Source organism: Thalassophryne amazonica, chromosome 17 (genome assembly GCF_902500255.1).
Source record: "Thalassophryne amazonica chromosome 17, fThaAma1.1, whole genome shotgun sequence".
Classification (NCBI taxonomy): Eukaryota; Metazoa; Chordata; class Actinopteri; order Batrachoidiformes; family Batrachoididae; genus Thalassophryne; species Thalassophryne amazonica.
Window position 1 is genome coordinate 70251230 of NC_047119.1, and position 72089 is coordinate 70323318.

The 72089-nt window shown below is 43.1% G+C and overlaps 2 protein-coding genes across 4 annotated transcripts in view; one reads left to right on the plus strand and one right to left on the minus strand.

Moving 5' to 3' along the window:
- ndor1 (NADPH dependent diflavin oxidoreductase 1) overlaps nucleotides 1–3463 on the plus strand; it is a 57478-nt gene extending 54015 nt beyond the window's left edge. For both annotated transcript variants that reach the window (XM_034192012.1, XM_034192013.1), the window contains one exon: nucleotides 3028–3463. In XM_034192012.1, coding sequence (XP_034047903.1) covers nucleotides 3028–3172 — 145 coding nt within the window. In that variant the 3' untranslated portion in view covers nucleotides 3173–3463. The remainder of the gene's footprint in view (nucleotides 1–3027) is intronic.
- Nucleotides 3464–5742: 2279 nt separating this feature from the next.
- On the minus strand, nucleotides 5743–32719 carry ntmt1 (N-terminal Xaa-Pro-Lys N-methyltransferase 1). Of its 2 annotated transcripts, XM_034192015.1 has the most exons (4): nucleotides 32672–32719; nucleotides 13358–13517; nucleotides 12990–13242; nucleotides 5743–6538 (listed from the first exon to the last, which is right to left on the minus strand). In XM_034192015.1, the coding sequence occupies exons 2-4, from the start codon at nucleotides 13514–13516 to the stop codon at nucleotides 6282–6284; spliced, it is 669 nt and encodes a 222-aa protein (XP_034047906.1). In that variant the 5' UTR covers nucleotide 13517; nucleotides 32672–32719; the 3' UTR covers nucleotides 5743–6281. The 2 variants fall into 2 exon arrangements, with proteins under 2 accessions (XP_034047906.1, XP_034047905.1); XM_034192014.1 differs by lacking the exon at nucleotides 32672–32719 and having other exon boundaries at nucleotides 13358–14459.
- Between the last annotated feature and the right edge of the window lie 39370 nt (nucleotides 32720–72089).

Here is a 72089-nt window from a genome sequence, read left to right on the forward strand (position 1 = left end):
TGATTTGGCGCTATATAAATAAAATTGATTGATTGATTGAAACCAAGCTAGCGGGAAGTGAGGAGACTGTTGATAGCGTCCTCAGGGAATGTTTTCACAAAATTGATGTGCCTGGAAAAGCGTTGGGCATTTTCTGCCAGGATTCCGTTCGTTACGCTTCATGTGGTATGAAAGCATTGAAAAATCATGTCACTAACAGTAAACAATGTAAAATTATAAAGACTAGACAAACAAACTACACGCTGACCCTCGTATGGTGTCCATCAGCTTTTCAAAGATGTAAAGACAAAACCAGAGGTGGCCAAACCCATCGTATCTGTAGACTATGGGTTGACAAATTTAGAAGTAAGTAGACTGAAGTATATTTACAGTGAGGAAAATAAGTATTTGAACACCCTGTGATTTTGCAAGTTCTCCCACTTAGAAATCATGGAGGGGTCTGAAATTTATCATCTTAGGTGCATGTCTACTGTGAGAGACATAATCAAAAAAAAAAAAAAAAAAAAATCCGGAAATCACAATGTATGATTTTTTTTTTTTTAAATAATTTATTTGTATGTTACTGCTGCAAATAAGTATTTGAACACCTACCAACCAGCAAGAATTCTGGCTCTCACAGACCTGTTAATTTTTCTTTAAGAAGCCCTCTTATTCTGCACTCTTTACCTGTATTAATTGCACCTGTTTGAACTTGTTACCTGTATAAAAGACACTGTGCACACAATCAATCACACTCCAACCTGTCCACCATAGCCAAGACCAAAGAGCTGTCTAAGAACACCAGGGACAAAACTGTAGACCTGCACAAGGCTGGGATGGACTACAGGACAACAGGCAAGCAGCTTGGTAGAAAACAACTGTTATGATTTATTAGAAAGTGGAAGAAACACAAGATGACTGTCAATCTCCCTTGGTCTGGGATTCCATACAAGATCTCACTTTGTGGGGTAAGGATGATTCTGAGAAAGCTCAGAACTACACAGGAGTACCTGGTCAATGACCTGAAGAGAGCTGGGACCACAGTCACAAAGATTACATTAATAACACATGATGCTGTCATGGTTTAAAATCCTGCAGGGCAGCAAGGTCCCCCTGCTCAAGCCAGCACATGTCCAGGCCTGTTTGAAGTTCACCAGTGATCATTTGGATGATCCAGAGGAGGCATGGGAGAAGGTCATGTGGTCAGATGAGACCAGAATAGAGCTTTTTGTAATCAACTCCACTTAACATGTTTAGAGGATGAGAACAACCCCAAGAAAACCATCCCAACAGTGAAGCATGGGGGTGGAAACATCATACTTCTGCAAAAGGGACAGGACGACTGCACTGTATTGAAGGGAGGATGGATGGGGTCATGTATTGCGAGATTTTGGTAAACAACCTCTTTCCTTCAGTAAGTCCCTTTGGCTGCTCCCTTGTTTGCACTCGGGGTCGCCACAGCAAATCCAAGGTGGATCTGCATGTTGAATTGGCACAGGTTTTACGCCGGATGCCCTTCCTGACGCAACTCCACATTACATGGAGAAATGTGGCAGGGGTGGGATTTGAACCTGGAACCTTCTGCACTGAAACCAAGCGCATCAACCACTTGGGCACCACCCCTGTGAAGATGGGTCATGGCTGGGTCTTCTAGCATGACAATGACCCCAAACACACAGCCAGGGCAACTAAGGAGGGGCTCCATAAGAGGCCTTTCAAGGTCCTGGAGTGACCTGGCCAGTCTCCAGACCTGAACTCAAGAGAAAATCTTTGGAGGGAGCTAAATCCCTAAACCTGAAAGATCTAGAGAAGATCTGTATGGAGGAGTGGGCCAAAATCCCTGCTGCAGTGTGTGAAAACCTGGTGAAAAACTACAGGAAACGTTTGACCTCTGTAATTGCAAACAAAGGCTACTGTACCAAATATTAACATTGATTTTCACAGGTGTTCAAATACTTATTTGCAGCAGTAACATACAAATAAATTATTAAAAAATATCATACATTATGATTCCCGGATTTTTTTTTTTTTTTTAGATTATGTCTCTCACAGTGGACATGCACCTAAGATGAAAATTTCAGACCCCTCCATGATTTCTAAGTGGGATAACTTGCAAAATTGCAGGGTGTTCAAATACTTATTTTCCTCACTGTATGTAGTACAGGTGAAGTAAAGTGATTGTGCATTACTTTACAGGTATGATTAGTTTCTGTTACTTTATGTTGAAATGATAAATTTGTAAGTTCTTGTGAGAATGCTACTAGGAGTGATTTTTGAAGAAGGAAAATTGTTGTTTTTTTCCCCTCACCAAAATGGGAGGTGCACTCTATAATTTATTGCCTGGAAAAGCCCAACATTCCATCTCAGAGCTTCTAGAATTCAAACATTTTCTTGGGGATGCATGCCCCCAGACCCCCCTCGTAATTCTGAGTTTCAGCTTTTTTCATTTTTCACCACTTTCGTCCCTGGTTAATTGGTCAGTTGACAATTACCTTTTGGTTACATCAGACTGGAGCGCCCTCTACAGTTGAGGCAGAGCTGGAAGCTGATGGGGATCATCAATTTCTCTGCTGGAAGCCACTGAAGTTGTCAAACAACTCCAGAGTGACAAAGCCCTGGGGGTTGATGAGATCCTTCCAGAAATACTGTACCCCAGGAGATACTGTGGGAGGTGCTGTGGGGGTATGGAGTGAGGGGGTCCCTTCTCAGGGTCATCCAGTCTCTGTACTCAAAGCGAGAGATGCGTTCGGGTGCTCGGCCATACGTCGGACTCATTTCGGGTGGGGGTTGGCCTCCACCAGGGCTGCACATTGTCGCCAATCCTGTTTGTAATGTTCATGGACAAGATATCGAGGCATAGGACTTTCAGTTTGGTGGGCTCAGGGTCTCATCACTGCTTTTTGCAGATGATGTGGTTCTGTTGGCTTCATCAGCCTGTGACCTCCAGCACTCACTGGATCAGTTCACAGCTGAGTGTGAAGCAGCTGGGATGACAATGAGATATTTATCTGAGAACCAGGCTGCTTCAGCTCGTTTGCTTCTGTGCAGGAATGCCAAACAGATGCCAGCCAGCGTGTGTGAAGCTCTGCGGGAGGCGTTCCAGCAGGAAGGAGGCGTGTCCGCTGACCAAGCTGAGCAGATGGTGGACACCATGGAGAGGACAGGTCAACTCCAGATTGAGACCTGGTCCTGATTACATGACCGAGCCCAACGCAGTTACTCAGAAACAATGAAAAGACAAATCGCATCCAGATGTCTATTTAAAATCATTTAACATCTTGCTTAAACTAATTATTTTTGATTTTCTGTGGTCTGATCACCGTTCTGAGATAACTGAGAAATCCATCACAAATATATATATATATAAATATAATCCATACAAATATATTTGACTGCATTTACTTTAAATCTGTTCATTAAAATGGTCCAATCATATTGTAGTATGTTAATTAAAATACAAAATAAATTGAAGTGTGAAAACTCAGCGGGTTGTTTTATTTCACTTCTGCTTCACTGATAAGTGAGTTGGTCCGATTTTAAACCAACATTTTCAGTTTCTGAATTTTTTTTTTTTTACTGGACTGTCTGTATGGTGCTGCAGTTCCACAAACCACTGAGCTCTGACTTTTCTGCCTCCTGGTGTTCAGGGTGAAAGGTCACTCGTGTCTGGAATACCTTTTTTTTCTTTTTTTAATAGGCTGCTGGACGGATGACGATACCTCTGCAGGAGAAAGACGGTCTGTGTCTTGAGGATCCTGGTGCTTTCGGTCTTAGTTTATGGTTGTGAGACTTGGATGTTAACCAGTGACTGAGGCCAGTTTTACGTTGCATCGTGTATCCAGCGCATCTTTGTCATAGTTTTGGTCCGTCTTACATAATTCTGTTGTAATGCATTTGGAAAAAAATCAAAGACAAGTGAGAAGAGCTGGATTTACAACAGTCATTGATGCATCAGGAACTGTGAACAGCATTACAGAACTAAACAAAATGCAAACTGTCTCATATACAGTTTGATCAGCGCTCTGCGCCTAATTATTCTAGTTTTTTTTCTAAACTTCTAAAACGGGTAAGTGTGCTGTTAATATTCCTGACAACAGGATGTAGCGATGTGATCAGTGAGGATCTGATTGGCCACTCAGTTGTTTCTACTCAGACATCCATCAAAAAATGAATGACAAACCTGTGTCCTGTGTAGCGATACGCAGCACTGCATCTGAAACGTGTAGAAGAGGAATCATTGAAACAAGAGAGGTCATCAGCGCCGTCCACCTATCACAGACGGAACAGGAGTGTCGTGTGTGGAAAAACTGGCCCAAGGTGAAGACAGGATGTCTTTGGTACCCAGACTCATCGGAGGGTCCACTGGGATCAGCTGAGCTGAGCGTCACTTGCACTGTGACACAACATCAACTACGACAGTTCGGCCACATGGCAACTTTTTTGCTTTTTTTTTTTTTTAAAAACTGATGCATCAGTGTCAAGGACCTCAGTAACTGTAGAAGGCTGAGGACACACCCACATTTCACCTGGCTGCTACTAGGCCTGCGTGCCCCCCCATATACATTTGGTATCATTAGAAAGCTTAAGGTGTCTAGATTACATGAATAACTGTAAGAGTAGAAATACTGGGCCTCACTGTGATATGATAACACTGGATTACTACAGTGTCATGAACCATCCTATTACAGAACAAAAAAAAAAAAACAAACACCTGTGAGTAGCAGAAGACGCCACGCGTGAAGAGTAGGTCATTTCAATTTTCGACATGGGGGGGGCACGTTGGTTTCCGTGGCAGCTACTGGTCTTTCTAAGAAGGGAACCTCATTGTCGCCTTACATCGTAACGTTTGTCAATTTATTTAGACATAAATTCTGCCCTCTGTTCCTTTGAGAAAATGGTCTGTGACTCTGTTGTACTAAGTAGGCGTCTATTTGAGGGATTTGACCAGTGTCCTGTCGGTGGACAGGAGAGCTGGGCTGCTGAGACGCTGTTGGCCCGCTGTGTTGCTGGTGAACAGAAGCTCCTTTCTACAGCAGCAGATGTAACTTAATTTGTTTTTGCTAAAGCTTATAGTTAGGGCTGGATCAGGTGACCCTGAACCATCCCTTAGTTATGCTGCTATAGACTTAGACTGCTGGGGGGTTTCCCATGATGCACTGAGTGTTTCTTTCTCTTTTTGCTCTGTATGCACCACTCTGCATTTAATCATTAGTGATTGATCTCTGCTCCCCTCCACAGCATGTCTTTTTCCTGGTTCTCTCCCTCAGCCCCAACCAGTCCCAGCAGAAGACTGCCCCTCCCTGAGCCTGGTTCTGCTGGAGGTTTCTTCCTGTTAAAAGGGAGTTTTTCCTTCCCTCTGTCGCCAAGTGCTTGCTCACAGGGGGTCATTTTGACCGTTGGGGTTTTTACGTAATTATTGTATGGCTTTGCCTTACAATATAAAGCGCCTTGGGGCAACTGTTTGTTGTGATTTGGCGCTATATAAATAAAATTGATTAATTGTTGCCACTAACGCTAACTGTTTGTACAGCTGAGGCGTCGCACTGTCCAACTCCATGTCTTTTAGAAAAAACAAGAAATCACCCAGCTCTCCCCGGTTACCCTGTAAGTCCTGATTTGAATACATGACTTGAAGTTCAGACCTTAATCTCCCTGAATCAAAGGATTGGCTGTAACATTTCAGGACACTCTGGAATGCCATGCTGGCCCATGGCCTGCACAGAGATGGTTACTCCTGAAACGTTGGGATGGACCAGCTGTCTGTCTGGGTGGTTACCATCCAGGACCCACGGTGGTTGTGTACTGTGGTCTAAAGCACCCGGCACATCTTCCCAGACCCAATCAAATGAACCTGAAGAACATCCATCCTCATGCGACAAGGACGTATAACGAGTCCCCACCTGACCACCTCGCTTTTATTTTTGACATAATGACATGTGTCACATTAAAATGGTTTTATTGTGAAGAACTTTCACAGCAGAACTCAGCTTTGGTTTCCTGGAGCACGACAGGAAACCGTGGAGCTCCTGTTGTCATGACAATGTGCTCAGTGTAGGTCTGACTTGACCGTTTCTCCTCCAGGGTCTGTTGTGGGACAGAAGCAGCTCCTGGCACACTTCCAGGAGGACGCTGCTGCTCGTTTAGTTTTCTGGAATAAACTGGTCCAACGAGCCGCACTGGCTCCTCCCATCACTCTATAAACACACCCTACAGCAGGCGAGGGTCAGAAAACCTCAGTGCAGTGATGATGACCGTTTTGTTGTTGTTGTTGTTGAGGAAGCACATCCTGCTCCTGCAGGTCTCTACCTGAGGGCCAGCGTGTGCACCTGGTAGATCTCCTTTGGGAAGTTCATCTGCTGCTCCTCGTGGATGATGCGCAGTCCTGCCCTGCTCACCAGGCTGCGAACGATCTCCAGGTCACGGCACACGCTGCTGTCCACCTCGTCGGGGACCACACCCTCGTAGGACACGTTGTCCTTGATGACGATGAGGCCGTTGGGCTTCAGGGCCTTTTGGCAGCGTTGCAGAAACTCGACCAGGTGAGTGTCTGTCAGGTGGCCTAATGGGAAGAAAAGCACACGGAAGATGAAACCCAGTACACCATATGGATGTTTGCACAAGACCGAAACCTCTTTAACATTAGCGACGTTTAAATTAAGAATTTCCCCCCAAAATCACACTGAAATCCTTCATGTGGACCTGCAGCAGACTGATGTCCACATGGGGGGGGGGGGGGGGGGTGCCTCTCACCCAATGACTGCTGCTGGGACAGGCTTCAGGCCCCCCGTGACCCTTGAATGGAGCGAGCGGGTATAGAATAGGAATGAAATCAGAGAATTTGAGTATTAAAGACTCAAGACAATTCATTATTAAAATAGCTGATAAAGTCAACTGATGCTGCAGCTCCGTAGCGCAAAACAGAGATGAGCGCTAAAATCACCAGGAAGTCTGAAAATCATCAACGCAAACATTCATGTCGCCAACAGGTTTGAATATTTAACCATCAAATGATCTACACGTCTGATCGATGTCAAACCTCAGTGACTCATATCCATAACCCTTCTGTGGATCTCTACTGGGCTGGAAGTTTTACTACCGGGGGGAACTCCAACAGAGGGCCGTCAGTACCGAGTTCAGGGTCTTCACCTCCAAAGATCCTCTCATGTCCTGATGTCATTCCTGTCGAGAGGCCAGCCACCGCGCAACTGCACATACGCAGTTCTCTCTACCCAGACTTTCATCCCTCCGTGGAGTTTACATGCCTCTGTTTACCGCGGTATTGCGCATGCGCAACTAATATTTTTATTTTACAGTTTTTCACATTAATGATAATATCACAATTTAGAAACACTGTACAAGTTTTAAAGGGCTTTAAAATGCTGGAATCACAACAGTACATTTTAGTGGTTGAGAATACTTATCTTTTATGAGTGAGTACATTTTACACATTACTGTGTTCGGATGAACAATTTATACATTTATTTGCCCAGCAATACAAGCTAACTTGGTCAAGAATCATTCAGTGAATGAAAGTGACAGTGAAGCGCGACAGGCCGCACAACTCAATGACCCACGGAACTGTCGCCTTATGCGACGAGGCTCACAATCCAACAAGACCGCATATCTCAACAGAACATCTCGCATTTCTTTCCCTTCTGGTTTCTAATAATGATTAATCCCTGGTACCTCCTTCCTATATTTGCTGGATAAATGACGTTCAGTATTTTCTTAAACTCCAAAAATAAGATTCTCTCTCAAGGGCTGTGCTGATATGTGTTGGGAGGTTTGGTGAGTCGTCTTTCAGTTTGTTAGAATGAGTTTTCCATTCGTTCAGTTTGGGCAGGTGGGTTGGTGACCTTTTTTTTTTTTCCCTGAGTTACACTCCAGATGAGGCAGCAGCTGCTCTCTAAGTATCTTTTACTGACTGTACAACTGTATTTTTTTGTTTATCTAAGAATAAACACGCATATCAACACATACAGTAGTGTTCAGAATAATAGTAGTGCTATGTGACTAAAACGATTAATCCAGGTTTTGAGTATATTTCTTATTGTTACATGGGAAACAAGGTACCAGTAGATTCTCACAAATCCAACAAGACCAAGCATTCATGATATGGACACTCTTAAGGCTATGAAATTGGGCTATTAGTAAAAAAAAAAAAGTAGAAAAGGGGGTGTTCACAATAATAGTAGTGTAGCATTCAGTCAGTGAGTTCGTCAGCTTTGTGGAACAAACAGGTGTGAATCAGGTGTCTCCTATTTAAGGATGAAGCCAGCACCTGTTGAACATGCTTTTCTCTTTGAAAGCCTGAGGAAAATGGGACGTTCAAGACACTGTTCAGAAGAACAGCATAGTTTGATTAAAAAGTTGATTGGAGAGGGGAAAACTTATACGCAGGTGCAAAAAATTATAGGCTGTTCATCTACAATGATCTCCAATGCTTTAAAATGGACAAAAAAAAAAAAAAACATGGAAGAAAACGGAAAACAACCATCAAAATGGATAGAAGAATAACCAGAATGGCAAAGGCTCACCCATTGATCAGCTCCAGGATGATCAAAGACAGTCTGGAGTTACCTGTAAGTGCTGTGACAGTTAGAAGACGCCTGTGTGAAGCTAATTTATTTGCAAGAATCCCCCACAAAGTCCCTCTGTTAAATAAAAGACGTGCAGAAGAGGTTACAATTTGCCAAAGAACACATCAACTGGCCTAAAGAGAAATGGAGGAATATTTTGTGGACTGATGAGAGTAAAACTGTTCTTTTTGGGTCCAAGGGCCGCAGTCAGTTTGTGAGACGACCCCCAAACTCTGAATTCAAGCCACAGTTCACAGTGAAGACAGTGAAGCATGGTGGTGCAAGCATCATGATATGGGCATGTTTCTCCTACTATGGTGTTGGGCCTATATATCGCATACCAGGTATCATGGATCAGTTTGGATATGTCAAGTTGCCTTATGCGGAAGACGACATGCCCTTGAAATGGGTGTTTCAACAAGACAATGACCCCAAGCACACTAGTAAACCAGCAAAATCTTGGTTCCAAACCAACAAAATTAATGCCTCACAGATGTGAAGAAATCATGAAAAACTGTGGTTATACAACTAAATACTAGTTTAGTGATTCACAGGATTGCTAAAAAAGCAGTTTGAACATAATAGTTTTGAGTTTGTAGCATCAACAGCAGATGCTACTATTATTGTGAACACCCCCTTTTCTACTTTTTTTTTTTTTTTTACTAATAGCCCAATTTCATAGCCTTAAGAGTGTGCATATCATGAATGCTTGGTCTTGTTGGATTTGTAAGAATCTACTGGTACCTTCTTTCCCATGTAACAATAACAAATATACTCAAAACCTGGATTAATCTTTTTAGTCACATAGCACTACTATTATTCTGAACACTACTGTAATTTGAAATTTTTTATTAATAGCTATATTCAATTTTTCATATGGTTTGTGGATACTATGTTTTTTTTATGTGTATAAGCCAATAAACCAAAGTTTAAAAACAGACATATACACCACCGTTTCATTCTGTCACTTTATTTTCGCTGACATGGAAACGAGTCATTTCTGTTTGGTTCGCGATAATTGTGATTACTAACGCTGTGTGTACTGATGCTAACAGTGCGACACATCTGTGTGACTTCTGTCTGTTTTCCAATCAGATCCAAGCATCCAAGTCTGATCTGTAGAGCAGAACATCAATCAAAAGACATACATAAACAAAAGACAACCGAGATGACATCAACTGGCCCCACCAGCGAAACTCAAATGAGACGATGTGGCTCCTCAAAATAAAATCCAAAATAAGAAAAAAATGAGCTCAGTTTCTACCAGTATATTATTAGAGCTTTATAAAAAAAATGTTAGTCATAATAACACAAATACCTTTGACAATAAGAACTGCAACATTTAAAAAAAAAAAAAAAAAAAAAAAAAAAAAAAATCAGGGGTTTATGCACTTATTGGCCATCAATCCAACAGCACACCATTTTGTAAAGTGCCAAAATCTTATTTGTTTATTTTCCAGAGAACCGTACAACATTTTTTAAATTTTCATTTTGAAGTTGCAGAAATAAATTAAGGGAACAAAGCTGACAAGTCAAGATGAAAGTATCTGCATAAATGGGGATGAATCAGGTAAACAGAAAGTGCATTAAATGCAAGAATGTAAATTTTATTTTTATTATATACAGGAGCCACTGAACAGAGACAGCAGAGGGAGTTTGGACATTTGGTGAGGACGCCCCCTGGTCACCTCCATAGGGAGGTCACACAGGCAGGTCCAGCTGGGAGATGGCCACAGATAAATCCCAGGACATGCTGGAGGGATTAATGCCTCAGGATACTGGAGGTTGTGAGGGCCTGGTCAAGGACAGGGAAGTGTGGACTGAGCTGCTTATTAGAAATAAGGACTGTGAAGAGATTGTGTCTGTTCAGAAGAAGAAACAGCACCAATTTGAAAGAAGTCACTGACAGACCTCTGAACATCACATTGCCTATATATGGCTCAAGCAGTTCACGTATAGTCCTGCTGTTTATGAGTTCTTCAGTAAAAGTGCTGTACTGTTAGTACTAGTTTAAGACGACTCTCCAAACAATCTGCTGTGGACCAGTTTAAGTTTACACCATAAGTTACCACATCGATCTCACCAGGTTTAAAGAGCCACACTGGTGTTCCTGATAATCATGGTTTTAGGATTAACGTACCCCCACCCCCAACTCACTAATCTCACTTTGTTGTACACCCCTCAGATCAGTCACCTTCTCTCCACGTGTAACCTGTTTTGCATTTAAAAAATAAAATAAATAAAATTGGGGGGTGGGCGATATGACCTCAAATTAATATCACTGTATTTTTCACTTTTGGTCAGTGATGGTACCCCTCATGACACCTGGGTAATGGACAAAGTAGGGGATTGCCTGTTGGGGTGAAATAGGCTGGGGACCTTGTGTGGCTGCTAACCACAAATGCCCAATGAGAACCCTGAACACAAGACCGCTAAGAGGGCTCTGATGAAACAAGAGTCCTCCATGGCGGATCAGGCGGAGGTGGTGACGGTTTGTCACCCAACGGTTGCAGCAGGTCCTCAAACCCTGATCATCTGAGATTTGCCAGCCAACGGACCAGGCTAAGGATCTTTCAAAGACCGTGTGTTTGTTGGTGCGAAACAACATTCCCACGTTAAACAAACCCACGCACAGGCGTCTCTGGATCGACCCTGGATGTAGATTTTCTGCGTGTAAAAATGGGGCCCGTTCAGTCATCTCCGCGTCCACCATCCTGTCCGAGAATCAATCAAGAGACAATCTTGGTTCACCACTGAGAAATTGTCACAAAAACATCATATTACGGCACAATTATAGTTTAACCGTTTCCTCATGTAAATGAAGTAAGTCCCTTCAGCTGCTTCCTTGTTTTTACTTGTTATGGAGTTCCACAAGGTTCTGTGCTAGGACCAATTTTATTCACTTTATACATGCTTCCCTTAGGCAGTATTATTAGACGGCATTGCTTAAATTTTCATTGTTACGCAGATGATACCCAGCTTTATCTATCCATGAAGCCAGAGGACACACACCAATTAGCTAAACTGCAGGATTGTCTTACAGACATAAAGACATGGATGACCTCTAATTTCCTGCTTTTAAACTCAGATAAAACTGAAGTTATTGTACTTGGCCCCACAAATTTTAGAAACATGGTGTCTAACCAGATCCTTACTCTGGATGGCATTACCCTGACCTCTAGTAATACTGTGAGAAATCTTGGAGTCATTTTTGATCAGGATATGTCATTCAATGCGCATATTAAACAAATATGTAGGACTGCTTTTTTGCATTTACGCAATATCTCTAAAATTAGAAAGGTCTTGTCTCAGAGTGATGCTGAAAAACTAATTCATGCATTTATTTCCTCTAGGCTGGACTATTGTAATTCATTATTATCAGGTTGTCCTAAAAGTTCCCTGAAAAGCCTTCAGTTAATTCAAAATGCTGCAGCTAGAGTACTGACAGGGACTAGAAGGAGAGAGCATATCTCACCCATATTGGCCTCTCTTCATTGGCTTCCTGTTAATTCTAGAATAGAATTTAAAATTATTCTTCTTACTTATAAGGTTTTGAATAATCAGGTCCCATCTTATCTTAGGGACCTCATAGTACCATATCACCCCAATAGAGCGCTTCGCTCTCAGACTGCAGGCTTACTTGTAGTTCCTAGGGTTTGTAAGAGTAGAATGGGAGGCAGAGCCTTCAGCTTTCAGGCTCCTCTCCTGTGGAACCAGCTCCCAATTCAGATCAGGGAGACAGACACCCTCTCTACTTTTAAGATTAGGCTTAAAACTTTCCTTTTTGCTAAAGCTTATAGTTAGGGCTGGATCAGGTGACCCTGAACCATCCCTTAGTTATGCTGCTATAGACTTAGACTGCTGGGGGGTTCCCATGATGCACTGAGTGTTTCTTTCTCTTTTTGCTCTGTATGCACCACTCTGCATTTAATCATTAGTGATTGATCTCTGCTCCCCTCCACAGCATGTCTTTTTCCTGGTTCTCTCCCTCAGTCCCAACCAGTCCCAGCAGAAGACTGCCCCTCCCTGAGCCTGGTTCTGCTTGAGGTTTCTTCCTGTTAAAAGGGAGTTTTTCCTTCCCACTGTTACCAAGTGCTTGCTCACAGGGGGTCGTTTTGACCGTTGGGGTTTTTACGTAATTATTGTATGGCCTTGCCTTACAATATAAAGCGCCTTGGGGCAACTGTTTGTTGTGATTTGGCGCTATATAAATAAAATTGATTGATTGATTGATACTTGGGCTCGGTGTTGAACTGGCACAAGTTTCACGCTGGATGCTCTTCCTGACGCAACTCCATATTACATGGAGAAATGTGGCAGGGGTGGGATTTGAACCAGGAACTTCTACATCAAAACCAAGTGCACTAACCACCCACTTCCTAAATGTTAACACCCCAAAAAGTCTGAACGGGACCACTGAGGCAGACTCACCAATGACCCACTGGATCCAGATGACATTGTAGCGCCCACAGTCAGGTACAAACTCCTGCAGACCACTACAGAAGAAATTCCCCACTCGCTTGCTGTCTTCACCCAGATACACCGCGGCTTTGTCCAGGAACTCCTGTGTGACGTCCACCAGGTCCACAATCCTGAACAGAGGGAGCAGCAGGCGCTTGGTGATCCTCCCAATGCCAGCCCCACAGTCCAGGGCGCAGCCTGTTCCCGTCTTCCCCTCGCCATCCTGCAATGGCAAAAAACACGCACAAAACTGATACCAAAGAACAACAACCATCAGGTGAAAAGCAGAAAACAGCTGCAGAAAAACCCTTTTGAACATTACTGAGACAACTTCTTACACCCAGGAACTTCTTGAGGAAAGCCTTGGATCCATTGATATCGATGTTGGAAATGCTGCCGTAGCCTCCCAGCATGCCATCCACCGTGGGCGGAACCTCTCTCCAATAGTCCTCTGCATTGGAGTAGAAGCTCGCCTCATCGTCCGCTATGTCACCCATCCTGTCATAGTCCAACACGTGTCAGTCAGCACAGTGCGGCCCGCACCGATCAAAAACACAGCCAACAAAGGGACAAGCTTTAAGACCCTTTAAACCTGAAAGTAGGAATCAGTGCATCAGTGTCAGAACCAGAACAATCATAATGACACTAAACAAGCAGTGCCACCCACTGGAAGTAATGTCACAGTGCAAGCCACATTCAATAAAATGCCAATAAAATCTTTTATCATTATTTCAGTCACAAGAGGGCAGTATGACACCGTGTGCCACCTGCTGTTGGGGCAAGGTGTTTACAGGTTAGCCTTAGCAGCTAAATACTGAAGGCGTGTTTGAGATGCACACTTCCTGTCCTGATAGGAGCATGAGATCAGGTACCAGACGGGGAGGCGACCACAAGCTGAAGTAAAAAGAAGTTCCTGTAAATATTGAAAACACACAAGTATTAAAAAAAAGTCAATGAAGTGCCATTCATGTGGATAACGTCTGTGCATGAGAGACAACTCCATTTACACATGTTGACAAACAGAATGTGTTAAAAATAAATAAATAAAAACGGCTTGAATGAGAGAAACCTTATGGCCATTGACCTCCAAAAACCGTCTAAAGATTTCAATGAACCTTTCCACAATGATATTGTGATCTGAAACCATTTAAACATGAGTGTAAAGGAAAATAATAATATCCTGATGTCTTCATGGCACAGCGGTTGGTACTGTTGCTTCACAATATGAAGGTCCCAGGTTCGCTGCCCACCTGGTCTTTTCTGTGTGAAGTTTTCATGTTGCTCTCGTGTTTTTGTGGGTTCCCTCCTCCCAATTCCAAAGACTTGCACTGTCAGTGAATCAGAAACTTTAACTAGCCCACAAGCAGTGGTGGGCACAGCTAACCAAAAAGGCAGCTTCGATAACAGCTAATCAGCTAACTGAAAAGTTATCTTTTATGAAACTAAACCGATAAACCACCCAAAAAATGATCAGAAGGTACAGCTAACCAATAACTTTCAGTATTGTCTCCGGTACAGTTGAAACTACTAACAAGCTGATTTTGAGTTTTAACACCATGATTGCTTCTGGGTTAGGGTTAGGGTTTTGCGCCTTATGTCTCCTCCACACTGACCATCTTTCTACATGTTGAAAGTAAATTACTTTTTTCTTCTTTCCGTTGGGGCAACAGCGACCGGCTCACTCTGCTTTCTTCTGCTGAGGAAGGACTGAGCTCACAGCCGTTTGACTATTGCAAGACACGCAACAGATACGTACTAAAATGTATGACTTTGATTTGCTATGCCAGAAAAAAAAAAAAGTTAGTGGACTGAAAGTTAGCGGAGCTAAATTTAGCGGACACTAAGTGGTCTGCTGATGGTTTTCAAAATTAGTTGAAAGCTAATCCGCTAACAAAAAAAGTTAGCTTCGCTGCTTAGTGGTCAGCAGATTAGCAGAGCTGTGCTCATCACTGTGTATGAGTCGCTGGAACTACTGCAGCGACTTCCACCAGGGAGAGGGCACCAGATTCACCCGAAGAGACCCTAAAAGTGTTCCTAAAAGTTGAAACCTCAACATGGTGGACATGTAGTTTTACATGTGCTGACACTTGGGGATAACAATTACTTGTGTGCAGTGGTGGGCACAGATAACCAAAAAATTTACTTCGATAACAGATAATAGATAACTGAAAAGTTATCTTTGATAAAGACAAACCGATAAACCACCCAAAAATGTATCGGAAGTTACAGATAACCAATAACCGATAAATTCCGGTGTTGTCTATGGGATATTGCTTGCCTCTACTGGTGGTTGGCTCTCACTGCGGTATTGTATCACTTCCTGTTCCGGAGCACAGCGGTGTTTTGCTGTATCTGTTAGCTGTTTAATCTGCGCAGTTAGATTGATCTAGTTATCTAGATTACGATTTGTTTCCCAGTGTAATCTTTACGTGCCTTAACTAAAGCACTCCTTCTGCTGAATCACCTCTAAATTATTTACACATTGTTCACTTTGCGTGTTTTTAGGAATCCGCTAGCTTAGCGTAGCTACTAGCTCTTAGCCGATTTAGCATGGCGGCTTCTCCTGTCTCTCCCGCACTTTTCTGCTCTGGGTGTGAAATGTTTAGTTATTCCTCGGCCTCCTTTAGCAGTAACGGTACTTGTAATAGGTGTAGCTTATTCGTAGCTTTGGAGGCCAGGCTGGGCGAATTGGAGACTCGGCTCCGCACCGTGGAAACTTCTACAGCTAGCCAGGCCCCTCTAGTCGGTGCGGACCAAGGTAGCTTAGCCGCCGTTAGTTACCCCCTGGCAGATCCCGAGCAGCCGGGAAAGCAGGCCGACTGGGTGACTGTGAGGAGGAAGCGTAGCCCTAAACAGAAGCCCCGTGTACACCGCCAACCCGTTCACATTTCTAACCGTTTTTCCCCACTCGACGACACACCCGCCGAGGATCAAACTCTGGTTATTGGCGACTCTGTTTTGAGAAATGTGAAGTTAGCGACACCAGCAACCATAGTCAATTGTCTTCCGGGGGCCAGAGCAGGCGACATTGAAGGAAATTGAAGGAAATTTGAAACTGCTGGCTAAGGCTAAGCGTAAATTTGGTAAGATTGTAATTCACGTCGGCAGTAATGACACCCGGTTACGCCAATCGGAGGTCACTAAAATTAACATTAAATCAGTGTGTAACTTTGCAAAAACAATGTCGGACTCTGTAGTTTTCTCTGGGCCCCTCCCCAATCAGACCGGGAGAGACATGTTTAGCCGCATGTTCTCCTTGAATTGCTGGCTGTCTGAGTGGTGTCCAAAAAATGAGGTGGGCTTCATAGATAATTGGCAAAGCTTCTGGGGAAAACCTGGTCTTGTTAGGAGAGACGGCATCCATCCCACTTTGGATGGAGCAGCTCTCATTTCTAGAAATCTGGCCAATTTTCTTAAATCCTCCAAACCGTGACTATCCAGGGTTGGGACCAGGAAGCAGAGTTGTAGTCTTACACACCTCTCTGCAGCTTCTCTCCCCCTGCCATCCCCTCATTACCCCATCCCCGTAGAGACGGTGCCTGCTCCCAGACTACCAATAACCAGCAAAAATCTATTTAAGCATAAAAATTCAAAAAGAAAAAATAATATAGCACCTTCAACTGCACCACAGACTAAAACAGTTAAATGTGGTCTATTAAACATTAGGTCTCTCTCTTCTAAGTCCCTGTTGGTAAATTATATAATAATTGATCAACATATTGATTTATTCTGCTTTACAGAAACCTGGTTACAGCAGGATGAATATGTTAGTTTAAATGAGTCAACACCCCCGAGTCACACTAACTGTCAGAATGCTCGTAGCACGGGCCGGGGCGGAGGATTAGCAGCAATCTTCCATTCCAGCTTATTAATTAATCAAAAACCCAGACAGAGCTTTAATTCATTTGAAAGCTTGACTCTTAGTCTTGTCCATCCAAATTGGAAGTCCCAAAAAACTGTTTTATTTGTTATTATCTATCGTCCACCTGGTCATTACTGTGAGTTTCTCTGAATTTTCAGACCTTTTGTCTGACTTAGTGCTTAGCTCAGATAAGATAATTATAGTGGGCGATTTTAACATCCACACAGATGCTGAGAATGACAGCCTCAACACTGCATTTAATCTATTATTTGACTCTATTGGCTTTGCTCAAAAAGTAAATGAGTCCACCCACCCTGATCATTTTTTAATAACATTTACATTTACCCTGATGGACTACCCAGCAGTGGGGAATAAGTTTCATTACACTAGAAGTCTTTCAGAAAGCGCTGTAACTAGGTTTAAGGATATGATTCCTTCTTTATGTTCTCTAATGCCATATACCAACACAGTGCAGAGTAGCTACCTAAACTCTGTAAGTGAGATAGAGTATCTCGTCAATAGTTTTACATCCTCATTGAAGACAACTTTGGATGCTGTAGCTCCTCTGAAAACGAGAGCTTTAAATCAGAAGTGCCTGACTCCGTGGTATAACTCACAAACTCGTAGCTTAAAGCAGATAACCCGTAAGTTGGAGAGGAAATGGCGTCTCACTAATTTAGAAGATCTTCACTTAGCCTGGAAAAAGAGTCTGTTGCTCTATAAAAAAGCCCTCCGTAAAGCTAGGACATCTTTCTACTCATCACTAATTGAAGAAAATAAGAACAACCCCAGGTTTCTTTTCAGCACTGTAGCCAGGCTGACAAGGAGTCGTATCGTTATCTTTGGTTGCTTTCAGTGATGCCGGTATTTGGTTAGACTCTTTCTCTCCGATTGTTCTGTCTGAGTTATTTTCATTAGTTACTTCATCCAAACCATCAACATGTTTATTAGACCCCATTCCTACCAGGCTGCTCAAGGAAGCCCTACCATTATTTAATGCTTTGATCTTAAATATGATCAATCTATCTTTGTTAGTTGGCTATGTACCACAGGCTTTTAAGGTGGCAGTAATTAAACCATTACTTAAAAAGCCATCACTTGACCCAGCTATCTTAGCTAATTATAGGCCAATCTCCAACCTTCCTTTTCTCTCAAAAATTCTTGAAAGGGTAGTTGTAAAACAGCTAACTGATCATCTGCAGAGGAATGGTCTATTTGAAGAGTTTCAGTCAGGTTTTAGAATTCATCATAGTACAGAAACAGCATTAGTGAAGGTTACAAATGATCTTCTTATGGCCTCGGACAGTGGTCTCATCTCTGTGCTTGTTCTGTTAGACCTCAGTGCTGCTTTTGATACTGTTGACCATAAAATTTTATTACAGAGATTAGAGCATGTCATAGGTATTAAAGGCACTGCGCTGCGGTGGTTTGAATCATATATGTCTAATAGATTACAATTTGTTCATGTAAGTGGGGAATCTTCTTCACAGACTAAAGTTAATTATGGAGTTCCACAAGGATCTGTGCTAGGACCAATTTTATACACTTTATACATGCTTCCCTTAGGCAGTATTATTAGACGGTATTGCTTAAATTTTCATTGTTACGCAGATGATACCCAGCTTTATCTATCCATGAAGCCAGAGAACATACACCAATTAGCTAAACTGCAGGATTGTCTTACAGACATAAAGACATGGATGACCTCTAATTTCCTGCTTTTAAACTCAGATAAAACTGAAGTTATTGTACTTGGCCCCACAAATCTTAGAAACATGGTGTCAAACCAGATCCTTACTCTGGATGGCATTACCCTGACCTCTAGTAATACTGTGAGAAATCTTGGAGTCATTTTTGATTTTTACGTAAAAACCCCAACGGTCAAAACGACCCCCTGTGAGCAAGCACTTGGCGACAGTGGGAAGGAAAAACTCCCTTTTAACAGGAAGAAACCTCCAGCAGAACCAGGCTCAGGGAGGGGCAGTCTTCTGCTGGGACTGGTTGGGGCTGAGGGAGAGAACCAGGAAAAAGACATGCTGTGGAGGGGAGCAGAGATCGATCACTAATGATTAAATGCAGAGTGGTGCATACAGAGCAAAAAGAGAAAGAAACAGTGCATCATGGGAACCCCCCAGCAGTCTAAGTCTATAGCAGCATAACTAAGGGATGGTTCAGGGTCACCTGATCCAGCCCTAACTATAAGCTTTAGCAAAAAGGAAAGTTTTAAGCCTAATCTTAAAGTAGAGAGGGTGTCTGTCTCCCTGATCTGAATTGGGAGCTGGTTCCACAGGAGAGGAGCCTGAAAGCTGAAGGCTCTGCCTCCCATTCTACTCTTACAAACCCTAGGAACTACAAGTAAGCCTGCAATCTGAGAGCGAAGCGCTCTATTGGGGTGATATGGTACTATGAGGTCCCTAAGATAAGATGGGACCTGATTATTCAAAACCTTATAAGTAAGAAGAAGAATTTTAAATTCTATTCTAGAATTAACAGGAAGCCAATGAAGAGAGGCCAATATGGGTGAGATATGCTCTCTCCTTCTAGTCCCCGTTAGTACTCTAGCTGCAGCATTTTGAATTAACTGAAGGCTTTTTAGGGAACTTTTAGGACAACCTGATAATAATGAATTACAATAGTCCAGCCTAGAGGAAATAAATGCATGAATTAGTTTTTCAGCATCACTCAGACAAGACCTTTCTAATTTTAGAGATATTGCGTAAATGCAAAAAAGCAGTCCTACACATTTGTTTAATATGCGCTTTGAATGACATATCCTGATCAAAAATGACTCCAAGATTTCTCACAGTATTACTAGAGGTCAGGGTAATGCCATCCAGAGTAAGGATCTGGTTAGACACCATGTTTCTAAGATTTGTGGCGCCAAGTACAATAACTTCAGTTTTATCTGAGTTTAAAAGCAGGAAATTAGAGGTCATCCATGTCTTTATGTCTGTAAGACAATCCTGCAGTTTAGCTAATTGGTGTGTGTCCTCTGGCTTCATGGATAGATAAAGCTGGGTATCATCTGCGTAACAATGAAAATTTAAGCAATACCGTCTAATAATACTGCCTAAGGGAAGCATGTATAAAGTGAATAAAATTGGTCCTAGCACAGAACCTTGTGGAACTCCATAATTAACCTTAGTCTGTGAAGATGATTCCCCATTTACATGAACAAATTGTAATCTATTAGACAAATATGATTCAAACCACCGCAGCGCAGTGCCTTTAATACCTATGGCATGCTCTAATCTCTGTAATAAAATTTTATGGTCAACAGTATCAAAAGCAGCACTGAGGTCTAACAGAACAAGCACAGAGATGAGTCCACTGTCTGAGGCCATAAGAAGATCATTTGTAACCTTTACTAATGCTGTTTCTGTACTATGATGAATTCTAAAACCTGACTGAAACTCTTCAAATAGACCATTCCTCTGCAGATGATCAGTTAGCTGTTTTACAACTACCCTTTCAAGAATTTTTGAGAGAAAAGGAAGGTTGGAGATTGGCCTATAATTAGCTAAGATAGCTGGGTCAAGTGATGGCTTTTTAAGTAATGGTTTAATTACTGCCACCTTAAAAGCCTGTGGTACATAGCCAACTAACAAAGATAGATTGATCATATTTAAGATCGAAGCATTAAATAATGGTAGGGCTTCCTTGAGCAGCCTGGTAGGAATGGAGTCTAATAAACATGTTGATGGTTTGGATGAAGTAACTAATGAAAATAACTCAGACAGAACAATCGGAGAGAAAGAGTCTAAGCAAATACCGGCATCACTGACAGCAGCCAAAGATAACGATACGTCTTTGGGATGGTTATGAGTAATTTTTTCTCTAATAGTTAAAATTTTGTTAGCAAAGAAAGTCATGAAGTCATTACTAGTTAAAGTTAATGGAATACTCAGCTCAATAGAGCTCTGACTCTGTCAGCCTGGCTACAGTGCTGAAAAGAAACCTGGGGTTGTTCTTATTTTCTTCAATTAGTGATGAGTAGAAAGATGTCCTAGCTTTACGGAGGCTCTTTTTTATAGAGCAACAGACTCTTTTTCCAGGCTAAGTGAAGATCAGACCTGAGTCTCTACTGGACTGTGATGTTTGCAGATGACATTCAGGTCAGACAAAATCAGGGTAACCACACAGTAATTTTATTTCATTCAAATTATTGTTTGTAATATGTTCTAGGACGTAAGATGTCACCAAACATCTTACTGGAAATTTTGAAGAATGCTTTGAAGTTCAGAAGTGATAAGAATTTTGTTGTGAGAGTGGAGAACAGGTTGAGTGTAGTCTGGCGAGGTGGCGATATGCTCTGGAGAGAAGGGGAATGAAAGTCAGTAGGAGCAAGACTGAGTCAGGGTTCTCAACAGCACTCACCATTAAAACAGCACAACGGATCATTACACTGCTGCATGAAAAAAATTACACTACAGTTGGGCCATTCTGCTGTTTCCAAGGGCGTGTAACAGGAAAATGATCATTTCTGATGATCAGAAACCGATATGGATTTTTTGAGGCCGATGCCGATAACGATATTTGGATGAAAAAATGCAGATAATCGATAAATCGGCTGATTTGCCGATAGCCAATAAATCAGCCATTTTTAAAAATTAATAAAATGTTCTTTTTTGGACCCTTAACAAAAAGGTATGAGCTAAAAGCTGAAGCTTTGTTCTCATATTGATTAACTTTATAACAGAGAAGAAATTTCAAGTTCATAAAATGCAATCAAGAATTAAACCTTTGTGAAATTAGCAAATACATACCCTTAAAAAGAGTTGTGAAATACATCTGATCTTGTACTTCTTGTTGCTGCAACTTAGATATAGGTTCAGGATAAAGATATAGATCCTTATAAACTTACTTGTATGCTTTTGTCAGCTGATCAGTGCAGTGTGACGGCGAACTACGGGGCCAGTGATGAACACATTTAAGCTGGGGTGTAAGCAGCTCTCAGTTGAATGGAGTCAGAGCTCCATCTACTGGACAAACGGTGCAAGGACATTTTACATTGCCGACACAAACATTATTTCAGTAATGAGAAATTATCGGCGTTCTATCAGCAAAATTTCGGCCGATAATGAGTACTTTGAAAAGGGCTTATATCGGTCGGGCTCTAATGATCATTATTGATTGTGGACCTGCAGCGGGTCAAAACTCAACCTACAGAAATGATCGCTTTTTTTTTTTTCATCAACCTCAGTCAAACCCATTTAAAGATGTCAATTGTGACTCACTTTTTTGCTGATTAAAGTTGCTACCAGAGTATCGTCTGTTATTGCAGACAAGAAAAGAGAATCGTATGGGAAAAGTTCTTGGGGGGTAAGTTCTCATACAGCCAGTAAAGTTCTTACGCAGTGTCAGTGTGCATCGCAATGAGAGCTGGGGGGAAGTTCTCTTACAGCTGCTGAAGTTCTCCTTGCAGTGAGCTGTGTGCCGAGCGCTGCAGGATAGGGGAGAGCGGGACCAGCTTCCCCCGCTAGATTTTTGTAGCCTTACACACCTCTCTGCAGCTTCTCTCCCCCTGCCATCCCCTCATTACCCCATCCCGGTAGAGACGGTGCCTGCTCCCAGACCAACAACCAGTAAAAATCTATTTAAGCATAAAAATTCAAAAAGAAAAAATAATATAGCACCTTCAACTGCACCACAGACTAAAACAATTAAATGTGGTCTATTAAACATTAGATCTCTCTCTTCTAAGTCCCTGTTAGTAAATGATATAATTATGGATCAACATATTGATTTATTCTGCTTTACAGAAACCTGGTTACAGCAGGATGAATATGTTAGTTTAAATGAGTGAACACCCCCGAGTCACACTAACTGCCAGAATGCTCGTAGCACGGGCCGAGGCGGAGGATTAGCAGCAATCTTCCACTCCAGCTTATTAATTAATCAAAAACCCAGAGAGCTTTAATTCATTTGAAAGCTTGACTCTTAGTCTTGTCCATCCAAATTGGAAGTCCCAAAAGCCAGTTTTATTTGTTGTTATCTATCGTCCTCCTGGTTGTTACTGTTTCTCTGTGAATTTTCGGACCTTTTGTCTGACTTAGTGCTTAGCTCAGATAAGATAATTATAGTGGGCGATTTTAACATCCACACAGATGCTGAGAATGACAGCCTCAACACTGCATTTAATCTATTGTTAGACTTGATTGGCTTTGCTCAAAATGTAAATGAGTCCACCCACCACTTTAATCATACCTTAGATCTTGTTCTGACTTATGGTATGGAAATTGAAGACTTAACAGTATTCCCTGAAAACCCCCTTCTGTCTGATCATTTCTTAATAACATTTACTCTGATGGACTACCCAGCAGTGGGGAATAAGTTTCATTACAGTAGAAGTCTTTCAGAAAGCACTGTAACTAGGTTTAAGGATATGATTCCTTCTTTATGTTCTCCAATGCCATATACCAACACAGGGCAGAGTAGCTACCTAAACTCTGTGAGTGAGATAGATTATCTCATCAATAGTTTTATATCCTCATTGAGGACAACTTTGGATGCTGTAGCTCCTCTGAAAAAGAGAGCCTTAAATCAGAAGTGCCTGACTCCGTGGTATAACTCACAAACTCGCAGCTTAAAGCAGATAACCCATAAGTTGGAGAGGAAATGGTGTCTCACTAATTTAGAAGATCTTCACTTAGCCTGGAAAAAGAGTCTGTTGCTCTATAAAAAAAGCCCTCTGTAAAGCTAGGACATCTTACTACTCATCACTAATTGAAGAAAATAAGAACAACCCCAGGTTTCTTTTCAGCACTGTAGCCAGCCTGACAAAGAGTCAGAGCTCGATTGAGCCGAGTATTCCTTTAACTTTAACTAGTAATGACTTCATGACTTTCTTTGCTAATAAAATTTTAACTATTAGAGAAAAAATTACTCATAACCATCCCAACCATCGTTCTCTTTGGCTGCTTTCAGTGATGCCGGTATTTGGTTAGACTCTTTCTCTCCGATTGTTCTGTCAGTTATTTTCATTAGTTACTTCCTCCAAACCATCAACATGTCTATTAGACCCCATTCCTACCAAGTTGCTCAAGGAAGCCCTACCATTAATTAATGCTTCGATCTTAAATATGATCAATCTGTCTTTATTAGTTGGCTATGTACCACAGGCTTTTAAGGTGGCAGTAATTAAACCATTACTTAAAAAGCCATCACTTGACCCAGCTATCTTAGCTAATTATAGGCCAATCTCCAACCTTCCTTTTCTCTCAAAAATTCTTGAAAGGGTAGTTGTAAAACAGCTAACTGATCATCTGCAGAGGAATGGTCTATTTGAAGAGTTTCAGTCAGGGTTTAGAATTCATCATAGTACAGAAACAGCATTAGTGAAGGTTACAAATGATCTTCTTATGGCCTCAGACAGTGGACTCATCTCTGTGCTTGTTCTGTTAGACCTCAGTGCTGCTTTTGATACTGTTGACCATAAAATTTTATTACAAAGATTAGAGCATGCCATAGGTATTAAAGGCACTGCGCTGCGGTGGTTTGAATCATATTTATCTAATAGATTACAATTTGTTCATGTAAATAGGGAATCTTCTTCACAGACTAAGGTTAATTATGGAGTTCCACAAGGTTCTGTGCTAGGACCAATTTTATTCACTTTATACATGCTTCCCTTAGGCAATATTATTAGACAGCTTTGCTTAAATTTTCATTGTTACGCAGATGATACTCAGCTTTATCTATCCATGAAGCCAGAGGACACACACCAATTAGCTAAACTGCAGGATTGTCTTACAGACATAAAGACATGGATGACCTCTAATTTCCTGCTTTTAAACTCAGATAAAACTGAAGTTATTGTACTTGGCCCCACAAATCTTAGAAACATGGTGTCTAACCAGATCCTTACTCTAGATGGCATTACCCTGACCTCTAGTAATACTGTGAGAAATCTTGGAGTCATTTTTGATCAGGATATGTCATTCAATGCGCATATTAAACAAATATGTAGGACTGCTTTTTTGCATTTGCGCAATATCTCTAAAATTAGAAAGGTCTTGTCTCAGAGTGATGCTGAAAAACTAATTCATGCATTTATTTCCTCTAGGCTGGACTATTGTAATTCATTATTATCAGGTTGTCCTAAAAGTTCCCTGAAAAGTGTTCAGTTAATTCAAAATGCTGCAGCTAGAGTACTGACAGGGACTAGAAGGACAGAGCATATCTCACCCATATTGGCCTCTCTTCACTGGCTTCCTGTTAATTCTAGAATAGAATTTAAAATTCTTCTTCTTACTTATAAGGTTTTGAATAATCAGGTCCCATCTTATCTTAGGGACCTCATAGTACCATATCACCCCAATAGAGCGCTTCGCTCTCAGACTGCAGGCTTACTTGTAGTTCCTAGGGTTTGTAAGAGTAGAATGGGAGGCAGAGCCTTCAGCTTTCAGGCTCCTCTCCTCTGGAACCAGCTCCCAATTTGGATCAGGGAGACAGACACCCTCTCTACTTTTAAGATTAGGCTTAAAACTTTCCTTTTTGCTAAAGCTTATAGTTAGGGCTGGATCAGGTGACCCTGAACCATCCCTTAGTTATGCTGCTATAGACTTCGACTGCTGGGGGGTTCCCATGATGCACTGAGTGTTTCTTTCTCTTTTTGCTCTGTATGCACCACTCTGCATTTAATCATTAGTGATTGATCTCTGCTCCCCTCCACAGCATGTCTTTTTCCTGGTTCTCTCCATCAGCCCCAACCAGTCCCAGCAGAAGACTGCCCCTCCCTGAGCCTGGTTCTGCTGGAGGTTTCTTCCTGTTAAAGGAGTTTTTCCTTCCCACTGTCGCCAAGTGCTTGCTCACAGGGGTTTTTTCTGTAATTATTGTATGGCTTTGCCTTGCAATATGAAGCGCCTTGGGGCAACTGTTTGTTGTGATTTGGCGCTATATAAATGAAATTGATTTGATTTTGATTTGATAATGCTATGAAACAATACTGCCTGCATTTTGAGCACCAAATTATGTGAAGTAAAGCCATAGGTTTTTGGGGTTTTTTTTAAATCTTTGTTACAGCCTTATTTTACAACCAAAAGAAACAAGGCATCAGGCCAAAACACAGAACAGTGTAGACATGTAAGGAACATCAGAACTGCTAATTTATACACAGCAGTTCAAGAAAATCCTTATGTGTTTTTTCTTACATTAAATAACTTGTAATTAATTAAAATAGTTTTAAGTTAAAAAAAGAAGATTCTTTAGAAAACTTTGACGTTTATAAATTAAAACATGATTGATTCCTTCATTTAATGTTAAAATAAGGAATAGGTTTTTTTTAAATAATAAAACAGTTGCTGTTTGAACAGCCTTTGTTTTATTTAGATGCGTAGCAGCAGGTGCGAGTTTGCAGAGACGATAGAGCACATTTAACCAGATGAAGGTCTCCTCTGCAGCTTTAACTTCAAATTGGTAGCATTTTTGGAAACACTTTCCTCACATTTTGAAACACAGAGATGTTCTCTTCTTCTGTCTGGACATTAGATTTTGGTATATTTATTTAGACTAACAAAGAAGGTCCTTTATAAGCCCATAATGCAAAAGCTTCGGGGGGGGAGCGGAGCCTAAGCATCCCCTGAACCCCTGGCTTTTTAAGGTGATTTTTCCATCCTATTACGCTGAGAGAAAAAAGAAGTCCTGCTGAGAACCCTGTGAGTATACGAGGTCTGTTAGAAAAGTATCCGACCTTTTTATTTTTTTCAAAAACCTGATGGATTTGAATCACGTGTGCTTGCATGAGCCAACCTTGAACCTTCGTGCGCATGCGTGATTTTTTTCACGCCTGTTGGTTGCGTCATTTGCTTGTAAGCAGCCTTTGTGTGAGGATGGATGGAGTCTCTCATCATTTTTTCTTTGCAAGGAAATGGCGGAACGAATGGAGCAGAGCGACTGCATCACATTTTGCCAGAAACTGGGCAATAGCCAGGTGGAAACCATTCGGATTATTCAGATGGCTTTCGGTGTTGATCCTCTGGGCATCACACAGATTAAGGAGCGGTACAACCGGTTTAAAGACGTCCGCACAACGGTGGAGAGCGCGCCGCGCTCCGATCGGCATCAACACGCTGAAACGACCGGATCATTTCCAAAGTGAACGCTGTGGTGATGTGGGAGCGTCGTGTGATTATCCGAGAAATTGCGGAAGAGGTGGACATCAGCACTTTTTCGGCACATTCCACTGTGAAAGAAGATTTTGCCATGAAAAGAGTGGCGGCGAAATTCATCGGCACGAAGCTGATGGCGCAGCAACAGCGCCTCCGTGATGAAGCCTCACAGGACATGCCCTGACATGTCCAGCTTGTCCACAATTTCTCGGATAGTCACACGACTGAAAAGCCACCGAAAGTCGTCTGAATCTTCCAAATGGTTGATGAGCTGGGCATGTTACAACATGTTCTGTGAGACTTCAGCACGGAGGCACTGTTGCTGCGCCATCAGCTTCGTGCCGATGAATTTCGTGGCAAAATCTTCTTTCACAGTGGAATGTGCCGAAAAAGGGCTGATGTCCACCTCTTCCGCAATTTCTCGGATAACCACACGACGGCCCCACATCTCCACAGCGTTCACTTTCCAGTCGTTCCGCCATTTCCTTGCAAAGAAAAAACCACGAGAGACTCCATCCATCCTCACACAAAGGCTGCTTACAAGCAAATGACGCAACCGACAGGTGTGAAAAAAAAAAAAATCACGCATGCACACGATGGTTCAAGGTTGGCTCATGCAAGCACGTGATTCAAATCCATCAGGTTTTTGAAAAAAATAAAAAGGTCGAATACTTTTATAACAGACCTCGTACATGTGTGTGAATGTGAAAGAGCTCAGTGGAATAGTGCAGTTACAAGGAGTAGAGATGTGAGAGTAGATGAGTTTAATACTTAGGGTCAACTATTCCAAGAAATTGAGAGTGTGGCAGAGAGGTGAAGACGAGAGTGCCGGCAGGGTGGAGTGAGTGGCACGAACAATTTGTGACAAAAGGATACAGTTGTATGCAAAAGTTTGGGCACCCCTAATAATTTTCATGATTTTCCTTTATAAATCATTGGTTGTCTGGATCAGAAATTTCAGTTAAATATATCATATAGCAGATGAACACACTGATATTTGAGAAGTGAAATGAAGTTTCTAGTATTTACAGAAAGTGTGCAATAATTATTTAAACAATTAGACGGTCATAAATTTAGGCATTCTTGTCATCTTATTGATTTGAATACATTTAGCACTAATTATTGGAACACAAAATTGGTTTGGTAAGCTCATTGACCCTTGACCTCTTTACACAGGTGAATCCAATCATGAGAAAAGTATTTAAGGTGGCCATTTGCAAATGATTCCCCTCTTTTGCATCTCTTCTAATGAGTGGCAACATGGGAGCCTCTAAACAACTCTCAAATGACCTGAAAACAAAGATTGTTCAACATCATGGTTCAGGGGAAGGATACAAAAAGCTATCTCAGAGATTTCAGCTGTCAGTTTCCACTGTGAGGAACATAGTGAGAAAATGGAAGACCACAGGCACAGCACTAGTTAAGGCCTGAAGTGGCAGGCCATGAAAAATCTCATAAGCTGAAGTGAAGGATGGTGAGAACAGTCATGGAGCAGGTCTGTGCCTTGACTAACATGATCAACATGATCTTGCTGCAGATAGTTTCTCTGTGTATCATTCAACTATACAGTGCATTTTGCACAAAGAGATGCTGTAATGCAGAGGAAGCCTTTTCTGTGTACAAGTCGCTTGAGGTATGCTAAAGCACATTTGGACAAGCCAACTTCATTTTGAAATAAGGTGCTATGGACTGATGAAACTAAAATTGAGTTATTTGCAGGGCTTCAAAAATTTTTGATACTGGTATCAATACCTTCACTTCGATACTGGTTCCTTAACAATACTTTTTTTCAATACCAATTTTATAAGATCAATTCTAACAAAAATAAAATTACATTACACATAGTACAAATCCTGAGTTTTATTTTTCACTTTGGTAATTTTCCACTCCAAGCAGTTTACAGGAAAAAACAAACAACAAATAAGTTCCAGTGCAAAAGAACACTTGAAAACACTCTGTAGTTTTTGTCAAAACCATCTCCTTTCAGACATGATTGATTGAATTTATTTAGTACAATAATGCACAAAATACATTCGTATTTGCACATTAAAATAGACGGATAGCACTAGAAAACAATAAATGCTTATTTCCATTGTGGTCTGGCATTTTTGGCACATACTGCACATTTTGGCATGAATGTCTCTCCATACCTCTGAGCTGAGCTCAGCTGCTGCACGTTAGCGCAGGATGTCTCATTTTGGAAGGAAAAAAAAAAAACGTTTTGATCGATTGCAGTTTATTTTACAATGTTTGTAAAGCGGTGTCATTTGATTTAAACGGCAATTCACTCTGAAGTTATTAATTCCGACCGGAGTCTATCTTTGACTTGGCAGAGAGCCATGCAGCTTTTGAAGCTGTGAAAATGGAACGTTGGATGATTCTTGTTTCTTTCTCGCAACAAGACAGGAGTCCCAAGTTAGTGACTTGAATCTGCACAAAAGTGACTCACGACTGACTATTTTAATGACTTTGAGAGGGGATAAGAAGTGGATTTTCCACTTCTGCAAAGCAGCAAAGCAAAGATCTAATGACGCAGTGCTTCATTGCTTCAAAGCGATGCACCTACCTGTTGCTACCCCAGACACAGCACCATTGTTGGTACGCTCAGATGAAGCGGAGTGCGGTGGTGGGGAGTTTGAATCAGGCAGCTCGTGCTCTGTAATGTCCACAGGCAGACTTGAATGCTGAGAGGACGGCTGTGGACCGCTCTTCTTGCACGTGATTAACCTCTGGTTACTGAAACTTGGCACTGAAAGACGATGCATGTTTTGATACTCTGTACTACCGAAGCATTTCGATCAGTGCCACAAAAGAACCGACGTTAGGTACCCAGCCCTAGTTATTTGGACATAACAAGGGGCAGTATGCATGGCTGAAAAAGAACACAGCATTACAAGAAAAACACTTGCTACATACAGTAAAATTTGGAGGTGGTTCCATCATGCTGTGTGGCTGTGTGGCCAGTGCAGGTACTGTGAACCTTGTTAAAGTTGAGGGTCACATTTCAGTCAATATCAGCAAATTCTTGAGAACAATATTCATGAATCAGTGACAAAGTTGAAGTTGCGCCGGGGCTGGATCTTTGAACAAGACAATGACCCTAAACACTGCTCAAAATCTACTAAGGCATTCATGCAGAGGAACAAGCACAACATTCTGGAATGGCCATCTCAGTCCCCAGACCTGAATATTATTGAAAATCTTTGGTGTGATTTAAGCGGGCTGTCCATGCTCAGAAACCAACAAATGTAATCAATCAATCAATCAATCAGTTTTTTATATAGCGCCAAATCACAACAAACAGTTGCCCCAAGGCGCTTTATATTGTAAGGCAAGGCCATACAATAATTATGTAAAACCCCAACGGTCAAACGACCCCCTGTGAGCAAGCACTTGGCTACAGTGGGAAGGAAAAACTCCCTTTTAACAGGAAGAAACCTCCAGCAGAACCAGGCTCAGGGAGGGGCAGTCTTCTGCTGGGACTGGTTGGGGCTGAGGGAGAGAACCAGGAAAAAGACATGCTGTGGAGGGGAGCAGAGATCGATCACTAATGATTAAATGCAGAGTGGTGCATACAGAGCAAAAAGAGAAAGAAACAGTGCATCATGGGAACCCCCCAGCAGTCTAAGTCTATAGCAGCATAACTAAGGGATGGTTCAGGGTCACCTGATCCAGCCCTAACTATAAACTTTAGCAAAAAGGAAAGTTTTAAGCCTAATCTTAAAAGTAGAGAGGGTGTCTGTCTCCCTGATCTGAATTGGGAGCTGGTTCCACAGGAGAGGAGCCTGAAAGCTGAAGGCTCTGCCTCCCATTCTACTCTTACAAACCCTAGGAACTACAAGTAAGCCTGCAGTCTGAGAGCGAAGCGCTCTATTGGGGTGATATGGTACTATGAGGTCCCTAAGATGGGACCTGATTATTCAAAACCTTATAAGTAAGAAGAAGAATTTTAAATTCTATTCTAGAATTAACAGGAAGCCAATGAAGAGGCCAATATGGGTGAGATATGCTCTCTCCTTCTAGTCCCTGTCAGTACTCTAGCTGCAGCATTTTGAATTAACTGAAGGCTTTTTAGGGAACTTTTAGGACAACCTGATAATAATGAATTACAATAGTCCAGCCTAGAGGAAATAAATGCATGAATTAGTTTTTCAGCATCACTCTGAGACAAGACCTTTCTGATTTTAGAGATATTGCATAAATGCAAAAAAGCAGTCCTACATATTTGTTTAATATGCGCTTTGAATGACATATCCTGATCAAAAATGACTCCAAGATTTCTCACAGTATTACTAGAGGTCAGGGTAATGCCATCCAGAGTAAGGATCTGGTTAGACACCATGTTTCTAAGATTTGTGGGGCCAAGTACAATAACTTCAGTTTTATCTGAGTTTAAAAGCAGGAAATTAGAGGTCATCCATGTCTTTATGTCTGTAAGACAATCCTGCAGTTTAGCTAATTGGTGTGTGTCCTCTGGCTTCATGTAAGATGTTTTGTAAAGAAGAATGATCCAAAATACCTTCAACCAGAATCAAGACTCTTATTGGAAGTTACAGGAGGATTTTAAAGGATGTTATTTCTGCAAAAGGAGGATCTACTAAATATTGATGTATTTGTTCTGTTGGGGTGCCCACATTTATGCACCTGTCTAATTTTGTTTAAAGAATTATTGCACACTTTCTGTAAATCCTATAAACTTCATTTCATTTCTCAAATATCACTGTCTGCTAAATGATATATTTAACTGAAATTGCTGATCCAAACAACCAATGATTTATAAAGGAAAATCATGGAAATCATCAGAGGTGCCCAAACTTTTACATACAACTGTATCTGCAAGAGTGAAGGGGAAAGTCTATAAGACAGTAGTGAGACCAGCTATGTTGTACGGCTTAGAGACAGTGGCACAAACAAAAACACGGGTGGCAGAGCTGAAGATGTTGCGATTCTCTCTGGGAATGACAAAGATGAACAAGATTAGGAATGAACATATCAGAGGGACAGCTCAGGTGGAACGGTTTGGACACAAAAGTCAAAGAGGTGAGATTGAGATGGTTTGGACATATGCAGAGAAGGGACCCAGGGTATGTAGGGAGAAGGATGCTGAGGATGGATCCACCAGGCAGGAGGAGAAGAGAGAGGTCAAAGAGAAGGTTTATGGGTGTGATGAGGGAAGACATGCAGGTGGATGGTGAGACAGAGGACGACACAGAGGACAGGGTGGGATGGAACAGCTGATCTGCCTAAAGCAGCATTTGACTTTGCAGTGATATTTTCAGCCTTGGTGGGGTGTTGTGCCCTTTCATGGTGCCCAAAATCAGGCAGCGGCCCTGCTGAAATACTTTAAAACACTCAATGACGTCATAAGGGTTTCATCTCATCAGCAGCAACAATCAGAGATAATTTCACTGAATGACAGAAATAAAAGAAAATCTGTCACTGAGAAAGTCAAGGTTTATCACTGTTCTCACGGTAACACACGTCTGTCTGCGGCCTGATCCTAAAGTTAATGTTAAAAACTAAAGTTGTTCTCCTGAAGAGCAGCTGGAGGATCTGTGGACCAGCTCGATCCGGATCAGTTCCAGATAGTCAGGGAGCTGCTGTCAAACAAAACACGTCTTCTATCTTCAGGCGTCCCGAACAAAATAAAACAAAATAACATTAGTTTGTGGAGAACTTACCTTGGCGACTTCACGCGCACGTGGCGCGCACTCACGTTTCTATTTCAGACATCTCCGCACGCGAGCGACGTCATTTCCTTATTTGGTTTGACAGGCAGCGACAGCGCCCCTGTTGGCCGAATGGATTTATTACAACATCATACACGCTTATCATAATGTAAATAAATGTGTATTTTGAAATAATAATAATAATAATAATAATGTAGCTAGCTGAATCCCGGCTTGAAAAAATGATCCGCTCGCTTGACCTGGTAGAGTTCTGGTCTTTAGTTCGAGCAGGCCGCGAGTATTTTATTCGTAGGCTGTTTCTCCTGGTATGTAAATTCTCAGCCAATCACAAAGTCAGTACACACTACGCCATCCACGCGATTAGCATACGATTAACATACCAGTGCGCATGCGCCGAAAGGTCTCGGAAAGACGCACAGTAAACAACAGGTTCCAGTGTTTGCCGTGAAGTTTATAATGATCCACCTGTGACATACATGTACTTTGTTTTTCTGGATACTACAGGGTGGGCCAGAAAAAGTACGTCTTGAACAATAGGAAGTCTGTTGTTTTTGCCTATTTTGTTTTGTTTTGTTTTCTATTTGTTTGAAAATTGAATTTTTGAATCCAGATGGTTCTGTTTATAGTTTATATTTCTTTTGTTTAATAAAAGAAGATAAATTTGATTACATCAAATTTGAAATTTGACTGTTGAGTGTCTTTTGAATCCTGATGATTCTGTTCATGGTTTTGTTTTGGGGGAGGTGATGGTCTAGTAGTTACGGTGTTGAGCTTGAGTCCAGAAGATCATGGGTTCTAATCCCCGCCTGACTGGTAAATCACTAAGGGTCCTTGGGCAAGGCCTTTAATCTTATTGCTCCTGGTGAGTAGTGAGTGCCTTGTATGGCAGCACCCTGACATCGGGGTGAATGTGAGGCATTATTGTAAAGCGCTTTGAGCGTCTGATGCAGATGGAAAAGTGCTATATAAATGCAGTCCATTTATAGTTTATAGATTTCTTTTGTTTAATAAAGTTATTTGATTACATCAAATTTCACTGTTCTCTCTTGCATTAACCCAAGAATTATTTGGGACCATCTCAAAATAAAAGTGAAGCCAAGAAAACCACATTTAACAGATTCCACTGATCCACTGCCAGGGTTTTCACGCATCCCATGATCCCTTGCGTGCCAGAGAGTCACTGCAGTCAAAACAACATAGAGATTCCACATGATGACAACTGTAAATGAATATTATACTACAAAAATGTATTTTTTTTATGCTTTTCTTCACGTTAATAAGAGACTGCTACATGATACCCTGAAAACTTGCTAAAACAATTATAACAAATAATCTGTGTCTGCTACATTTAATCTGCCTGGAATTTAATAAATGCAAACCAAATTTCAGACATATTATATATATTAGTCTGAAACAAAGAGGACAAACAGTGTTGTAAAGAACAATAATCAAGACGTTAAAGAGCAAACTTCACTTTCCGACATGAACAGGAAGTGAGCGTAGCTCACAGCAGCTCCCATTGAAAATAACGGAGAGACAGCCTGTGATTCTCGCTAGAGGTGGGTGGATTGATCCTAATATCGATAATATCGATACCAACGCTGGTATTGATATTGAACGATCCTCGTGTAAAAAGATAGATACTCAAGCTTTTTTTCTCTCCTGCACGCATTGACTGCTGCGCACGCAGATTCATCAAAGTCTACTCTCTGTCTGTAAGGGCAGCGCTGCACTGTGTCATACAACACAGAGCAGCGCACCCTTGTATTGTGGTGTGTCAGCCCTTTACCTCAGTAGATTTTGTTTTAACTTGCGTTGAGTGATATTTTTTTTAAACAAAAATGTTGATTGTGATAATAAAGTATTTTGTTGTCATGTACAATGTTTGTGAAATTCTATCCTAGGTCTTTTGGATCCTTTGGATCTATGAAGCTTAAATATGAAAAAGTATCAGTATCGATATCGGTGATACTGGGCCTGTATTTACTTGGTATCGGATCAATACCAAAATACCCGGTATCGCCCACCTCTAATTCTCACATGTTTACATAAAATAAACACAATAATGTCTAGAAACCCAGAGAATATATTCATGAGAGTTTTAGGCACAAATAGTTTTATGTTGCGATGTTAATGGTGTTGTCCGTGTGCAGCGGTTAAAGGGCAGCATGATCAGAGCATCTCAATGCAGTTCTCAATGTTACTGAGATCTCGCAGAGCAGCGACCTCTCCGAGGTTTTGCGGGATTTGAAACCTGAAAAGGGTGGATTGAGAGATGGACACTATTTTAAACGGTGCTAACAGCAAAAAAAAAAAAAAAAAAAAAAAGGACGTGCTAAAAAACAAACGTACGTGTCTGTCATGAGGCAAACAAAATGTCAACACCACATGGTCGGCGCAGTTTGGAGCTGTGGTCAGTGTTTGTTCTGCGTTTGTTCATCTTTTGGCGCAATTTTTTTTATGGAGTGATACGTTAATTTGAATAACTTTAAGTGATACATTAATTCAAATAACTTTAATGTATCTTTAAACTATCTTTAAAAATGTATCTCTAAACTAATGTTTCACTCCACAAATTAAAACTTTTTTTATGGAGTGATACGTTAATTTAAAGATTGAAACACACCAGTCAGATAGTCAGCATTAAATTTTCTGCTTTTTGTGAGCAAACAGGAGAAAATTTTGGGATTATTCCAACATCACTACACTCCAACAGCACGAAGCTCGTGATATTGTGAAAAATGTCAGCCACAGTAATGTGGAAACTATTGTCCCAGCTATTGTCCAAAACCCAACAATCTTTGAGAAAACAGCAAGATGAAATAAGTGCTGCTTTGCACAGTGTCCCATATGAGCCTTATATTTTATATTAAGTAATATATCATCAGAATGTCTGTGATGGTCCTGAAACAAGACTTTCAATGACTTCCTGGACTCAACCAAGTGGCTCTTTGTGTGGTGAAAGTGTTATCTCAGTAATGACGTTCATGTCTCTGGGTCCTTGGCCTTTGAGATCATGAGAGGCCTGGGAAGACCTTGGAGTCATGAGGTCACTGTTTGGTGATGCTGATACATTTGCAAGAGAATAAAGGTCCATGCTTTTACAGCCCTTGTGCTTCCTGCTGTTTGGTCCTGAGACTGGGACACTATCCAGTGACCTAAAGTGACATCTAGATGCCTTTAGTATGAGGTCTCTTTCAAGGATCCTTGGGTACCGCTGGAATGACTGTGTCAAATGAGTGGTTACTTAGGGAGACTCAGGTAAGCAGGATCACTTGTAATATGAGGGAACAGCAGCTTTGACATTTTGGCCATGTGGTGCATTTCTCTGGTCATGATCCAGCACACAGGTGCCTCAGTGTTGAAGATCCCAATGGCTGGAGAAGGCCAAGGACACACCCACATTTGATCAGACTACAGAAGATAGATATTTACTTCCTAGAGATGGTGATGGACTGATTGTCTGCCTGTGTGGTTGCCATCCAAGACCTGGGGTGGATCCATGGTGTGATATATGCAGGATGAGGTACCAGTGTGACGGAGGCCAGCAGGAGTCAATACAACTCACTCCCTCAACAGTCAAAGGATGCTCTGGCCACTCAGGCCAGAGTTCGGGTTTTAGCCGACCGGTCGGAGCATCTGCTCCACATGCCAGATATCACGAGTTTACATCCCGACAGGAGCGAGTGGAAGACGTCAAAACGCAAAGCTGCTACAGCAGCACATGCTACCAGACTTGCCTTGGACATGCATAAAAGTCAGAAATGTGCACATATATTCTTTTTGGCAGAGTAGTCAACACCCATGTTTTGTTATATGGATGTAGACACTTCATTAAAAAATCATTTGCATATACAGTAAAACATGCTGAAACCATCATCATATAAACTGGATACTTGCACTCACTGGACAAAAGCAAAGGTCACAATGTTTTTGTATGTTTTCCATTGAATAAACACTGTATATAAAGGATTTCATACAAGAGATTTTCATTGGATATTGTGTGTGGATCGGGAGGTCTGGGCGGCTTTGCTTGAGCTGCTGCCCCTGCGACCCGACTCCGGATAAAGCGGACGAAAATGGATGGATGGATGGATGGATTTTCACTCACATTGGACACAACGTCCGGCCCCATCGTATTGCATTCCCATTAAAAAACCCTCACATGTACCGGACAGAGCAGTCTGGATGTGCTCAGTAACAACATGAAGTTCAGCACTGACACTCGCCAATTCGAGGAAAATATTTCCTTGATTAAGAGTCTGAGCATTTATTTTACTCAAACAGTGCTCAGACCCGGCGTCTAAATGAGGCAGGGCGTGATTCAAGGCCAGTGATTATTAACAAAGTGCTGTTTGCTGCCTGCGCTATAATACAGTGTTAGGTTTTACACATATCCCTGGGTGTGACAAACCAAAGACAACTGCTTTAGATCACAGCCCTCTGCTTGGCTGCGAACCCTCCCCGTAGCCTGACGTGCACCTGCTAAACAAATGATACTGCAAGAACTGCGATTGGTCACTTTTACAGTTTCAGTCCTTCCTCTCCAGTCATATTTTTATAGTTTTTGCAGTTCACACGCTGATTACATTTCGATCATAGACCAATACGTTTGACAACTTTACAACAAAGAGTCGCTCAAATGACCCACAATTCATGGAGGAAATTGTACGTACCGTACCGTTGATTTGGAGGTTGATGAAAGAAGTGGAGCTCGTTCAGGGACAAATTAATCCATAAAAAGCTGCTGTTCCTGCTGTAAATTGCATTAAGACACCCACAAACACGACAGAGAACTTTAAAAGGGTCACGTGCGTGTCTACGTCATTGCGTGGCTACGGAGTTACAGAGTTGTAAAAACATAAATCAGGCTTTAGGACAGGAGTATTCAATTCCTTCCAGAAAGGGCAGAGAGAGTGCAGGTCTTCTTTGCAAGGTGATGGGAGGTGGGGGAGGTGATGGTCTAGTGGTTAAGCATTGGGCGTGAGACCAGAGGATCCTTGGTTCAAACCCCAGCCTGACTGGAAAATCACTAAGTGCCCATGGGTGAGGTCTTTAATCCCCAAGTTGCTCCCGGTGTGTAGTGAGCGCCTTGTATGACAGCACCATGACATCAGGGTGAATGTGGGCCATTATTGTAAAGCGCTTTGAGAGTCTGATGCAGATGGAAAAGCGCTACATAAATGCAGTCCATTTATTTACCATTTGCAACCACCCACTAAACCAGGTGATTTCACTGATTAACTAATTCCATCTGCTCCAAGTGATGTTCATAGAAAAAAGAGTGACTTGACCAAATGTATTTTTTTTAAATGCACATAATATCTGGTGCTTATTTAAAGCAGGCGTTTACTTGATTTTTTTCTGATAAAGTTTTGACCCAGCCATTAAATGAGGTGGGTCCTCATTCAAGGTCAGGCCTTTTTGGAGCTGGGGATTCCCTGGATTCACTGGTCCACCTGAATCCATTATATGCTAGTTTGACTGTATAATCTGGTATTCTGACACGAGTGCTGCAGCTAAGGAGAGTGATTATATTTTCATGGACACATGCCGCAGACCTCCGCAGAACCCGAGGGTCTATATTTTGTGAGTTCTGATCACAGACTGGTGGCTTCCTTAAACATTCAGCTGAAGTCCCACAGAGTGCCATCTGCTCAGTCACTCAAGATTAAATTACTACACTTCAGATCAGATGGTTTTCTGGGATTTTACATGGAACGTCTGTGGAGAACTTGCAGACATGGACACAGATGGTGACCTGAATAGAATGTGGAAGTAATTCCATGAAAGTAAAGTTGCCAGGCATTCCATTGGTGTTGCCAGTGTCCACAGAAGGACATGTTTCTTATCTCAGGGCATTTTGAATATCACCCAGAAGAGTTGGTGTGGATGACTAGTTGAAAATTCGGGACTGTCAAAGGAGCTGAGACAGCTGGCTGTGATGGCCCTAGTGGTAAATAAGAAGGCCTTCATTACAGATATCTCCAGAGCTAGAGTGGGGCAGCGGCGCAGCGCATCTGCTCAAGGTGTTACAGCTCTGATGATCATATTATTTCACCTACATTTTCTAACCCATTGGGGAGGAATGACAATGTATCCATAATATAGGGTTTATTATGGATATAACACTCCGGTCAGACGTGTGCGCTGCTCCACAGCTCTGAGATGCACTGACTTGCAGTGACACATGGTGATTTCGGTTTGATTGTGCAATGTTCATCTAGTTCACAAGATGAATGCATGCCACAGACTTAGCACATAATATTTCCTTTGCGCACCCCGAACAGGATCCAGTGGAGGTGCACGTACGGGTCATCCATGGCACGCATGCCAGCAGGATTTGACGTGCCTGACCATTACAAATGTCTCTCAAGTACAGCCCCACTGATATGGATTTTTTTGAGGCCGATGCCGATAACGATATTTGGATGAAAAAAAATGCAGATAATCGATAAATCGGCTGGTTGCCGATATCCGATAAATCAGCCGATTTTTTTTTAAATGAATAAAATGTTCTTTTTTGGACCCTTAACAAAAAAGGTATGAGCTAAAAGCTGAAGCTTTGTCCTCATATTGATTAACTTTATAACAGTATAATTTTCAAGTTCAAAAAATGCAATCAAGAATTAAACCTTTGTGAAATTAGCAAATACATATCCTTAAAAAGAGTTGTGAAATACATCTGATCTTGTAACTCTTGTTGCTGCAACTTAGATATAGGTTCAGGATAAGGATATAGATCCTTATAAACTTACTTGTATGCTTTTGTCAGCCGATCAGTGCAGTGTGACGGCGAACTACGGGGGCCGGTGATGAACACATTTAAGCAGGGGTGTAAGCAACTCTCAGTTGAATGGAGTCAGAGCTCCATCTACTGGACAAACGGTCCAAGGACATTTTACTTTGCCGACACGAACATTATTTCAGTAACTGTTCTGTTTATGAGAAATTATCGGCGTTCTATCTGCAAAATTTCGGCCGATAGTGAGTCATTTGAAAAGGGCTTATATCGGCCAATAATATCAGCTGGCCAATATATTGATTGGACTCTACTCTCAAGCATGATCAGACTCTTCCAAATGCTGTTTTGACACTGTGAGAATATTTAGAACACAGTCAGATAGCACTTCAACAGGTGCTGAGGCCCCCTCCTGGTTTCTCCAGACACAACACTGTCTTTCTTTTCTGTCGCTGTTTCACTCTCCACTCGTTTTGGATTTTACATTTACTCAAAGTACATTTTATATGAGAAATTTACTTAAGTACAATAAATTTACTGTACTTAATGTCAGATACTTTAAGACTTTTACTCAAGTAATATTTTTAAAGGAGACTTTACCTTTTGCCAAAGTAAAATTACTTTGGCAAAAGGTAAAGTCTCCTTTAAAAATAGGTTCTTGCTGAGGTTCTTGTACTTTCACTCACGCATCACTTTGAGGTACTTTATACAAAACTGCCTATAATAAATACATTGTGTTTTCAAACAGAAATTTACAACACACTAAGCTGTGTAGATACTGCAAGCAACACAATACAGAATGTCTGGATACAACACTTACATGTAGTACAATACTGTATACACACAGTACTGCAGACGGCCAAATGACATAAAACTGAAATGAAAAGCACATTAAAGTCAACTGTAAATGTAACTACAAAATCAAACTCAATTGTCAAGACTCTTCCTCCTCCTACTCAGACTGAATCCAGCTCCATCAATAAAAGTACATCCGTGTGGTCTTTCCATAGAATCTGGTTCAAACAAACATTCTCTGTAAAATAAAGCTATATAAAGTAAAAAATAAGCTATAATAAAGTATATACTCCTGATTTACATACATTACAGTAAAGTGCAGCTTGACAGTGGTATGTAGTATATTGTAGTATTGTACTATTGTGTAAACAATCAGTACTGAATGTGCCATTTTGAGTGTACACTCACTTGCACATACTGAAATAGTTGATCTTTGACCTTTTCTGAGTTGCGCTCAAAGTACACCCTGTACACTTGCTTCACGTGCACCCTGTTGCGTTGGAGAACACGATCGGTGGTGGAAAGGCGACACGTGTGTTGTCTTTGAGAATTCGCTGTTGTATTCCCGCAGTCTGATGGCGTTATTCTGGATGACCACGTCAACAATGTCTCAAGTTGCTGGTTGAACACAGGAGTCCGTCCACCCTCATGTGGCCGTGTTGCAATTGAACAAAAAGAGAACATGCCTTCATAAAAACATACATGCAGTACTGTATAAACAGAGGTGGACCCCCACAAAAACCAAACTCAAATGATCTGTTGGACCTCCTGATTATCATGACCACAGAGAACCTGCTCAGATTGGGTTGGACTCTCTGTCCCGCTTCCCTTATTGTCATGCACCAGAACCTGATCAACTACAGTTGCTCTTACTGTTCTTGGTCTCACTCTTGTTCTTCCTCGTCCTCCTCATCCACGACCGCTCAAGCTCACACGCACTCGCACTCATCCTCCTCTGCCTCTCAGATAGTTGCCCTCCATCTTTGTATCAACCTTCAGCTCACCTGTGCCCTCTGAACCAGCTTATACTGGCTTCATCACATCATCAGCAGTAAGTGTGAACAATTTGGAGTCGTTGTGTGTCGACACAATGTTAGCAGGAAGTGGTAATGGTAGAAAATATATATTTTTTCAAATATGCTTACATCCACTTCAGAGATTGTGCATTGTGTAATTTGACAGATATTTCATATAGGAAGTGGGTGTCTACCATGACAAACCCCCCCCCCACCCCATGCAAAAAAGAAAACTGTAATATACGAGGTCTATTAGAAAAGTATCCGACCTTATTATTTTTTTCAAAAACCATATGGATTTGAATCACGTGTGATTGCGTCAGACAAGCTTGAACCTTCGTGCGCATGCGTGAGTTTTTTCACGCCTGTCGGTTGCGTCATTCGCCTGTGAGCAGGCTTTGAGTGAGCAGTGGTACAGCCCCCTCATCACTGTTTCATTGCCAGGAAATGGCGGAATGATTTGGGCTTTTTTTCCATCAGAATTTTTTCAGAAACTGTTAGAGACTGGCAGCTGGAAACCATTAGAAAAATTTATCTGGCTTTCGGTGAAAATGTTACGGGCTTGGTAGAGAATAAGGAGTGTTATTGTCACTTTAAGGACGGCCCCCAGTGGCTGTGGGGCGCGCCGCGCTCCGAAGCCGCCATCGACAGGCTGAACGACCATTTCATTTCTAAACGGATGGCTGTCTGGATCCGTGACCATCGTGTGCCATTTCTCTGGTTATCACAAGAGCTGGACATCAACCATTTTCCGGCAGATTTCACTTTTAACAAGAGATTTTGTCATGGAAAGCCGAGCGGAGGCTTCGCGCGGTTTTTCCATCGAGTGATTATCCGAGAAATTGTGGATGTGCCTGGACATGCCAGAACATGTCCCGTGAGGTCTCATCACGGCGTTGCTGTGCGCCATGCGGCACCGCTGCGACGCCCGAAGCCTCCGCTCCGCTTTCCATGACAAAAACACCTGTAACAGTGGAATGTGCCGTTCATTTCCAGACTGGATGCTGTGTTTTATCCGGGACATCATCTGACTAGCACAGGAATTGTGAAAAGACGTGGACATCAGCACTTTTTCGGCACATTGAGACAGACGTTTTGTCTGACTTAGTGCTTAGCTCAGATAAGATAATTATAGTGGGCGATTTTAACATCCACACAGATGCTGAGAATGACAGCCTCAACACTGCATTTAATCTATTGTTAGACTCTATCGGCTTTGCTCAAAAAGTAAATGAGTCCACCCACCACTTTAATCATATTTTAGATCTTGTTCTGACTTATGGTATGGAAATAGAAGACTTAACAGTATTCCCTGAAAACTCCCTTCTGTCTGATCATTTTTTAATAACATTTACATTTACCCTGATGGACTACCCTGCAGTGGGGAATAAGTTTCATTACATTAGAAGTCTTTCAGAAAGCGCTGTAACTAGGTTTAAGGATATGATTCCTTCTTTATGTTCTCTAATGTCATATACCAACACAGAGCAGAGTAGCTACCTAAACTCTGTAAGGGAGTTAGAGTATCTCGTCAATAGTTTTACATCCTCATTGAAGACAACTTTGGATGCTGTAGCTCCTCTGAAAAAGAGAGCTTTAAATCAGAAGTGTCTGACTCCGTGGTATAACTCACAAACTCGTAGCTTAAAGCAGATAACCCGTAAGTTGGAGAGGAAATGGCGTCTCACTAATTTAGAAGATCTTCACTTAGCCTGGAAAAAGAGTTTGTTGCTCTATAAAAAAGCCCTCCGTAAAGCTAGGACATCTTTCTACTCATCACTAATTGAAGAACAACCCCAGGTTTCTTTTCAGCACTGTAGCCAGGCTGACAAAGAGTCAGAGCTCTATTGAGCTGAGTATTCCATTAACTTTAACTAGTAATGACTTCATGACTTTCTTTGCTAACAAAATTTTGACTATTAGAGAAAAAATTACTCATAACCATCCCAAAGATGTATCGTTATCTTTGGCTGCTTTCAGTGATGCCGGTATTTGGTTAGACTCTTTCTCTCCAATTGTTCTGTCTGAGTTATTTTCATTAGTTACTTCATCCAAACCATCAACATGTTTATTAGACCCCATTCCTGCCAGGCTGCTCAAGGAAGTCCTACCATTATTTAATGCTTCAATCTTAAATATGATCAATCTATCTTTGTTAGTTGGTTATGTACCACAGGCCTTTAAGGTGGCAGTAATTAAACCATTACTTAAAAAGCCATCACTTGACCCAGCTATCTTAGCTAATTATAGGCCAATCTCCAACCTTCCTTTTCTCTCAAAGATTCTTGAGAGGGTAGTTGTAAAACAGTTAACTGATCACCTGCAGAGGAATGGTCTATTTGAAGAGTTTCAGTCAGGTTTTAGAATTCATCATAGTACAGAAACAGCATTAGTGAAGGTTACAAATGATCTTCTTATGGCTTCGGACAGTGGACTTATCTCTGTGCTTGTTCTGTTGGACCTCAGTGCTGCTTTTGATACTGTTGACCATAAAATTTTATTACAGAGATTAGAGCATGTCATAGGTATTAAAGGCACTGCGCTGCGGTGGTTTGAATCATATTTGTCTAATAGATTACAGTTTGTTCATGTAAATGGGGAATCTTCTTCACAGACTAAAGTTAATTATGGAGTTCCACAAGGTTCTGTGCTAGGACCAATTTTATTCACTTTATACATGCTTCCCTTAGGCAGTATTATTAGACGGTATTGCTTAAATTTTCATTGTTACGCAGATGATACCCAGCTTTATCTATCCATGAAGCCAGAGGATACACACCAATTAGCTAAACTGCAGGATTGTCTTACAGACATAAAGACATGGATGACCTCTAATTTCCTGCTTTTAAACTCAGATAAAACTGAAGTTATTGTACTTGGCCCCACAAATCTTAGAAGCATGGTGTCTAACCAGATCGTTACTCTGGATGGCATTTCCCTGATCTCTAGTAATACTGTGAGAAATCTTGGAGTCATTTTTGATCAGGATATGTCATTCAAAGCGCATAATAAACAAATATGTAGGACTGCCTTTTTGCATTTACGCAATATCTCTAAAATCAGAAAGGTCTTGTCTCAGAGTGATGCTGAAAAACTAATTCATGCATTTATTTCCTCTAGGCTGGACTATTGTAATTCATTATTATCAGGTTGTCCTAAAAGTTCCCTAAAAAGCCTTCAGTTGGTTCAGAATGCTGCAGCTAGAGTACTGACGGGGACTAGCAGGAGAGAGCATATCTCACCCGTGTTGGCCTCTCTTCATTGGCTTCCTGTTAATTCTAGAATAGAATTTAAAATTCTTCTTCTTACTTATAAGGTTTTGAATAATCAGGTCCCATCTTATCTTAGGGACCTCGTAGTACCATATTACCCCATTAGAGCGCTTCGCTCTCAGACTGCGGGCTTACTTGTAGTTCCTAGGGTTTGTAAGAGTAGAATGGGAGGCAGAGCCTTCAGCTTTCAGGCTCCTCTCCTGTAGAACCAGCTCCCAATTCAGATCAGGGAGACAGATACCCTCTCTACTTTTAAGATTAGGCTTAAAACTTTCCTTTTCGCTAAGGCTTATAGTTAGGGCTGGATCGGGTGACCCTGGACCATCCCTTGGTTATGTTGCTTTAGACGTAGACTGTGGGGGGGTTCCCATGATGCACTGTTTGTTTCTCTTTTTGCTCCGTATGCATCACTCTGCATTTAATCATTAGTGATCGATCTCTGCCCCCCTTCTCGGCATGTCTTTTTCCTGGTTCTTTCCCTCAGCCCCAACCAGTCTCAGCAGAAGACTGCCCCTCCCTGAGCCTGGTTCTGCTGGAGGTTTCTTCCTGTTAAAAGGGAGTTTTTCCTTCCCACTGTGGCCAAGTGCTTGCTCATAGGGGGTCGTTTTGACCATTGGGGTTTTTCATAATTATTGTATGGCCTTGCCTTACAATATGGAGCGCCTTGGGGCAACTGTTTGTTGTGATTTGGCGCTATATAAGAAAAAAGTTGATTGATTGATTGACGTGCGGAGGAATTCCGCGCGTCGCGGCGGTGCCACATGGCGCAAAGCAACGCCGTGATGAAGCCTCACGGGACATGTTCTGGCATGTCCAGGCACATCCACAATTTCTCAGATAATCACTCGATGGAAAAACCACCGACAGCTGTCTGAATGCCATCTCAAAGCCGCCCTGTGAGACCAAAACAGAGGTGGTTTTGTCTCACTCCAGTAGCGAATCCATCCTGACGCGCGAAGCCTCCGCTCGGCTTTCCATGACAAAATCTCTTGTTAAAAGTGAAATCTGCCGGAAAATGGTTGATGTCCAGCTCTTGTGATAACCAGAGAAATGGCACACGATGGTCACGGATCCAGACAGCCATCCGTTTAGAAATGAAATGGTCGTTCAGCCTGTCGATGGCGGCTTCGGAGCGCGACGCGCCCCACAGCTGCTGGGGGCCATCCTTAAAGTGACAGTAACACTCCTTATTCTCTACCAAGCCTGTAACATTTTCACCGAAAGCCAGATAAATTTTTCTAATGGTTTCCAGCTGCCAGTCTCTAACAGTTTCTGAAAAAATTCTGATGGAAAAAAAGCCCAAATCATTCCGCCATTTCCTGGCAATGAAACAATGACGAGGGGGCTGTACCACTGCTCACTCAAAGCCTGCTCACAGGCGAATGACACAACCGACAGGCGTGAAAAAACTCACGCATGCGCACGAAGGTTCAAGCTTGTCTGACGCAATCACACGTGATTCAAATCCATATGGTTTTTGAAAAAAATAATAAGGTCGGATACTTTTCTAATAGACCTCGTATACTGTAATTTTAACATATTTTGAAATATTAGAATGTAATTGTTTTGACTTCATGATTAGTTTTGATGAACCCTGCATTGAACACAACATTCAAGTTTATGATATATAATGCTCCTGACTTGGTAGTACTATATCCCCTTAACGCCCAAATTTATATAGCTGTATATAAAAAAATGTTTTGTGTGTGTTTTTGCCTTTAAGTAGATGGTAAATAATGTTGAGATTATTAATTTCACTTTTGCACAGAAACTAGATAGTAATATTGGGTATTCTGGTAATGACTTTATGTTATAATGTTATAATAATAATGATGGTACGTTGCAAATTTGCGACAACAGGCATACGGGTCAATTTGGTAAGTTGCATATTTGAGTCAGAGATTGTAGCATATATGCGATGATGGGCGTTAAGGGGATATATATATATATATATATAGTGAATGGACAGACAGTGGGCCCAAAAAGTTTTTAGTCAGTCCCCGATTGTGCAAGTTCTCTTAATTAGAAAGATGTGAGAGGTCTGTAATTTTCATCATAGCCACACTTCAACATGAGAGACAAAATGAGAAAAAACATCATAGAAATCATCAAGAAATCATATTGTAGGATTTTTAAAGAATTTATTTGTAAATTATGGTGGAAAATGAATATTTGGTCAATAACAAAAGTTCAACTCAATACTTTGTTGGCAATGACAGGTCAAATGTTTCCTGTAAGTCTTCACCAGGTTTGCACACACTGTAGCTGGTATTTTGCCCCATTCCTCCATGCAGATCTCCTCTAGAGCAGTGATGTTTTGGGGCTGTCACTGGGCAACAAAGACTTTCAACTCCCTCAACAAATTTTCTATGGGGTTGAGGTCTGGAGACTGGCTCGGCCACTCCAGGACCTTGAAATGCTTTTTACAGAGCCACTCCTTCATTGCCTGAGTGGTGTGTTTGGGATCATTGTAATGCTGGAAGACCCAGCCACGTTGCATCTTCAATGCTCTCACTGATGGAAGGAGGGTTTGGCTTAAAATCTCATGATACATGGCCCCATTCATTCTTTCCTTAACACAGTTGTCCTGTCCCCTTTGCAGAAAAAACAGCCCCAAAGCATGATCTTTACACCCCCATGCTTTACAGTAGATATGGTGTTCTTGGAGTGCAACTCAGCATTCTTCTTCCTCCAAACATGACGAGTTGAGTTTTAACCAAAATGTTCTATTTTGGTTTCATCTGACCACATGATATTCTCCCAGTCCTCTTCTGGATCATCCATATGCTCTCTGGCAAACTTCAGATGGGCCTGGACACATACTGGCTGAAGCAGGGGGACACGCCTGGCACTCCAGGATTTGAGTTCCTCTCTGCATAGTGTGTAGCCTTTGTTACTTTGGTCCCAGCTCTCTGCAGGCCATTCATCAGGTCCCTCCATGTAGTTCTGGGATTTTTGTTCACCGTTCTCATGATCATTTTGACCCCATGGGATGACATCTTGCGTGGAGCCCCAGATTGAGGGAGATTATCAATGGTCTTGTATGTCTTTCATTTTCTTACAATTGCTCCCACAGTTGATTCATTCACACCAACCTGCTTGACTATTGTAGATTCACTCTTCCCAGCCTGGCACAGGTCTACAATTTTCTTCCTGGTGTCCTTTGACAGCTCTTGGGTCTTGGCCATGGTTGAGTTTGGAGTCTGTTTGAGGCTGTGGACAGGTGTCTTTTATACAGATAACGAGTTCCAACAGATGCCATTGATACAGGTAACAGGTGGAGGACAGAAGAGCTTCTTAAAGAAGAAGTTACAGGTCTGTGAGAGCCAGAAATCTTGCTCATTTGTAGGTGACCAAATACTTATTTTCCACCATAATTTACAAATAAATTCTTTAAAAATCCTACAATGTGATTTTCTGGATTTTTTTTTTTCTCATTTTGTCTCTCACAGTTGAAGTGTACCTATGATGAAAATTACAGACCTCTCTCACCTTTCTAAGTAGGAGAACTTGCACAATCAGGGACTGTCAGGTTTTGGTTTGTGCTCTGTTTTATTGTACATTTTGTCTTATTTTTGGGTGATGTCGATTCTTTGCCTGTTACTTTCTGCTTGGGTTCTCTCTGTCTTTCTCTTGGTGGTGGGCGTTTCCCTCTGTCTGACCACACCCCAGTTCTAGTCGCTTTCCCTCACACCTGTCCTTGATTTGCAGCTCACCACTTGGGTGTATTTAAGACTCCCTTTGTGCTCTGGTCCTTCGCCAGATCGATGTGCCTACAGCCTTCCTTCCAGCCTTTTCTTGTATCTTTGCCTTGCTTCGTTTTGCCTCATTGTGTTTTTGAGCACCTGCTTGTTTTTCTTGACCATGCCTCTAGCCTGATGATATTTGTACTTTTGCTCCTGTCTGACTGCCTTACCGTGTACCGACCCCAGCTAACCAACCCAGTAAAAGAGTTAAGCCTACAGAGCTGTGAGTTTGTGTTCTGCATTTGTGTCCTGCTAGTTGTCAACACCAAGCCTGATAGGGACTGACTAACACACACACACACACATAGATCTATATCTACATAGCGCTTCACAGAGTTATTGTAACCACTATTGGAACATATCACAGTACAGTGTATGTAAGGTGCAATGACACTTACTTGGACATACTCATAGTGGAGATCCTTGACCCTCTGGCTGTTCCCTTCAAATGGAACCCTGCAACATCCAGCTGAGTGTGAAAATGCTGACCTGGATAATGTTACTGAATCTACTGTCATCTTGAATTATTTGCTGTTGCACTTCACGGAGACGGATGGAATTGTTTGTTCGCACTATTTCCACAACTGCGAGTTCTTGTTCATGGTTGAACAAGCGTTGCCGTCCACCCTGAAGAGGTCGTCTACCCACTCTGTAGAAAATGCAACCACAAGATGTCATTGATGAGGCTCTTTTTTATATACTGTACTTTGATACTGTACATACACAGTGCAGTAACATCAGAATGATATTACACTTGACAGTACTATCCACATTTGTTCACCACGAAGCGATGCATGGAACTGTGCAATGTTGTATTGTAATACTGTAAAATAGAGAAACAAAAACAGTAACGTTGAAGACATACCTGTTTTCAAGTTTGAAAGTTCTTGTGATGGACACCACTGTGTGGCGGCTGAGGTTTGGCTGGACCCTGTGTTCACCAAAGTTGTTCGGATTTCATCTGAAACATATCTTCCTCTTGGTCTTCTTTGTCTTTGTCCTTGTCCATGTATCACTCCTTGTCTTTGTCTTCCTTGTCCTCTTCCTCTTCCTCTGGGTCTTATCACCTCCGTGACTGCAGATTTGACAAAATGTCTTACCTGAGCACTATTTGGAGTGTCAAAGGTCAGACTGATTGGTGGTGACTTTTCTGTGTGAGTGTTTTCAGGAGTGTGCAGCAGTATTTCCAGTCACCAGATGTGTTTTGCATTTTTACTAGAGGTGTTTTCCCAATGATAACAAGGTATTTTATCTTTGAGTTCAGTGTTTAAGGTATTGTCACATTGTGCTATTGTTACAAGAAGTTTTTGATTTGAAGTTTTAGTCTAAGCATTTACTTTTTGGGTGGAAGCAATAACTGTAAAGGAATCTGTATTTTCACGCATGACATCATCGCATCAGTCCTGGAAGACAGTGGACGTCTTCCTGGACTGATGCACACAGATTTTCAGAACAGACATTTCCAGGTTCACAGGTATGAAGGCAGCTGAAATGATGTTCTGAAGCAGCAGCTCGTTTTATTCACTTGATCGTTTTCCTGTGTGGACGCTCCACACAGGACCGGCTCAGGCCATGTTCAAACCCAGAACTTTCTTCCAACCACTTAAAAACTTTTCAAAAAAATCAGAAGAGCCTGAAATCAGCTTCACCTCTTCAGCAGTAAATCTGTTTATTACTCGTATCACTTTAACCTGTTGAACGCGACCAACGTGTCCTAAAATACTGTGAAGATGTGCAGAAATCAGTACACAAAAACTCACCCCTTATTGCACTGAGTGTGTGGGCACGCGTGCGCGCGTTTGAAGGTGTTTTGTGCACAGTTCTGCTGCACACAATCTCAGTGATGGAGGAGGATCCAGCAGAGCTGCAGTGAACCAGCAGGGGGCAGTATTGCATCAAGCTGCAGCACAACACTGACTTTGCCTGTTTTTGATTTTGTGTAAATGAAACTGCAAAGTCCTGATAAAACACCACATTACTCACAAGAAGGGAAAATCCTGTGCAGGCACACTCCTGAAACGACACTTAAATTTGATCATTATTCATTATTTATCAAACAAATCATTTCCGTCTGGAGCAAGGCATTAAAAACATGTTTGTCTTAACATCTGCAGATTATATGTGTTTAAAGGAAACAGCAACGTCTGATTACATCACCATAATAATAACAATTATTATTATCTATTTATTAAATTATTAAAGTGGCCTCTGTGTGCATGTATGCATGTGAGCACCGCTGATGTAGGAGAAGCTGGGGAGAGCTGCTGTTTGCCGTTTGGTATGTTTATGTATGTTGGGTTAAGGATAAAAAATGGAACATTGATTGGACTAATATATTTGGAGAAACTACAGCTATTAGCTAACAACTCTGAACAACTACTTGCTAACTACATTCTGGACTCACACACCATTCAAAATCATTGTAGAAATTTTGCAAAATTTATTACCAGCCTTGAAAAATGTCAGCTATTAATTTTATAAACACGACCCAGGGTTCTCCTCAGAAATTTTTAGTATAGTGATGCGCACCGCCGGAGGAGCAGGTCCTCCACCGGAGGAAGTCCGAGCATGTTGACTGTTTCAAGTACAAATGAAGGCCATTTCCTGCAACTTCAGCCTTCAGTTTTCTCTAAATATACAACTTAAGAGACATAAGAAAATCTCCAACATCAAGGTCTTCTTATAATAGAATGTTATTTATTGCACAATACAAAATAACCATTTTTTTTAGCTTGGAAACTACTGTCAGAAAACAGTATTTATACAGTGGATCATTGCAACTCACATGTGAATGAGGTAATAATTAGGTTTGACAGAGTACCATCATTCTGAAATGTATACAATGAGACACCAGGCACAGCTTTCTGGTGTTTTTCCCTTAAGCACACAGATGTAAGATTCTGCTTATAAGGAGTAAAACAAGTCCTCTGCCTCTAGTAGAATCAGAAGAAGAAGAAGAAGAAGAAGAATACCATAGAACCATACTGAATTGCAACTTCCATCCATCCATCCATTTTCTTCCACTTTATCCGGAGTCGGGTCACGGGGGCAGCAGCTCAAGCAAAGCCGCCCAGACCTCCCGATCCATACACACCTCCCCCAGCTCCTCCGGCGGAACCCCAAGGCGTTCCCAAGCCAGCCGAGAGATCTAGTCCCTCCAGCGTGTCCTGGGTCTTCCCTGGGGCCTCCTCCCAATGGGACGTGCTCTGAACACCTCTCCAGCAAGGCGTCCAGGGGGCATCCGGAAAAGATGCCCGAGCCACCTCAACTGACTCCTTTCGACGTGGAGGAGCAGCGGCTCGACTCCGAGCTCCTCCCGAGTGACCGAGCTCCTCACCCTATCGCTAAGGGAGCGCCCAGCCACCCTGCGGAGGAAACTCATCTAATCTAATCAATTTATCACAAAGACCACTGACAAAGCTCTGTTGTGACACCACATCAAATGTTAAACCACTGGAACAGAATCATGCAGCTCGGATCATGTTTTTGTTTTCTCCCAAGTCCAGAGCATTTTCCAGTCAATCAATCAGTCAATCAATCAGTCAATCAGTCAATCTCTTCAGACATCACTGTGTTTGGCTGCTCGTCCGTATTGAAGCACAGTCTACAACCGGCTGCTTCTCAGAATCAGTCCAGTCAGTGGAGTTTAGAAAAGACAAAGCTTCTGTTCTAAAGATCAGTTTAGATGATCCTCTACTGTTGAACCACTTTATGTTCTGGGTTCAAATCCACCACTCACTTCCTGTCAGGACGGGTATTTGGTGTAAAACCTCCAAACCAACAAGTGGATCCATGCCAGATGTGTTGTGGCCACGCCCACCAAAAACAAGGGCATTCAAAAGAATCACGCATATCCCACCCCAAAATTCAGGAGTGTGTGTGTGTGGGGGGGGGGGGGGATCATCGTTGTACTTTATTGTTTTGGTCAAATGGATTTTATTCCTGTAATGTGTGATCACAATCCTCATGTACTAAATCATGTGTCAGTGACAAAGCTAACATTTGTGGATTCACGGCTGTGAACAGGGGCGGGGCTTTGGGATGGTGGGCGGTCCTGACTTTCATGGAGATGCACTCTGGGCCAGAGAGTGGCGCCTTCTCTGGCTTCGGGGCTCAGGGTCCATACTGAAGTGGTCTTCATGGTGCTTCTAACTGATCTGTGCAGACCAAGCTTACGGCCTGTTGCGTTCTCTCGAGAACAAAACTCCTCCCGCTGGAAGCCACCGCCCTCCACTTTGCCTAACATGTCGGTGGAATTTCCCAGCAGCTGCATCCCATTATTTCTTGTGGCCTTGGAGTCTCCCAGCTCTGACTGTACAACATGATGAAGTGGAACATGAAGTGAAAATGTTGTCAAAAGTCTCAAACACAGTCACGTCCACTTTGGACATTGACATAATTTTTGCCTCTACAAGCCATCACAGTGAATCTGAAATGAAATCAAGATGTACACTCAACAAAAATATAAATGCAACACTTTTGGTTTTGCTCCCATTTTGTATGAGAAGAGCTCAAAGATCTGTCGCAAGATTTGAGGGAGCGTGCAATTGGCATGCTGACAGCAGGAATGTCAACCAGAGCTGTTGCTCGTGTATTGAATGTTCATTTCTCTACCATAAGCCGTCTCCAAAGGCGTTTCAGAGAATTTGGCAGTACATCCAACCAGCCTCACATCCGCAGACCACGTGTAACCACACCAGCCCAGGACCTCCACATCCAGCATGTTCACCTCCAAGATTGTCTGAGACCAGCCACTCGGACAGCTGCTGAAACAATCGGTTTGCATAACCAAAGAATTTCTGCACAAACTGTCAGAAACCGTTTCAGGGAAGCTCATCTGCATGCTCGTCGTCCTCATCGGGGTCTCGACCTGACTCCAGTTCATCGTCGCAACTTCGCACAGCCATTGAAGAGGAGTGGACCAACATTCCACAGGCCACAATTGACAACCTGATCAACTCTATGCGAAGGAGATGTGTTGCACTGCATGAGGCAAATGGTGGTCACACCAGATACTGACTGGTATCCCCCCCCCCCCAATAAAACAAAACTGCACCTTTCAGAGTGGCCTTTTATTGTGGAACCGGTTGTGAGGCTGGTTGGATGTACTGCCAAATTCTCTGAAACGCCTTTGGAGACGGCTTATGGTAGAGAAATGAAGATTCAATACACGAGCAACAGCTCTGGTTGACATTCCTGCTGTCAGCATGCCAATTGCACGCTCCCTCAAATCTTGCAACATCTGTGGCATTGTGCTGTGTGATAAAACTGCACCTTTCAGAGTGGCCTTTTATTGTGGGCAGTCTAAGGCACACCTGTGCACTACTCATGGTGTCTAATCAGCATCTTGATATGGCACACCTGTGAGGTGGGATGGATTATCTCAGCAAAGAAGAAGTGCTCACTATCACAGATTTAGACTGGTTTGTGAACAATATTTGAGGGAAATGGTGATATTGTGTATGTGGAAAAAGTTTTAGATCTTTGAGTTCATCTCATACAAAATGGGAGCAAAACCAAAAGTGTTGTGTTTATATTTTTGTTGAGTGTACTTGTGTGTGGACTTTTAGTTTTTACTCACAGGGTTTCACAAACATGTCACATTTTTTGGAATTATAGCCATTTTTCCTGCACTTGGAAACAATGCAGAGGAGTGGGATTGTCCATCAAAGACACCTCACATAAATAATAACTCAAAAACAATCAGTGCATCATCTAATGCAGCGGTGTCCAAAGTATTCCAGAAAGGGCCGAGAGGGTGCAGGTTTTCTTTGCAGCCACTGACTCCATGCAGGTGATTTCAGTGATGAACATCACTTTGAACAGATGGGTTGAGTTCATCAGTGAAATCACCTGCAAAGAAATCCTGCACCCTCTCGGCCCTTTCTAGAATACTTTGGACACCACTGTTCTAACGTGACAAATTAATAAGAGCACATACTGAATAGTTCGTGGTGAACTTTAATGCACCACCTCAATCACAAAAGCAACTTTGTTTTTTCCTGTGTAAAATGCCCTGCTGGATGGATTGTGGAAAATGACTACTATCTGTGGTCGAATGCTTATGTAGTTTGTCTCTCACCTACTGAACACCGTCTTTAAAAAACCCCCAGGAATTCAAGAGTAGATGGAATGTGTGGCTGGGGATGATACCAAAACCTTTGGAAAGTAACACATATTAGTCACGACTGACTCAAAACATTTCAAAATGTTTAAAAGAACCACGTTGTGAACATTGTTCCAGAGTCCGTATGGATAGGAAAACCTCGCATTCTGTCCTGCCACCTGGTAAATACTGACACCTGCTGGATGGTTCCAGAATGTGCACCCACATTTAAAGGCTCCATTCATTACAGGGTCTGAACTGACATTAGCACATACACTGCTTGTCTAAGCCCCTCTTCAGGCGAGTATGGTGCTTCAGAATTCAACCCGCTGCTTCCTTCAGTTACATGATCAGTAATTACAAGGAACCAGTTCTGTTGCTATAAATTCCCAAGCTCAGCTTCAGGTGGTGTGCTTTAGAACATGCTGATCGACCTTTTGAGGTCAACGCTCTGCACTTCTTCTGGTCAAGTCTTGTCTTGTTTGCTGCTGAGTATGATACAGACCTCCTGCAGGGTGTTCTTGATCTGACCATGGGGCTGTGGAGAGGTTCTTCTTCACCGGGTAAATGTTCTAAGGCTTTTGTTGTTTCTCAAATCATCTCTGAGTTGGTCATGGAATAGTTCATCAGCCAAATACTGTTGAGCCCTAAAACTGAAGGTTTCATTTGACTTCACAAAACCCCCCATACTCACTGCCAGTTGGCACATGTCAGTGCCCCTTTGTGTCACTATGTGACGCGTTAGATGGGCGCTTCACATGACCACGTCATCAAGGGGCGCATGGTGGCACAGGTTTTAGTGTTAGCATTTACCACTACTGCTACCAACTCATCACATATTGATGTTTAGTCAGAATTATCCATTTGTGTCCAAATGTGACCATCCGGATGACAAAAGACTTGTTTGTCCCTGTCTGCAGGAACACCACCAAAGCCTGAACTTTCAAGCTGAGAATACAGCAGAAATGTGAAATCTAAACTTGGAAAAAGCTATTTTGTCAACACTTTTTGACATGTTTTATAATATGTTTTAGAGCCCGATATAAGCCCTTTTCACAGTACTCACTATCAGCCAAAATTTTCGATAATTTCTCATAAACAGAACAGTTTCTGAAATAATAATAATAATAATTTCTGAAATAATGAAATAATAATGCCCCCGTAGTTGCTGCTACACTGCACTGATCAGCTGACAAAAGCATACAAGTAAGTTTATAAGGATGTTGTTTGTAATAACTTTGCGATTGCATTCACCCCACATTCCTCCCATTTCAGTTCAACTCAGTTTGATTAACTCAGTTTATGTAGTAATGTGTCAAATGTGCTTCACTGCGTCGGTCACACTTTTTATTAAGCCCACTTTGTGTAGACCTTATTTCTAGCATGAAAAACTTTTGTTTACAGCTAAGAGGTTGAAACATTCAGATTCACTGGTCGTCCGGAAGGGTTCTGGGAATTATTGCCGTTCGCCATTAATCCTCTGGGGCCGACGTCGTCGTATACAATGGCTGGGACCAAGCTTTACTAAACTGTAAATAACTTTTTAATGATATGAGATAGAAACGTACTTTTTTTGCTGAAAAGTTAACACCACTTTTGATCCACTGTCGGCCATCTTGGTACTCCTCATAGAAGATGTGTGATGACGTGCGCAATGTGAGTGTCCAATCGGAATTGGTTCTCCGTCACATGGGTTTCCAAAATCCAATCGTAGGGCAGATTTACCTCACGTGATATGGCAAAGATCATTTTCAGGAGTGATATCTTACTGGTTGGCCCATTTGAATAGCCCCCTAACTGCTCTGTTATAAAGTTCATCAATATGAGGACAAAGCTTCAGCTTTTAGCTCATACCTTTTTTGTTAAGGGTCCAAAAAAGAACATTTTATTCATTAAAAAAAAAAAAAAATTATATCGGCTGATTCATTGGCTATCGGCAAATCAGCCGATTTATCGATTATCTGCATTTTTTCATCCAAATATCATTATCGGCATCGGCCTCAAGAAATCCATATCGGTCACGCTCTAATATGTCTCAAGCAGAGGCAAGACAAGAATTTACAGCAACACTTCAGCAGTGGCGGTGGTGAACATACAGTGCAGTTCTCCTGCTGCCTCGTGTGCACGTGCTTCTGCACTCACACACCATCATTTCACTCCAATCTGGGTGCAACTGCTGTCACGTCAGCAGTCTGCAGGTTGATTTGCAGTTGGTCAGAACTGCCACAATGAGCAGGCGTACAAGACTAACAACGTGATATAAGTTCCTGTTTACTAAGATCCCAGATAACGAACGCCAAACTGAGTGGTTATTTTGACATTTTGCATGTTGGATTGGTGAATGTTTTATGGGTGGTTTATTGAAAATAACTGCATGAATAACAGCAGGCAGTAATGTGACGTAGACCGTCGTTTGTGAGGATTTTAGCACAAAATGAAATTCAATCAAACACTTGCAGCTATACACACAATAAGCCAAACACACATTTGAACTGAAAACATAAAAAATATAATACAATGCTAAAATACCCTCGGCCGTATCAGCATTATTCTTCTTTATAATATGCAGTTGTTTAATTAATTATTAACGTCCTATCAAGTTACAAAAACAAGTGGATTTAAAGAAGAGAAGAAACTAGTCAACGTTCTGGATCTTGCTTTCAAGCCTGAAGTTCGCAGATAGAGCAGGCTGTCCACAAACATGTCTGAAGTCCAGCAGCTGAGGGACATGGTGAAGCTACAGCTAACACCTGCTGATCAAGAAATGGTTGCACACCAGGAAGAAGAAATGTGTAATTTAAGAGAAGAGAACAAAAGAGTGATGTTGGCAAGCTAGCTTGTTTTTCACAAACAACAGTCAGATCTATCCTCCCTCATCCTCATCTCTCTGGTTGCTTCCCCATCTGTGCTTCAATACAACAAGAAGACAGACAGTTTACTTCTGCTGTCTCCATCTGTTGGAGCACATAGAAATTATAGTCAGGTTCACTATATAATTTTGAGGGAATTTTTGGGGGATTTGCTAAACTATACATTATTGGAAAGGTTGTTGTATCAGGAGTCAGAAAGTCAATGTTTGCATTTGTCCAGATGTCTATGTGGCGGCCATATTAAATTTTTAAAAATGGCCACCACAAAACTTTAATTTGTTATATTTTGACTTCTAAATAAGTTGGAATGTTGATTTTTACTGCTAAACCCACATTTTCAGGTTCAGGCAATCCAATGATACCAGTTACAAAGCTACAAAACTTTACTACAATAACCCATAGAAGAAAATGACCCGGTGTGATTGTTTTCTTGCAATATCATTGTAATGAAAAGTTGTTCACATTTAATATTACATGTTCCTCAAAAAACATGTTTTTTAATCATCCCATTGAAAATGCATCTACAATATGGGTAAAAACCCAGTAATTCTGAGTTCCTTTTATTGAAAAGTTTTTTCTTTGAGTTTAAAATTTGCTAATGTAAAACTTGGATGTTCTTGAACTATCGACATGCACATTTAGACCATAGCATGATTAAGCAACCTTTTTAATTAGACAGTTTCTATACATCATCATAATCGCTTTCATGCATCACGGCTTGGGAATCGTCATTGTTGTGGCCCTGGCTGCTGGACTGACACTTGAGTACAGGCAAGTGCTACTTAGCTCTGCATGAGCACCTCCCAGAACAGTCAGTCAGATTTACACTTGCACTGAACCAACTCCCAGTGGTCACTGGTTTGAGCATACTATCCAAGTATTTGAAATATCCTTTTTGCAGAGGGTCCAGCTGTGGATCCTGCAGACCAATGGCTGCCTGTGCCCATACTCTTGTTTGGACATGGACTCTCAAGATGTACTGCTTCAAAGCTCCAAGTGTTGGAGGGAGCTTGTCAGTTTCTGCCTTATGTCTGCAGAAGAGATGACATACAGTTGAGGGATTGCCTTGATGTTGATCACCTTGGGTGAGTACATATAAGTATTCCAGGGCTGACAGCATTCCTTCTGTCACATCTGCCAAAATTGTCAATATCTTCCATCTTCTTTGAGGTAGATCTGCAGCCAGGTTGCCTTGCCTATGCGAGAGAAACTTCCTGTGTTGTCGACCCCAGTGAATGCATGGAAGGTTGGCAAAACCTTTGCTCTTACATAAAGCTTGCCACAGTGGTTCAATCTACACAATACCAGAGTCTATAGAAATGGACGTGTTCTTCAACATGTGATCATAGTTTGGTGTGACTAGCACTAAAACATCTGTACCTGGGGCCTGTACTACGAAGTGGGGTTACTGACTTATCAGGGTAACTTTGGGAGTAAGTTGATGACGTGTGGAGTAGCTTCCCGGTTAACCCATACTACGAAAGGTGGATAGGTTTCGATCGAGGCATGCTGCCATGGCAACTTATGCTGTGTGCCAAACCTGCTCCGAGCAGGTTATGTTCTAGGTTAGCTTGAGGTTTTCGCTTAACCACTCCCTTTATAAGTACTGTCCATCCACCTGCATCACTCCGAAGACAATGCAGGCCTACCTGGATGATCCGTTTGATATTGGAGCACAAATTATGAGGGGCTCACCTCGCAAGGTGAGGGTTTTTAAAGACCGCCGGAATCCGCTGACATACCCGGACGATATTCTCTATGAAAGATATAGATTCTCAGCCGAGGGAATTCGTTATCTTTGTCAGCTGATTGGGCCAGACGTCTGTAACATCACCCATCGTGCACTGTAATAAAAGACTTGTTTTTACAGGAAAACGCTGGCAGCTGTGGTTACCAGGGAATTCCTGTAAAAAATACAGCGGTTAAATGTACAAAAAAAACGAGCTTTTCTTTGTAGATTTAACAGTTCCCTTAATGTGAGTCAGTCGTGGTTCATTCACTGTAAATCCATATACATATTATGTCTGTAATGTTATCTACTGTGATGCTGTATGTTTTACAGGAATTCCCCGGTAACCACAGCTGCCAGCGTCTTCCTATAAAAACAAGGCATTTTTTACAGTGTAACAATGCCCCGACGATCGAGCAGATAATGTGCCTTGCGCTTAGATATTTTGCCAGTGGACAATTTATGTATTCATTCATCGGTAATGCTGAACATCTGAGCAAGAATACTGTATGTCGTATGATTCGCAAGGTAGTACTTGCTCTATCTAAACTGTTGAATGCATTTGTCATTTTCCCTGGCCATTTATCCGCAATGCAAATCAAAGAAGGGTTTTATGCAATCGCGGGTAATTACTAATATCAAAATAGGTCTAATGCATGTCCATTAATTAGGCGAAGTGGGGCTTATTAAGCTATGAATATAAACCTACCTGTTGTGTGGGCCGCCAGAAGAGGAGGTACTGCTGGCCCACCACCAGAGGGCGCCCTGCCTGAAGTGCGGGCTTCAGGCACGAGAGGGCGCTGTCGCCACGGACACAGCCGGGGGTGACAGCTGTCACTCATTATCTCTTGACAGCTGTCACCCATCTACACTACATCATCTCACTCCATAAAGACCGGACGTCATCCCCACCTCGTTGCCGAGATATCATCTACATGTGAAGGTAATATTCTCTGCTGTATCTAAAACTGTCATAGTCTGAACTCTTTTTGCAGCCGCTTTCCTGTGGTGTGCCTTATCTGCTGGATTGGCATTTGGTGTGAACAGCGACGGCTTCGCTTCACACCCAGACCAGATAAGTGGTGTAACAGGAGCTGCACGAGTGTGTGATTAGAGGTGGAGGTGACTTTCCACCTTCTGACTGTTTTTGTTACTGGGTGTGCACACACTGTTCACATCTCACTGTTTGTGCTCCTCGCCAGCAGTACCAGATCCGACAGTCGGGGACGGTGATCACCTGGGAATTCGGGATTTGGCGGCTCCAGTATTCACCAGGTTCTGTGGGGGTGGAAATCGTGTGGTCCTGGCTCTTCTCAGGACAGACGTCTTCTATCCTCGAGCCTGCCCACACGTCACCTTGGTGTATTGACTGCTATCAGATTCTGTGATTGTCTGTATAAACAATGTGCACATTCACAACATTAAATTGTTACCTTTTGGCTCATCTATTGACCGTTCATTTGCGCCCCCTGTTGTGGGTCCGTGTCACTACACTTTCTCCAACAGGATATCTCGGCCAACGTCATGGATCCCGAGGGGCGTCAACCATCTGTTGGACAGCCAATGGAAGAGCAGGGTGCACAGGCGTCGGCTGGAGGCGTGATTGGTGAGTTGCAGCACATCCTCACCGCTCGGATGGACCTGATGACCGAGCAAAACATCATCCTTAATTGCAGGATGGAGGCTCTCACCGCGCAGGTGGAAGCGTGCGCTCAGGGCGCTGCTGCAGCTCCTCCTCCTGCCGACCCGGTGCCGAATACAGACATTCCACTGGTCATTCAACAACCCCCCCCACCATCCCCTGAAGCATACATAAGCCTCCCAGAGCTGTACGGAGGTTGTGTGGAGACGTGCGTGGACTTTCTTATGCAGTGTTCGCTTGTCTTTGCACAGCGTCCCGTGATGTACGCGTCTGATGCCAGCAAGGTGGCTTACGTGATTAATTTGCTTCGAGGTGAGGCACGCGCTTGGGCTACAGCGCTTTGGGAACAAAGTTCACGGCTCCTTGCCTCTTATACTGGGTTTGTGAGGGAGCTCAGAACTGTTTTTGATCACCCTAACAGAGGCGAAACCGCGTCTACCGTGCTGCTGTCAATGAGACAGGGGCGCCGGAGTGCAGCCGAATATGCAGTTGACTTCCGCATCACGGCTGCGAGATCCGGCTGGAATATGACTGCGCTCCGCGCCGCCTTCATAAACGGACTGTCGTCGGTCCTGAAGGAGCACCTGGTGGCTAAGGAGGAACCACGGGATTTGGCTGAGCTTATCGATTTGGTTATACGATTGGACAATCAGTCAGAAGAACGCCGACGGGAGCGAGGCGAAGGGCGTGGTCAGGCACAAGCGGTCCCTCTTCCTCCCGGGTCCGAAAGGGAGCCGTCTTCCCCACGCTCCACAGCCACAGCGCTCCGTGTGGCTACAGCTCCCCCTGCTGACGATGCTAGGGACACGAGCAGGGCCACATTCAGACAGAGGAGGCTGGTCCGCGGGGAGTGCTTTATCTGCGGCTCGAGTGAGCATCAGCAGAGAGACTGCCTCAAACGGTCAAAACACAAACGCCCGCCCTTAGAGACTGGGCTGAGGGGGGGTCAAAACATTCACGTGGGTCATACACATCTTTCAACACGACTCCCAGTTACAATCCTGAGCGGGGATTTAACCCTTCAAGCCCCAGCACTGGTGGAAACGGGGTCAGAAGGGAATCTGCTGGATAGCAGATGGGCAAGGGAGGTAGGGCTCCCTCTGGTGGCGTTTTCTTCGCCAGTCAGGGTGCGAGCACTAGATGGCACTCTTCTCCCATTTATCACACACAAGACACTACCTGTAACCCTGGTAGTGTCTGGGAATCACCAGGAGGAGATTGGGTTTTTTGTAACTCCTACCTCCCGCGTGATTTTGGGCTTCCCATGGATGATTAAACACAATCCCCAGATTGATTGGACGTCTGGGGTTGTGGCTCAGTGGAGCGAAACCTGCCACCGGAATTGTTTAGGATCCTCGGTTCCTCCTGGTGTAAATGCTAATGAGGAGGTTAAAGTCCCTCCCAATCTGACGGCGGTGCCAGTTGAGTACCATGATCTTGCTGATGTCTTCAGCAAGGATCTGGTGCTCACCCTTCCCCCGCACCGTCCGTACGATTGTGCCATTGATTTGGTCCCGGGCGTTGAGTTCCCGTCCAGCAGGCTGTACAATCTCTCACGTCCTGAGCGCGAATCAATGGAGACCTACATCCGGGACTCATTAGCTGCCAGGTTGATCCGGAATTCCACCTCCCCGATGGGTGCAGGTTTCTTTTTTGTGGGCAAGAAAGATGGCGGACTCCGTCCATGCATTGATTACAGGGGGCTGAACGACATAACGGTTCGTAATCAATACGCTTTACCCCTGTTGGATTCAGTGTTCACGCCCACGCATGGAGCCCACATTTTCACCAAACTGGACCTTAGGAATGCGTACCACCTGGTTCGGATCTGGAAGGGAGACGAATGGAAGACGGCATTCAACACCCCATTAGGTCATTTTGAGTACCTGGTCATGCCGTTCGGCCTCACTAACGCCCCCGCGACATTCCAAGCATTGGTAAATGACGTCTTGTGGGACTTCCTGCACCGATTCATCTTCGTATATCTGGATGACATACTCATCTTTTCCCCAGACCCTGAGACTCATGTCCAGCATGTACGTCAGGTCCTGCAGCGGTTGTTGGAGAACCGGCTGTTTGTGAAGGGCGAGAAATGTGAGTTTCACCACACCTCTTTGTCCTTCCTGGGGTTCATCATCTCCTCCAACTCCGTCGCCCCTGATCCGGCCAAGGTTGCGGCGGTGAGAGATTGGCCCTGACCAACAAGCCGTAGGAAGCTGCAACAGTTCCTCGGCTTTGCAAATTTCTATAGGAGGTTCATTAAGGGCTACAGTCAGGTAGTTAGCCCCCTGACAGCCCTGACCTCTCCAAAAGTCCCCTTCACCTGGTCGGATCGGTGCGAAGCCGTGTTCAAGGAGTTGAAACGCCGGTTCTCGTCTGCACCAGTTCTGGTGCAGCCCGACCCTAGCCGCCAGTTTGTGGTTGAGGTGGACGCCTCTGACTCAGGGATAGGAGCCGTGCTATCCCAGAGCGGAGAGACCGATAAGGTTCTTCACCCATGTGCCTACTTTTCTCGCAGGTTGACCCCAGCTGAACGGAACTATGACGTCGGCAATCGAGAACTCCTTGCGGTGAAAGAGGCTCTTGAGGAGTGGAGACACCTGTTGGAGGGAGCGTCTGTGCCATTCACGGTTTTCACTGACCATCGGAACCTGGAGTATATCAGGACCGCCAAGCGGCTGAACCCCAGGCAAGCCCGCTGGTCACTGTTCTTCGGGCGTTTTGACTTCCGAATCACCTACCGCCCCGGGACCAAGAACCAGAGATCGGATGCATTGTCCCGGGTGCATGAAGACGAAGTCAAGACTGAGCTGTCGGATCCACCGGAGCCCATCATTCCAGAGTCCACTATCGTGGCCACCCTCACCTGGGACGTGGAGAAGACCGTCCGGGAGGCCCTGGCATGGAGCCCGGACCCCGGAACAGGGCCAAAGAACAGACTCTACGTCCCACCAGAGGCAAGAGCTGCTGTCTTGGATTTCTGTCACGGTTCTAAGCTCTCCTGTCATCCGGGGGTGCGAAGGACTGTGGCAGTGGTCCGGCAGCGCTTCTGGTGGGTGTCCCTGGAGGCCGACATCCGGGGATATATCCAGGCCTGCACCACCTGTGCCAGAGGCAAGGCAGACCATCAGAAGGCACAGGGACTTCTTCAGCCACTTCCTGTGCCTCATCGCCCCTGGTCCCACATCGGTCTGGATTTTGTCACGGGCCTCCCGCCGTCCCAGGGCATGACGACCATCTTCACGATAGTGGACCGGTTCTCCAAGGTCGCCCACTTCGTGGCCCTCCCGAAGCTCCCCACGGCCCAGGAGACTGCAGACCTCCTGGTCCACCACGTCGTCCGTCTGCATGGGATACCTACCGACATCGTCTCTGATCGTGGTCCCCAGTTCTCCTCACACGTCTGGAGGAGCTTCTGCCGGGAACTGGGGGCCACTGTGAGCCTCTCATCCGGGTATCACCCGCAGACCAATGGACAGGCAGAACGGGCCAATCAGGGATTGGAGCAAGCCCTGCGCTGTGTGACGTCCGCACACCCGACGGCCTGGAGTGAACATCTGGCCTGCCTTGTTGAAGGCCCGGACGAGGGCGAAGACCCATGCAGACCGCCGGTGATCCCCGGCCCCTGCTTACCAGCCCGGGCAGAAGGTGTGGCTATCCACGAAGGACATCCCCCTCCAGGTGGACTCCCCGAAACTCAAGGACAGGTATATTGGGCCATACAAGATCCTCAAAATCCTCAGTCCTGCCGCAGTGAAGCTCCAACTCCCGGCTTCACTGCGGATCCACCCGGTCTTTCATGTGCTCCCGGACCGGCGCCGCCTCCTGCCCGGATCATCGACGGGGAGCCGGCTTGGACGGTGCACCGGCTCCTGGACGTCCGTCGGATGGGCCGGGGGTTCCAGTATTTGGTGGACTGGGAGGGATATGGACCCAAAGAACGCTCCTGGGTGAAGAGGAGCTTCATCCTGGATCCGGCCCTCCTGGCCGATTTCTACCGCCGTCACCCGGACAAGCCTGGTCGGGCGCCAGGAGGCGCCCGTTGAGGGGGGGGTCCTGTTGTGTGGGCCGCCAGAAGAGGAGGTACTGCTGGCCCACCACCAGAGGGCGCCCTGCCTGGAGTGCGGGCTTCAGGCACGAGAGGGCGCTGCCGCCACGGACACAGCCGGGGGTGACAGCTGTCACTCATTATCTCTTGACAGCTGTCACCCATCTACACTACATCATCTCACTCCATAAAGACCGGACGTCATCTCCACCTCGTTGCCGAGATATCATCTATCTGTGAAGGTAATATTCTCTGCTGTATCTAAAACTGTCATAGTCTGAACTCTTTTTGCAGCCGCTTTCCTGTGGTGTGCCTTATCTGCTGGATTGGCATTTGGTGTGAACAGCGACGGCTTCGCTTCACACCCAAACCAGATAAGTGGTGTAACAGGAGCTGCACGAGTGTGTGATTAGAGGTGGAGGTGACTTTCCACCTTCTGACTGTTTTTGTTACTGGGTGTGCACACACCCACATCTCACTGTTTGTGCTCCTCGCCAGCAGTACCAGATCCGACAGTCGGGGATGGTGATCACCTGGGAATTCGGGACTTGGCGGCTCCAGTATTCACCAGGTTCTGTGGCGGTGGAAATCGTGTGGTCCCGGCTCTTCTCAGGACAGACGCCTTCTATCCTCGAGCCTGCCCACACGTCACCTTGGTGTATTGACTGCTATCAGATTCTGTGATTGTCTGTATAAACGTTGTGCACATTCACAACATTAAATTGTTACCTTTTGGCTCATCTATTGACCGTTCATTTGCGCCCCCTGTTGTGGGTCCATGTCACTACACTTTCTCCAACACTACGGTTCTGAAGGATGTTTTTATATTTCATCTTCACCTGCTGCTAGGTGCGTTTGGCACTGCTATTGCATCTGACATATTGACAGGATTAGGAATAGCAATCATACAGTCAAGGTAGCCTATTTAGGAAACATTAAATTAACCTAACATTTATTAGGAGGCCTATGCCCACTTCTGAATCGTGTTGCATCTGGGCGTAATTAATGGAAGAGGGGCATTTATTTTTACACATATCAGACATTCCACAGGTTAATCATCTGTAACAGATTTGGAGAACAATTACGCATTTACCCGATCAGCAATACGTTGCCAACCACCCTGTCTTGCTTTATTGGCAGACGATGTGTTCAATTTCCCCCTTAACATTAATTTAAATTCCTCGTAGCTCCGCATAATAATCGTGCATTCTTCTCCGGTAAAGTAAGGTGACCGTGCCATCATTGAAAAATGGTGACGTGTGCTGCAACCCGCCCCTTTTATGTGAACGCGCACATACTCCACTTAGGTTAACACAGATTCAACAAATCAACATATTCAGCGTCGTAGTACCAATTAACACCACTTGAGGCACCCAGGTTTTGTCAACCCCAATTTAAGAGGTTGACCGTGGGTTACATCTGGGTAAGTTAACCCCGCTTCGTAGTACAGGCCCCTGGTGAGAAAAACACCAATTGTGCATCATGTAGGTTTCACTGTGCCAGCACAACCTGCTGGATCAGCAGTGTGCCTGCTTTGTTGTGGTTGTTTTCTTCAAAGACAAGGTCTTTGTTGCTCCTAGTCAGCCCAGAAGCAGATGCGATGATCACCTTGGTGGCTCCCTTGTTGTACGCAAGAGTTTTGGCAAAAAAATATTGGGTCAGATCACTCTTAGTCTTGTCATGGGAGAGGAACCTGCTCCTTGTGATGTGTTTGATGTTGGTATCATCTCTGACTTGATACTGATTATAAGAGTTTCCTTGTCTTTGTTTATCTCTAGTTGTACTCCTCAGAGAATCCGCCCTGTATGTGTCAAATACGACAATGATTTCATCTTAATCTCGTGTTAGTTGCATCAGTCTGTCATTGAAGCAGCCACTCAGATCCTTGACTGTCAATACAGCTTCTGCAAAAGCACCACAAAAAGCACCACACCGTCCACCAGTGCTATCTTCCAACTTAGCTGATCAGATGTGCCATGGCATGGCAGAATTGCTCCATCTGGAGTGAAACATCAAATCAAATCAATTTTATTTATATAGCGCCAAATCACAACAAACAGTTGCCCCAAGGCACTTTATATTGTAAGGCAAAGCCATACAATAATTACATAAAAACCCCAACGGTCAAAACGACCCCCTATGAGCAAGCACTTGGCGACAGTGGGAAGGAAAAACTCCCTTTTAACAGGAAGAAACCTCCTGCAGAACCAGGCTCAGGGAGGGGCAGTCTTCTGCTGGGACTGGTTGGGGCTGAGGGAGAGAACCAGGAAAAAGACATGCTGTGGAAGAGAGCAGAGCTCAATCACTAATGATTAAAAGCAGAGTGGTGCATACAGAGCAAAAAGAGGTGAATAAAAAGAAACACTCAGTGCATCATGGGAACCCCCCAGCAGTCTAAGTCTATAACAGCATAACTAAGGGATGGTTCAGGGTCACCTGATCCAGCCCTAACTATAAGCTTTAGCAAAAAGGAAAGTTTTAAGCCTAATCTTAAAAGTAGAGAGGGTGTCTGTCTCCCTGATCTGAATTGGGAGCTGGTTCCACAGGAGAGGAGCCTGAAAGCTGAAGGCTCTGCCTCCCATTCTACTCTTAAAAACCCTAGGAACTACAAGTAAGCCTGCAGTCTGAGAGTGAAGCGCTCTATTGGGGTGATATGGTACTAAGAGGTCCCTAAGATAAGATGGGACCTGATTATTCAGAACCTTATAAGTAAGAAGAAGAATTTTAAATTCTATTCTAGAATTAACAGGAAGCCAATGAAGAGAGGCCAATATGGGTGAGATATGCTCTCTCCTTCTAGTCCCTGTCAGTACTCTAGCTGCAGCATTTTGAATTAACTGAAGGCTTTTCAGGGAACTTTTAGGACAACCTGATAATAATGAATTACAATAGTCCAGCCTAGAAGAAATAAATGCATGAATTAGCTTTTCAGCATCACTCTGAGACAAGACCTTTCTAATTTTAGAGATATTGCACAAATGCAAAAAAGCACTCCTACATATTTGCTTAATATGCGCATTGAAGGACATATCCTGATCAAACATGCCCTTGGTGTCAGAGTGAATTCATAGTTTCCTATGGCCTCTTTCTGGTTGATGTCTCAGTTTGACCTGGCAAGTCTCATCCGCCTTGCAAACAGGTCCTTGGTCTCCTTCAGATCCTCACTATTGTCTCTGAGTTCCACTGTAATGATTTATGCGCTATAGAAATCAGTTTCAGTGTAAGAAAACCAGGGCTAAATTTTAATATTTTTCTAGCAAAGTTCAAGAGTTCCAGAACAAGCCTAAACAATTGTGGAAAGTTTTAGGTGAATTGGGAACTAAAAAAAACTTGTAAAAGCAAAGCTCAACGTATAGGACTATTTAAAGATGTCCATATTGACATCAATCAAATAACGTTTGTCAGATTGTTGCCAATATATTTCAGGAGTACTTCTCAGATATTGCTTCTTCTTTGGTGCAAAAGTTACCGAATTGCACAGGACAATACGGCACTGACAACATTAGACGGTTTTACCAACAACATGGTGTTGTGCACTTCGGATAAAGCCACTGGATTGGACCTATTGTCTTCTAAAATTCATCAAGGATGATGCCAAATCCACATCCCACCCTTTAATAACCCATATTCTAAATTTGTCAATATCTTCAGGTGAAATTCCAGAAGATTTGAAAACACCAAAAGTTGCCTCCACCCATAAGAAAAACTGAAGGACCCACCTTGGTAACTATACACCAGTTTTGATTTTGAGTGTTGTTTCCAAACTCTTGGAAAGATAGCATGTGAGCAAATCAGGCACTTATCTTCAGGACAACAAACTCTTATATGAGTTACAGTCTGGCTTTTGACCATCATTTTCTACAGATACCTGTTGAGACCCTTTGATGGATTATATCAAACTTCAATAAGACAAAGGCAAATACACTGTTATGATTCTTCTCGATCTCCAAAAAGCTTTTGATATAGTGGACCACAAAATTCTATTATTGAAATTATAGGCCTTAGGATTTCAAAAACCTACCATAGCTTGGTTTCAATCCTGCCTTTATGGAATGCAGCAGTCAGTGGAGGTTGGGGACGACCTCTCCACACCTGCCATTTGTTCTTGTGGGGTACCTTGGGGCTCTATCCTGGGACCCCTATTATTTATCATTTATGTTAACGACATGCCCTCAGCAGTTTCCTGTAAGGTGCTGTTGTATGCTAATGATTCTGCTTTAGTAGTAGCTGACAAAGATGTCTCAGAGACTCAGCAAAATTTATCCTCTAAACTTGAGTCTCTCAGAGAATGGTTGACTGACAATAAATTGGTAATCAAAATTCTATATCAGTAGCTTGTGCTGGTTGTGAGATCAGCTGCAAATCCTGTATAAAATATATTGGGCTGGATATTGACAATACCCTATCAGGAAATCTAATAGTTCATAACTAATCAAGCGCCAAATTGAAGTTTTTATACCGAAAGGTATATAAACTTCATTGTGATATGAAGACAAAGAGGCTACTGGTTTTTGCGCTCATCCAATGTCACATTGATTACGCCAGCGTGTCTTGGTTTTCTGGCCTGACAAAGACAAATAAGGGGAGGTTGCAAGTTATGCAGACTAAGATAATATGCTTCTTTCTATACACTCATCCCTGGTCATGTATAGGCCTTGACCAATTCAATATGGTTCAGATGTTGCCAGTTGATTTTAGAGTGGATCAACTTAAATTAAATCATGTTCGCTGTGGTACACCAATTTGCCCCAGATGACCTAATTTCTTTATTTAAGTTCAATTCAGAAAACCACAGCATTAACACTAGATCTAGTGCCTTGTCCTTGGTCATCCCCTTGGTTGGGTCCTTTGGGGCAACATCTTTCTCTTATACTAAGAGAGAGAGATAGAGAGAGACTTTATTGTCATTGTAATAAACAACAAAACTTTGTTGGTGACAACCAGTCAGTAGCAGAAAACATTAAATATAAAAGATAAAATAAATAAAAAGTGTGATAAGGTGCAAGAGACAACAATAGACTGTTATTTACAGTGTAAACTAAGACGTAAAAATTGCACTGCCCATGGCTGTGTAAAATCCAGTAGGAGGAGCAATAGTCTGTGGCTCAGTCTGTAGCTGAAGCTGGTGAGTATGAGAGTGGGGAACGGGGAAGAGGAGGGGTGATGGAGGCTACAGCTCTGGGGAAAAAGCTGTTCCTCAATCTGATAGTCCGGGTTTTTATGTTGCGGAATTGCTTCCCTGATGGGAGCATGGCAAACAGATGGTGTCCAGGGTGTGTTTGGTCAGTAGAGATCCTGGTGGCTCTCCTCTGCAGGCATCCAGCATACACAGCATCCAGGGCAGGAAGCTCAGCTCCAACAATCCGCTGGGCTGTTCTCGCAACCCGAGCCAAGTCTTTTCTGTTTTCTGCTGTGTGGCTGGCATACCATACAGTCATGCCCTGACGGAGGATGCTCTCCACAGTGCTCCTGTAGAAGTTCACCAGGAGCTGAGGGGAGAGACCAGCCCGCTTCAGCTTCCTGAGGAAGAAGAGCCTTTGTTGTGCCTTCTTCTGCAGGTGGGAGGTGTTGACTGACCAAGAGAGGTCCATGGTGATGTGGAGTCCCAGGAATTTGACGTTGTTCACCACCTCCACTGTCTCACCATTTATGTGAAGTGGTCGGGGGTGGTCTTCCTGGTCCTCCTGAAATCCACAATGACCTCCTTGGTTTTGGTGGTGTTCAGAAGCAGGTTATTCTCTGAACACCACTGGGTCAGATGGTGTACCTCCTCCCTGTAGATAGCCTCATCGTTGTCACTGATAAGTCCAACTACAGTGGTGTCAACAGCAAACTTCACCATAGTGTTAGAAGAGTGGATGGTAATGCAGTCCTGGGTAAAGAGGGTGAACAGGGCTGGGCTGAGCACACAGACCTGTGGCACCCCAGTGTTCAGCATGATGGTGGTGGATGTATGTCTTCGTATCCTGACGTTCTGCAGCCTACAGGTAAGAAAGTCCATAATCCATGTGCAGAGTGAAGTGGTAAGTCCAAGATCCTGGAGTTTGTGAACCAGTTTATAAGGGATTATTGTATTGAAGGCGGAGCTGAAGCCTTATGAAGAGCATCCGGGCATATGCATTTGGTTGTTCCAGGTGGGTCAGGGCTGAGTGGAGTGCAACAGAGACTGGATCCTCTGCAGATCTCTTCCTCTGGTAGGCAAACTGGTATCTATCCAGATCTGCAGGGATGATGTCTCTGATGTGGGACAGGATGATCCTCTCAAAGCACTTCATGACTACTGAGGTCAGGGCGACAGGCCAGTCACTAAGGCAGGTCACGGATGTCTTCTTTGGTACAGAGATAATAGTGGTGGATTTAAGACAAGTGGGGACAGCAGCTTGTTGCAACAAGAGGTTGAAGATGTTGGTGAACACTCGCGTTAGCTGGTCAGCACATGACTGCAGTGCGCGGCCTGACACCCCGTCTGGTCCTGCCATTTTTGAGGTCTTGATGCGCCTCAGAGCAGATCTCCCCTGGTGTTGCTGCAGGACAAGTGTTGGTTCTTCACTTGATGAGGTGGTTTGTGGATCTGCTCTGATATTCTGCATGTTAAAGCGTGCAAAGAAATGGTTTAGGGTGTTTCAGCTGATCGCTGGCCAGCAACTCCCTGTCAGCTGGAACTGACAGTGAGTCAGTGCACACGACGTGTTAAATTAAAAACACAGAGAACAAATAGCGGCAGAACAAATAAATAAATACAACAATAACTACATACATATGTCAATAACAAATACATGAAATAAATAATCACAGAACAAAGGAACAGAGAGTGAGACTTTTTTCTGTGAGCTGAGTTGGTCCATAGAGGTGGGCTTTTCCACGGCAGCAACTGCTGTTGAGCACTTGTGAGTACACATGTCGCAGCTGGGGAACACATATCATGCCATGCAGAAAATCACCTCACAACACTCCACCGTGAGGCATGTGCATCGGCATGCTGTCCTCACATGGAAATACATAAAAACACATATCGCCTTTGCAACCCTGCACACGTCAATGCGCACATCACCAGCCAGGCTGCCCCATGTGAAAATATTTGTTGGATCATGTGAACTCCCAGCTGGAGATCCAAATGTCATGTCCACCACGTGAGTTATGGTCCACATGACGTGATGTCCTTGCAGAGCCAGCTGATGTGGACATGATATGAGTGCACAGCTTCATTCATGTCTGTTCATTACCTTGTTTACATCCATGACCATGGATCATATACAGAGGAACAGGATATTGTCCACTCTTTATAACAGGAATTAAATATTATAAAATGTGATGTTTTTTTGTGTGTGCGTGTTTTTTTTTTCCAGTGAGAACAGATTCATGACCGGTAACATGATTGTGTTACATTTAAAAAGTACATTCATTGTTCCTATAATGTTCTAAATCTGTGCTCTCACATTGTTT

Coding starts and splice junctions, on each gene's coding strand:
- ntmt1 (XM_034192015.1), bottom strand. CDS start 13,516: ATGGGTGACATAGCGGACGATGAGGCGAGCTTCTACTCCAATGCAGAG. Junction 13,243..13,357: donor TCCTCAAGAAGTTCCTGGGT/GTAAGAAGTTGT, acceptor TTGCCATTGCAG/GATGGCGAGGGGAAGACGGG. Junction 6,539..12,989: donor CTGGATCCAGTGGGTCATTG/GTGAGTCTGCCT, acceptor TCTTCCCATTAG/GCCACCTGACAGACACTCAC.